The sequence below is a fragment of the Pelobates fuscus genome, chromosome 6, assembly GCF_036172605.1.
Source record: "Pelobates fuscus isolate aPelFus1 chromosome 6, aPelFus1.pri, whole genome shotgun sequence".
NCBI lineage: Eukaryota > Metazoa > Chordata > Amphibia > Anura > Pelobatidae > Pelobates > Pelobates fuscus.
The window spans coordinates 126588486-126660574 of NC_086322.1; the positions used below are offsets into that span (position 1 = coordinate 126588486).

Sequence of the window (72089 nt, forward strand, 5' to 3'; positions counted from 1 at the left end):
TCCATTTAAGTAACGTGTCTTTTATATCTTTGAGCAATGGGTAATAGTTTATTTTAATTATTTGATTCCAGTCAAAACTTATCTTAACTCCCAAATATTTTATACTCTCACTCGACCAGGTAAATGGAAATTTAGATTTTAACGTTAGACGTTGTTGTTCAGGTAAGTTGGTATATATTACCTGTGTTTTGTTTATATTAATTTTATAATTAGAAATAGATCTATAATTCTCAATTAATTACATAAATTTATATAGTGAGTCCTCACAATCAGTCAATGTTAAAATTATATCATCTGCATATAATAGAACCTTGACTTGTTTACCGGCCAGATGAATCCCTTGAATTTTTCGGTCTAGTCTAATGGCTGAGGCAAGTGGTTCTATAGTTAAGGCTTATAACAATGGGGCCAGGGGACAGCCCTGGCGTGTGCCATTATTTACATCAAACCAGTCAGATGCAATACCCCTGCCCATGACCCTAGCCGTAGGATTAGTATAGAGAGACCAGATTAAATCATATATAAAATCTTGAAACCCAAATGCTTTGAGGACCCTCGACAGGAACAACCAGTTTACCCTGTCGAAGGCCTTCTCTGCATCCACAGCCACAAACAGTGATGGAATCCTATTATCCTCTATTACTTGTATTAGATTCAAAAGCCTACGTACATTATGAGCTCCTTTTCTACCCATTATAAATCCGGCTTGATCTGGATGAAATAAAGTTGGGAGGATTTTTTTTATTCTATCAGCTAATATTCTTGAGGATCTTTATATCAATGTTTAACAACAAAATAGGTCTATAATTCGATACAAAATGTGAATCTTTCTCTGGTTTTAAAATAGGAATAATCATCGTTTGTAACATTTCCTTGGGGAACTTTTTCTGGTCTCTCACTTCATTATAGACTTTGAAAAGAAGAGAAGCGATAGGAGTAAGGAATATTTGATAGAAAGCATCTGTTAAACCATCTCGTCCAGGAACCTTCCCTTTACGGAGTGTTTTTATTGCGTGGGTAATCTCTGTCATGGATATAGGAGATTCTAAATCTTTAGTCTGTTGTACATTAATTTTTGGTAATTTACAGGTAGATAGAAAGGTATCTATCTCTTCAGTCGTTAAAGAGATCTTTGGGAGATTATATAATGACTTATAATATTGACCAAATACTTCCCCTATGTCAGTTGGTGATAAGTAATCTTTATTATTGTATTTGATCTTTATAATCCTTTGTTGTCTTTTTTTAAATTTTAATTTATCAGAAAATGTTTTACTCGTTCTATTTTCTCCATGATACCACAGTTGTTTTAACCTTATAATTGCATTATTCACTTTATTTGATTGATTGGTTTTAATTTGAGCTTGTATTTGTTTAATTTTGTTTAGTCTTAATATATTGAAGTCTTTTTTATTAGTATTTTCCAATATGGCTAATTCTATATAAAGATCCGTTAAATGTTTCTCCTGCTCTTTTTTCAGTTTAGCTCCAATTTTTTATAAAGTTTCCCCTCATAAAACATTTGTATGTACACCAAAGAGTGCTATTAGATACTTCCTTGTTATCATTGAATCTTAAATATTCTTCTGCTTGGTCTTTCAAATATTTTAGGCCAGATACTGAGTTTAAAATTTCATCATTCATCCTCCAAGGTGTAGTTACCTTGGTATCATTTTTTTATTTAATGTTAGTTATTATCGGTGCATGATCTGACCAGGATATGTTATCAATATTAGAATTCTGAAACCTCTGTAAACTATACGAATTTGTGAAAAAAAATATCTATTCTAGAATAGGTTTTATGTACATGAGAAAAATATGAATAGTCCCTGTTATTGGGGTGGTGAACCCTCCAGATATCATAAAGATCATGTTCTATCATAGTATTACTAAAAGATCTAGCATTGTTAATTATTTTTCTGGTATAATGGTTGTTCTTATTAGTTAGTGTTCTATCCATTTTTACATCTGGTGTAACATTCATATCTCCGGCTATTAATAGAGTTCCTTTTTTGATTTTCTCGATTTCATTAGAAAACGATTTAAAAAATTTACTGGAGTAGATATTTGTTGCGTATAAGTTTACTAATGTATATATTTCTTCATTTAATTTACAAATCAAGATCAAACTTCTACCTTGGTTATCTTTTTTTTCCATAATAAGTTCAAATTTAGTATATGCTGAAATTATTATTGCAACTCCTCTCTTCTTTTTATTATAATCTGATGTGACGATTACTGTGAATTTGGAGAATTTCCAGTACTTACTATTCTGTTTCTGCCAATGTGTCTCCTGGACGAAACATAGATCTATTTTATTTTTTCCAATTGTATCGTATAAATATCCTCTCTTTTGAGGGGTATTCAAACCTTGGGCATTAATAGATAAGACCCTAACCATATTCATGGATCTTTACTGGTCCTTTATGATCTATGCTAGTAGTTTTAAAAACCTCCCTCCAATTGCTTCTCCATATAACTCTGATGCACACATTCATACACATAAATGAACCTGTATCCCTAAAAGTAAAACAGGGTCGCCAATTTACAATAATCCCTGGATGATATTCCACTGGATTATACATTGTATAGCTACTCCAAAATTGAGTTACTAGCTAGAACACAGTTGCTGACGTGGTTGTGTGGAAGGGGAGAAAAAAAAAGGGGGGGGGAAGAGGAGAGAAAAATAATAAAAAAAAGGGAAAAGAGAAAGGGAAAAAAAATATATAGATAGATAGATAGATAAACCTATCACATCCGATTCCCCTTTGGTTTTTATAATTGTTTCCATATTAATTACTTATGCATTCACCTTCATTGTAATTTTAAAAGTATATCTCTAATTCCCACCATTCACCAGAGTCCATACCCTATTTTATGATCTTAGTAGTGTTAATTATCTATATTGTGTTTATATTTCTGTTACCATAACATATTTTATATGTAAACTCTAATTCATTATCTAAGTGAAAAAAAAATAATTAAAAAGTGGATTTAAATTATCTATTTTATCAAGTGTTATGTGTTTTAAGTCTAAATTCCATATATATTATAACTCCATTTCATTGGGATAAGGGTTTGTTTTAATCACTTTAATTTGTGATATTGTGATAAACACTGTTTTGCTATACTTGTATGACTCAGTGAATGCTTGGTTTGTTCTTGTGATTGATACAACACTAGCTAAGACATACAGGATCGAAAGGAGAAGGAACTCTACATAAGAGTTAAAAGTGCAATAGGTTGGGGAGGCACAGTCATGCTTATATATTCAGCTTGTCAGAAATACCATGTGCATTCACCTGTAGACATTATTTGTACAGACATTATATGATATATGTAAATAATTGTAGGTAAAAATGGTGTCAGGCTTCTGCTGTAACAGCATTCTTCGAACAGTGTTTCTAATTAACCTTTCCTGGCTAATCATGGCAGCACACTTATGGGTAGCTCCGCCCCAATCAGGAACAGCACAGGAAAAAAGGTTCAAGTAATCTGGACCAGACTGGGGTATAAAAGGTCCCTCCTCCTTCCATCCCACAGTCTTTTTTCCTGTCCTTTCAGGACAAACAGGATTTTTTTGGGGGGCCACCTTCCCATGTGTACCATGGGCTTCCAGATGAAGTTCAGCCTCTCTTCATCTGAAGAACTGAGTAAACAGCCTGCACAGACAGGACTAACTGAGTTTGGTACAGGTTAGCATCTGTACTGCTTCGTGGGAAATTAGCCTTTTCTATTAATCATGTGATGTGGGGTCGGCTGTTGCCTTAAAAATTCCCCTTGTTGTGGCATCAATAACCCCCCTGATCTGATGGCAGAGAATTTGGAGAAGCCAGGGTAAGTCGTGGGACTTATTGGTTTTCCTTTTATTATGTTATTCCTATATTCTTTGATTGTTGTTTGAACTAGTGCCTAATATTTTCATGGGGGAAGGTTGCCTGTTTAATAGATCCGTTTTGTATCCTACCTGTGCTGCTCTTCTCCTTCTTGTCTGCCTTATCGGGAAAAGTCTACAGGGGTTTCAACCGATGGCTGGGCTCTTCTGTGCTCGGATATCCTGAGCAAGCGCAGTAGCGGCGGCGTCCGGCGGGCAATCTGCGCATGTGCGGGTTCATTTCACGCTTAAAGGTATATCGCGCCAAAATTAAAAATTGAAAAATCAATCGGTTTTGCTGTTAGCAACTTACCTTATCCTGCCTGTTCATCGGTTATCAAGAAAATCTGCCTTTTTCATCCAGATTCTGTCTTGAAGGTAATTCTTTAAATATTTTTTTTATTATTTTATTATTCACATTAATTTTTCAGAGTTAAGTTTAGTATTTATTCTTTCCCAGATGGCTTCTCCCTCTGCCTCAAGATCTCACTCTAGAAGACATAGGTGAGCCTCCATTTTCTTGTTTTCTTTAATTATTATAAAGGGGGGGAAGAGTGCCATGATAGGCCTGTAATGTATTATATATTGGCCTCTGTTTCAGCCCAGAAAGATCTCAAGAGAACTCTACTAGAAAATATAGAGAAAAATCTAATAGATGTACAAATTGTAACCAAGTGGCTACTCCTGGGAAAAAAAATTGTGCAGAGCTTGCCTGGCAGAGGCAGCAGAAGAATGGGAAAAGAAAAGTTCCTCACAGTCTGATTTAAAAAAAAAAAATGGAGATCAGAAGCGATTGCAGAAGGCTTCAAATCCACATCAGATAGAATGACTACTTCTAAACGTTATAGAGTGGAAAGTTATGTAGAGTCTGACTTGATGGAGGAATTTTCAGATGTAGAAGATGATGATATTGCCTCAAAATCCCTGGATTCCAGGGCTGTGAATACATTGGTTTATCTTATCAGAGAAACCTTAAGAATCCCTGAAGAAAGTATGGAAAAAAGGAGTCTGACAGATATTTTGAGGATCTGAAGACTAACAGACTCGCCTTTCCGGTTCGCTCTGCTATTAAGGAGGTCATCCATGAAGAATGGAATAGACCAGAGAGGAAAGCTACTTTAAAGAATAGGACTCCCAGATTATATCCTTATGCGCATGAAGACTGCAAATCATGGATTTCTATTCCTAAGATTGACGCTGCAGTCATCCATATGGCAAAAAGAACTACTCTTCCCATAGACTCCATGGCATATTTGAGAGAGCCAATGGAAAAGCGATTGGACGCCAACCTTATTAAGGCATACCTGGCTCTGGGATCAGCATTACATCCGGCCATTGCCCTAACCACTTTATCCAGAGCTCTTAAAATCTGGATTGAAAATCTAGAAGAGGATATTACTAGAGGAGTGCATAGAGAACACCTCACGGAGGGCCTTAAAGATTTAAAGCTAGCCACATAATTCTGCTCTGAAGCTTCCCTGGATGTTACCAAGATGGTAGCAAAAAGTATGGCGCTGTCTGTAGCCTCTAGGAGAGCATTATGGCTTCACTCTTGGGGGGGCAGGTTACGCCTCTAAAGCTTCTCTATGTGCTCTCACATCTTAAGGTGATCTGCTTTTTGGTAAAATCCTAGAAGATGCGATTCATAAAGCAACCGATGGGAGAAAGGCCTTTCTTCCACAAGGGAAAAGATTTAGTGCATCTTACTGGAAGGATAAAGAATTCAGAGACCGATCCTTTTGAGATAGCAGAGCATATAGACCCGTGAGAGAATATTCCAGAAATTCTAACTGGAGAAGCTATCAGACAACTACATCAAAACCTGTTAGGGGAAGAGGATCTAGAATGGCCAGTAAACTTCTGAACGTTTGCCGGTCCAGCCAGATGTTATATGCTTCTTTTATCCGGTTTGGGCCCAAAGTATTCAAGATACTTGGTTTTTTTAATCCTTATGCAAGGATACAAGATAGAATTCAACTAATTCCTTTCTCAGGTCAAAATGTTTTACTCTCTACATGCGGATCATCGAGCAGCAGGACAGGATGCCCTGTCTCTTAAGTGGAAATTCGATCTGGGGTAAGCGTTCCCTCTCCTACCAATGATTTACAGACTGCTGAGAAAGATATGGAAAGAAGGTCTCAAGGTGATTGCCATCATTCCAATTTGACCTCGCAGGCCTTGGTTTCCTCTCCTCAACAAGATGAGCTTGGAGCCTCCTTGGCCTCTTCCTCACAGATCAGACCTATTGACTCAGGGACCGGCTGTTCATCCAAACCCCAGCCAGCTGAATTTGGGGTCATGGCTCTTGAAAAGGAGAGACTACTAGCTCAATGTATCTCAGAGTCTGTTGTTAATACTCTCCTTAAATCCAGAAAAGGCTAAACTTGAACTTGCTACCATAAGATATGGGAGGTTTTTCGTTCCTCGTCTCAAGATAATAATGTCGATTTTCTTCAGCCCTCTAACATCACCATTTTAAATTTTCTTCATGCAGGTCTGGAGAAAGGGCTGAGTCTAAGTACTCTGAGAGTCCAATCATCGGCTTTATCCGCCCTATGCAACAGGTCATGGACATCAGATCCTCTAATTGCCAGATGTTTTAAAGAAACCATTCGTAAAAGACCTCCGAACAGAAATTATTCTCCCCCTTGGAATTTGCCGATGGTACTGGAGGTTTTGTCAGAAAACCTCTTTGCTCCGTTAGATGAGCTGAGTATTGTCTTACTAACCTATAAGACCTTGTTTCTGGTGGCTATAACTACGGCAAAATGCATGTCAGAAATTCATGCATTCTCCTGTGATTAGAACCATTTTCATGGTTCCACAACAGGGTGGTCTTGAGACTTTCTGCCAAAAGTGGTCTTGAATTTCCACATCCTCCATGAAATTGTTATTCCATCTTTTTATCCGTCTCCTTCTTCTCCATCGGAAGTGAAACTTCATCAATTGGACATCAGACAGTGCCTACTCAAGTACATTGAAGTATCTCAACATTTCCAGAAGTCTCAACATCTGTTTGTTCTTCCAATAGGGCCCAGAAGAGGGGAAGCAGCCGTTCCTTCCCCTTTGAGGCGTTGGATTTCCAATACTGTAACCAAGGCTTATCGTTGAAAAACCTTACTCCTCCTAGTAAGATCAAGTCTCACTCTACAAGGGCTTTGGCAACATCATGGGCTAACTGGGCAGAGGTTCCATCTGACATCTGTAAGGCAGCTATGTGGTCTTCACCTCTCACTTTCATCAAGCACTACAAACTGGATTTGGCTTCATCCTCTACGTCCTTTGGTAGAGGTGTTCTATCCTCTATGGAGTCTAACTAAATTAAACTTAATTCAGCATCCTCTGGTGTAGAGTGTTTTGTTGCATTTTTTTTTCCTCCCTATGGTGAAGCTTGGGTATTACCCATAAGTGATGCTGCCATGATTAGCCAGGAATACAGAAAATTGTCTCATACTTACTGTAATTTTCTTTTCCTGGCTATTATTCTTTGCAGCATCAGCAACCCCCCCTTAAAATTGTTTTAAGCTTTGGAACTCGACTGTGGGATGGAAGGAGGAGGGACCTTTTATGCTCCAGTCTGGTCCAGATTAATTGAATCTTTTTTTCCTGTCCTGTTCCTGATTGGGGTGGCGCTACGCATAATTAATGCTGCCATGAATAATAGCCAGGAAAAGAAAATTACGGTAAGTATGATAACATTTTCTGTATTAACCCCTTATGACCGGAGGGCGTACTATTACGTCCTTTTAAAAGCGGCTCTAAACGCCGTAGGGCGTAATAGTACGCCCTCCGGCTTTTAGTAACTTACCCGGTCGCCGGCGGTCCCACGCCGGCGATCGCGGTTGGGGGGACTCCCAGGGAGCCCCCCCGCGGCACATCTTCCTCCTCCGGTCCCTCCCGGTCATGTGAGAGTGAGGTCCTTGCGAGGACCTCACAATCACATGGCCGGTATAGCTGGCTTCTGTATTGCCAGCAGGGGGACCAACTGTAATGACAGTTGGTCCCCCTGCTGGCTGGAAATAAAATTTAAATAAGTTAAACAAGTGTAAAAAAATATATATACTTAGATCATATATATATATATTATATATATATGATCTAAGTATATATATACACATATACATACACACACATACACCTAGACTGATACTGATTAAATATATATATAATTATTGTTATATATATTTATAAATAATATAAAAAAAAATGTAAATACGTAAAAAAATAAAATTAAAAATAATTAAAAATAAAATATTAAAAAATATATAGATGTGTTTTATTTCGTTCTAACTGATTGTGATATTAATATATATATATTTATATCAAAATACACGTAGAATGAAATAATATATATATATCTATATACATAAATATATACGTATATATCACTATATATTTACCTATATATAAATAAAAATATTTAAAAAAAATATATATATATATATATATGTATATATACACATATGTATATATATACATATATTAATTCTACACATATATTTATGTAATAATTTTACATAATTAGGTATCCTAATTAATTACAATTAGCGGGACCTGCCTGACCACCCATGCCGAAAGTATAGGGAATTTAATTTGCTAGCACTATATTTAACCCTATAACTTTCCAAGACACCATAAAACCTGTACATGGGGGGTACTGTTTTACACGTAAGACTTTGCTGAATACAAATATGTGTATTTTATTGCAGTAAAAGCAAACAGTATTATGACATTGACAGTTAAAATGTCATGTAGAACGAAAAAAATAAAAAAAATCTTATTTTCTCCCATTTTTTTCATATTAAATTATGTTTCATAGCTAAATATTTGATATTAAATGAAAGCCCTGTTTCCCCTGAATAAAATGATATATAATAAGGGGGGGTGCATTTAACCCCTTAACGCCGTTACGGCGTTCCATGCCGTCGCGCTTTAAATGGGCTTTAAAGCCGTTGCGGCGGCATGGAACACCGTAACGGTTTAAGCCCCCAGGAGCCAGCAACTACTCACCTCCGCCGCGATCCTCTTCTGGGGGGCTGCCTGAGAGCCCAGGCAGCCCCCCTCCGGCAAATGAGGCCCCCGGGGGCCATGTGATCGCTCTCAAAGAGCGATCACATGGCCCCCTATAGCTGGCTATGGATCTGCCAGCAGGGGGACTGTTTGAAATATCAGACAGTCCCCCTGCTGGTAGGAGGTGTAAAAAAAATAAAATAAACATGTTTAAAAATAAATTAAATATATTTTTATATATATATAATATGTATATATTATATATATAATATATATACATATTATATATATGTAACGTCATACAAAGTGTATTTTAATATTAATATAAGTATATAAATTAATATTAAAATACACTTAGAATGACGTTACATATATATAATATGTATATATATTATATATATAATAGATGTACATATATATATTATATATAAATACGTATAATTAAAATAATAAATAAATAAAATAATAAAATAAATAAATAAAATATTGAAACAAAATTTAATATAAATTATATAGGCATATGTAATTTCATTCTAACTGTATTTTGTTATTAATATATATATATATATCGGTAACAAAATACACTTAGAATGACATTCTATATATATCTATCTATGTATAAAATACAAATAACCGCAAATATATATATATATATAGATAAATACATATAATTACATAAAAGATTACATTAGTATACACGTAGAATTTAAATACCTATAAATGCATATATATTAAAATTCTACGTGTATATTTAAATAATCTTTTAACGTAATTATGTGATTTGATTAATTAAAATTTGATTGACATGCCTGACAACACAGGGAGAAAGTGCAGAGAATTTAATTCGCAAGCACTATATTTGACCCTGTAACTCTCCAATACACCATAAAACCTGTACATAGGGGGTACTGTTTTACTCGGGAGACTTCACTGAACTCAAATATTAGTGTTTCAAACTGGTAAATTGTATTACAACAATGATATTTTAAGTAAAAGTGACGTTTTTCGCATTTTTTACAAGCGAACGGCACTTTTATGGTCTATATTATTGTTGTAATATGTTTTACGGTTTTAAAACACTAATATTTGTGTTTAGTGAAGTCTCCCGAGAATAACAGTACCCCCCATGTACAGGTTTTATGGTGTTTTGGAAAGTTAGAGAGTCACATATAAGGCTTGCATTTCATTTTTTTCACATTGAAATTTGCCAGATTGGTTATGTTGCCTTTGAGAGCGTATGGTAGCCCAGGAATGAGAATTACCCCCATGATGGCATACCATTTGCAAAAGTAGACAACCCGAGGTATTGCAAGTGGGGTATGTCCAGTCTTTCTTAGTAGCCACTTAGTCACAAACACTGGCCAAATATTAGTTTTTTGCTTTTTTCACACAAAAACAAATATGAACGCTAATTTTGCCCAGTGTTTGTGACTAAGTGGCTACTAAAAAAGACTAAACATACCCCACTTTCAATACCTTGGCTTGTCTAATTTTTCAAATGGTATGCCATTATGGGGGTAATTCTCTTTCCTGGGCTACCACACCGTCTCAAAGGTAACATTACTAATCTGGAAAATTTCAATTTGAAAATGGAACGTTCTATATTTGACCCTGTAACTTTCCAAAACACCATAAAACCTGTTAATGGGGGGTACTGTTGTACTCGTGAGACATCGCTGATTACAAATATGTGCATTTTTTTGCAGTAAAACCTAACAGTATTATGACATTCACAGCTAAAATGGCAGACGGAAATACAAATTTAAAAAAAAATCTTATTTTCTCACCTTTTTTTTTATTTTATTCATAATAAATTATGTTCCATATATGAATAGTTAATGATAGATTAAAGCCCTGTTTCTCCTGAACAAAATGATATATAATAAGTGTGGGTGCATATAATTTGAAAGAGGGGAACTACGGTTGAACAGACATATAGCGCAAATTCCAGTTTTTGTTTACGTTTTGTTTTGATCAGAACGTGCACTATTGACTCCGTCCTGAAGGGGTTAATATGAAAGAGGTGAATTACGGTTGGACAGACATATAGCGCAAATGCCAGGTTTTGTTTACGTTTTGTTTCGTTCACAACTTGTACATTTGGCTGCGGTGTTAAGGGGTTAATTACCTTTCAATTCCTGAACTTTGTTTTTACATAGTTACATAGCTGAAAAGAGACTTGCGTCCATCAAGTTCAGCTTATCTATTTTTTTTATCTTTTGATGTTGTAACGATTGAAGAAAAACACATAATAAACATTATAGCCAATACACTTTGTGATAAAGCATAAATACTTAATCTGTAGATAATTATTAGTCATAAGAAATGAACATAAAACACTCCATTAATGTTGTTATCGCTGCATGTTAACCAAGAAATGTACACACAAAATGCCTATTACTCTGAAAGAAAATGCTATTTAAAATATTTTTTTCACATAGTTAGTATTGAGTGTTGCCCTATAAACATTACATTTTTAATAAGTATTACAATTGTATGTCTTGCTGAGAATGCCTAAAAGCACTTTAAAAGAACGTAAAGAGAATCTTCTGCATTCAATTATATTTTGCAAAGTGGCCTTATAATCAGGTAACACACTCTCAAATAAAGTCATCGCTGGAAGGATGGTTTTATACGTTTGGTTTGACTGACATAGTATTTCAACCCTTCCAAGATCTGGATTTGGCAAATACCTTGTCATTGTGACTCTGATGTCATTGTTCCTTTTATTGGAAATAAATGACTAATTTAGCCATTATAAGAGTTGGTTTATAGGACCAAGAACTTCAGTGCATTCCTCATGAACATTGCTCAAGACTCACTCAATCTCATCATATATAACAAATTGTGGAGTCATCTATTAAACTGGTTAACTATAGAACTAAAAAAAATATATAAAAAATATAAAAACCTTGATATTTAATCTGTTTAGTAGATAACTCCCCAATATACTTTTCCATGGGATTGACAGATTTACAGATTGCCAAATTAGGGACCTGTTCGGTAGTTTATGGATACCAAAAAGGAAGTTATCTACGAAACATCGTGATTATTTTTTTATCTGTAAATGTGCAAATCCTATAAAAGAATAGCAAATTATGTTTTGGTTTGCCCTATAAATTGTAGTCTAGAAATGCAATTAAATATATATAATTTCTTTAGAATGACGTGATAAGGTCACAAATTGTAAAGACCTTTCCAGATACAGAAGACTAGAATGTATTTCTTCTCGAACTGGAGGCCTGACATTTTACACATGCGGCTAAGGCTGCATTTGAGAAACCTTTTGTTGTAAAAAAATGATTGTCATTATTAAAAGGAATTAGAAAATTCTTCACTAATATGTTCCTAAGATTAGGAGCCCCTCTAAAAAAAATTTGGTCCGTCTATCGCTGCTTCCTAGTACTTGTGAGTACCATAATCACTGCACTGGAACACCATAACCACTGTAGACCCCACGAACCGCCGCACTTGGTTGGGGTCACGCTGTCCTCCACTCACCATGGACCCAAGACCAGGATCCAGCTTCCAGTGCGTAGACCTCTCCTAGCCAAGAGAGTGTAGCAGGAACAGGGGACAAACCGCAGCACTTCTGCCCACAGTCGCCGTAGCTTGACTGGGGCCCTGGAACTGCTCCTTCTTGGAGCTGAATGGGCAATTAACTCTAGTCCAGTGGCGTACGTACCGCGGTCGCAGGGGTTGCAGCTGCGACCGGGCCCCCCGCTCCAGGGGGCCCGGCCGCCCTGCGCCCCCCCCCGCGACCGGGTAGCAGCTGCCACGCTTTGCGGCCCCGGCCCGTGCGGCAAACCGCCGGGGCCGCATGTCAAGGGGTCCATCGGGTGGCCCATGCTGTCAGGGCCACCCGATGGACATGGATTTTAAGGGGGCCCGGTCTGCGCTGAGCGCTTTAAGTGCTCAACCGGGCCCCCTGTGATGAGATCATCACACGCTGGGAGGAAGTGTCCGCACGTCACTCCTCCCAGCATACTGAGAGCCCGCGCGGGAGGAAACAGAAAGGAGGAGGGAGTCAGAGTGGGAACTCTGACTCCCATCAGGCTGAGCCACCACTGGACCCACACATGGTAGGAAACATTTTGTTGATTTGTGTCTCTGTATGTATGTATGTATGTATGTATGTATGTATGTCTGTGTCTCTGTATGTGTGTATGTCTGTGTCTCTGTATGTGTGTATGTATGTCTGTGTCTCTGTATGTGTGTATGTATGTCTGTGTCTCTGTATGTGTGTATATATGTCTGTGTGTGTGTATTTCTGTGTATGTGTGTGTGTATCTGTATGTATGTCTGTGTCTCTGTGTGTGTGTGTGTGTGTGTGTGTGTGTATGTATGTTTGTGTCTGTGTCTCTGTATATGTGTATGATTGTGTGTCTGTGTCTCTGTATGTGTGTATCTGTATGTCTGTGTATGTATGTGTGTCTGTGTCTCTGTATGTGTGTGTCTGTGTCTCTGTATGTGTCTGCATGTGTGTCTCTGTATGTATGTGTCTGCGTGTGTCTCTGTATGTATGTGTGTATGTATGTCTGTCGGGGGTGTGTGTATGTGTTTGTGTCTGTATGTATGTGTCGGGGGGGGGGCACGGATCAGTTTCGCACCGGGGCCCCATTGAGTGTGTGTACGCCACTGCTCTAGTCCTTACAAGGACTTTCCCCCATTGAATCCCCTGCAACCTGGAACGGCAGAAACAGGAGTAAATTTTATTTCCCTCCAATAACAGGACGACACACAGTTTTGGAGTGTAAGCTGGAATAGATTTTAATGGAGGCACAGTTGCCTTTTTAGCAAGTTTCCCAACAAGGGTGACACCCAGGTAGACCTTGTTGGGCACAGGGACACAAAGTGAAGAAACCAATAAAAACAGAGTCATACGGTGAGACACTCCCATACACAAACAATATAATCTCTCCTATGTGCTTGGGAGATGACTTGTACAGGTTTCCCTGCAGGACCCATAGTCTGTGGGCAGGAGGCTGGCAAGCAGGCTCTTCCAGGAGCTTGTGGCAAACTCACTTGGAGAGAGGAGTTTGTCACAGTTGCTTTCATTTTACAGCTTGAAAAAGAAATAATTCAGGGTCTAATCATTTTAAACATGTTTAACCCCTTAAGGACACATGACATGTGTGACATGTCATGATTCCCTTTTATTCCAGAAGTTTGGTCCTTAAGGGGTTAAATTCATTTAAACTGTACATAAATATGTGATTTTAAACTCTGTAAATGACAAACATATATGGTTCAACACGTTTTGAAAATCCTGCATAACAGGGTTACATTTGAAAAGTGCAATATCACAAATATATATTGTAAAGATCTGCAAGGTAAGGATACAGCAATTGTTTTGGTTAGAAGGGACTACTGATGTACTGATGTACAATATGGTGATCAAGACTAGTGGAATAAATTGGGAGCATGAATGCAGAGATGAGTTTGGAATGAGCATTAAGAGGATATTGGTTCCAGAGGTATGAAGCGCTTGGGTAAAGTCTTTAGTGATTGAAAAAAGGATGTAATCATGGAGGTGGAAAGATCCAAAAATAATAGGAATGGAAATTCAATACTGTGAAGTATTTATTGAAAAGGCATAAATGTCAAAGGGAGCAGGGCTGCTGAGGGCGTTGTGTATATCAATCTACTGGAGTTTAAAAGCGTGTTGTGATTGAAAGCCAGCAGAAGTTATTATAACATGAACCAGCACAGATGAAGAGCGGCAAGGGGTGGGGGTGGAGTGCCTAAACAACATTTTGTAAATATTGGTGCACAAATAGGTTTATTAAACCGGCGATTAGAGGTTTATGACACCTGCCATTGATGTTCATTTGATAATTTGATGCAACAACATGATAAATGCTCAGAATTACTGTATTTGATAAACAATTAAGTACATGTTTTTTTCTTCTCTACTTAATATTTTGTACAGTTTTGTTTGAAATATTAACCATTTTATTTCTGCCAGTTGATATTCCTGACATACATGGCAAAAGGTAAATTATAGAAAACATTTTAGTACAAGATAAATATGATAAAGCATATTTAACAATGTATTCTTCATATCCATATAAAATAAAACATTCTAAAACATTTATTCCAGTCTGCTGCTGCTGGCTCTGCCCCTGAACTTCCTGCTTGACTGACATGATCAGAAGTGCTATTCAAAGCCAATCACATGCTTTCACATAGGAAAGCGATTGGCTGAGCTTGTCAAGGAGGCAGATCAGGGGCAGAGTCAGCGAAGTCAAACACAGCCCTGTCCAATCAGCAGCTCCTCATAGAGATGCATTGAATCAATGCATCTCTATGAGGAAAGCTCAGTTTCTGCATGCAGAGAGTGCAGTCACTGAATGTCAGTTCTGCACACCCCAGGAAGCACCTCTAGTAACCATTTGAGGAGTGGCCACTGGATGTATCCCTAGGATGTAATGTAAACACTGCATTTTCTCTGAAAAGACTGAAGGAAATGTTTATACTTAACAGAAAAATGCATTAAGCTGTGGTTATTCTGGTGAATATAGTGTCCCTTTAATCTTTACCCTGAAAATAGTAAATTGTACCCTGGCACAAATGTTTAAAATCAAAATGTCAAAATTACAACTAGATCCAGAATTAGTGATGTCACGAACGGTTCGCTGGCGAATAGTTCCTGGCGAACATAGCGTGTTCGCGTTCGCCACGGATGGAGAACATATGCGATGTTCGGTCCGCCCCCTATTTGTCATCATTGAGTAAACTTTGACCCTGTACCTCACAGTCAGCAGACACATTACAGCCAATCAGCAGCAGACCCTCCCTCCCAGGCCCTCCCACCTCCTAGACAGCTTACAATTTAGATTAATTCTGAAGCTGCATTCTTTTCTTTTTTTTTGTGTTTATTATACATTATCCCTCATAGCCAGTAACCTGTGTTTATTATACATTATCCCTCCTATAGCCAGTAACCTATGTTTATTATACATTATCCCCCATAGCCAATAACCTGTGTTTATTATACATTATCCTCCCAATAGCCAGTAACCTGTGTTTATTATACATTGTGACGAGAGCAATCTCGCCACATTGCATTGGAGAAGCCTGGTTGCCCGCGTGCTGCCTTTGAACTATGGACCAGACTTTAAAAGACTTTATTTTCCCTGCAGAAAGGCTTATTCGTGCCTTTCTGCCGGGGTGTACGGTAGATTTTATCTACCGAACAAACTGCCGAAGGAGCGACCACCTGGGAGCTGGAGTGTGCCGCCAATTTACCTCCCTGAAGCTGCGGTTAACCACAGCTTAATTGACGAATACAGGGTGGTCTTTGTTCGTTTACCGAACACGTGGCGGCGGCCATTTTAAAAGTCCTGTATGGCCAGCGATGTTTGGCACTTAAACTATGGAACTAAAAACAGACACTTAATTGCACGAACACCGCTGAGCCGTCCGCCGCCTGGTTCCTGTTCGTACAGTTTAACGAATACATGTCTATTCGGTATGTTATTTTATGTGAATGTATTAACCCAGATAGCTAAGCCATGGAGCCCATTTGTGTAGTTAAAGACTTTGGCTCCATGGCAATTGAACTGTGTGAATAGGATCTGAGCGCTATTCGGTAGTTTTGTGCGCTCAGATCCCAGCTATCTGGGGATATGGGAAATGTCTGTGTTTTATGTAGACAAGGTGACTTTATGTATTTTAAAGTGTTTTACTGTCTTTGTGTCCCCACGTGTATAATGGAGTCTTGCCTCTGTCCTGGGAGATAATTGAATTACTTCTCAATTATCTACAGGATAGAGGGAGAAAATTAGGATGCATTGTGGGGATGTTTTACTGATGTGTGTCTGTAATTGGTGTATGTCTGTCCCTTGTCACAGTCTTCCATCTGGTCCCCTAGGGGAGTGTCCACCTGGTGGGAGACTTGCATAAATACTGGGCGGGTAGCCCATAATAAACCAGACCACTGCTTGACCCTCAACACTGAGCTCTGTCTCATCTTTGGGGGGATTCACTGTATGCTGTTAGAGACTGATTGCCAGGAGTGTAAGCCGCTTGGGAGCTTTTCCTGTTCGTCTGCTAGCAGCTATTCGTGAGGTTCCGGTTCGGGAGTTTGGAGTGCTACCTTATTCCCTTGTATGCAGTTCGGGAGTTTGGTGCATTCACTTGTATTCAATTCGGGAGTTTGGTGTTCTACAGTAGCTGCCTTTATATCTGAAAGGGGAAGATCGCCTAAACGGATTTTAACCCCTTGTCTGCTGAAACGGTCCGTTATATACATTATCCCCCCATAGCCAGTAACCTGTGTTTATTATACATTATCCCTCCCATAGCCAGTAACCTGTGTTTATTATACATTATCCTCCCATAGCCAGTAATCTGTGCTTATTATACATTATCCCCCCATAGCCAGTAACCTGTGTTTATTATACATTATCCTCCCATAGCCAGTAACCTGTGTTTATTATACATTATCCCCCCATAGCCAGTAACCTGTGTTTAGTATACATTATCCTCCCCATAGCCAGTAACCTGTGTTTATTATACATTATCCCTCCCATAGTCAGTAACCTGTGTTTATTATACATTATCCTCCCATAGCCAGTAACCTGTGTTTATTATACATTATCCTCCCATAGCCAGTAACCTGTGTTTATTATACATTATCCTCCCCATAGCCAGTAACCTGTGTTTATTATACATTATCCCCCATAGTCATTTATCGTTGGACCTAGGCAGCATGATGTCTTAGGCCGGCCCAGAGAGTGAGTGAGTAATATAATATATATGTTCAGAAACATATTAGTAATATATGTAAATCGGGTTCATGCAAAGAGGGTGAAAAGGTATTAAAGAAAAACACACTTATTGCATCAAATTTACAAAGCCAAACTTTTAAAAGCTTTCCTCATTTCTTTCTCGGGATGAGGAATATATCGGTTGTAGACTGAGGATTTCCATCTGCCCAATCTTTTAATAATATGCACTGGAGTGTCAGTGTTGAAGGAGACCGAAGCTGCCCCTATTCTAAATGAAACACCCGAGACATGGATACAACCCAATCTTAGGAGTAGTGTTCTGATGTAGAAGATGAATTTAGTCGTAGTCAGAGGGATTCAGTAAGAGTAGTGGTGAAATGTGTGTGGCATGACTGAGTGTGGGTAAGTAAGAGTCAAGTATTTTAACTGGGCACTAGTTCTAGGTGGGATAAAGTGGTATAGCGGATGGGTGAGTAGTTTGGTTCGTTTTAGAGGTTTGTAGAGAAAGTATATAGTGATCATGATTTTTAGCGATATCCGATATTTTTAAGGTGGTCCCAGTGCCACCACACATATCTGGTGTCACAAAAGCTTGCATTTAAAAACAACCAAACTTTTTTGACTGCAATATAATAGCAGTCAGTTTCCTTCACATGTGTGCGTTTCAGGGCCTGCCAGGGCACAGTGTCACACCAGTGCAACTCATATATGGTGTAACAGTAGTGTACATTTAAAAAAAAAAATACAGGGGGCTTGTTGTCACCTTTCGGGGACCCTTGGTGTTGTACGTGGCTGGGTGGAGGAAGAGACCTTCAATGACATCAGTGAGGACAAGGAACGGGACATGGCTAGCTTGGTATCCAACCTTGTGCAAATGGGGAGTTTGCGGTTGTGCAAATGGACTGTTTGCGGTTGTTTGCGGTGCATCAAAAGGGAAGTTTGGTCTGTCACTGTGAAGCGGGCGTAACCCTTACACTACCTGATCGATACAACATCATACCTGATGTTTTAAAGCACGCTATTCCAAACAATTTAGGAATGTTAGGTGATTTATGCCCTTTATGTATTAAAACCAGACTCTGCATCAACTATGTAATTTTCCATGGGAGTTTTGCCATGGATCCCCCTCCGGCATGCCACAGTCCAGGTCTTAGTCCCCTTGAAACAACTTTTCCATCACTATTGTGTCCAGAAAGAGTCCCTGTGTTTTTTAAAATTCGCCTGCCTATTGAAGTCTATGGCGGTATGCTGGGTTCGCCCGTTCGCGAACATTTGCGGAAGTTCATGTTCGCCATACGCGAACGGAAAATTTCATGTTCGCGACATCACTATCCAGAATATTAGTAGTCTGCTCTGCTCCAAAAGAGCATGTAATTAACTAGGTCTGCTGAATTCTGAAATAGGTTGTTATAAGACTTATGGACTTCAACATTGACCATTGGATGATGAAACTAACTTCTTGCTGACAAAATCATTTCTTATGGGGTTTTTATTAGGTACTAGACAACTGTTTCCAGAAGACTTGGATGGGAGGTTTAAAATGGTCCAAATGGTGGAAGATCAGGTCTGAATTGCAGACTAGAATACCTTTTGGTCTACACAATAGATATAACACTCATTAGGCCACCACATCACAGCTATTAAATTCCCAGGCAGCCCTTCACGCTAAATTGGATGCTTCTGAGAATGCTAAATGATGCTACAACGTTCAAATATGCAAGATACGTATTTAATTATTTAATTTTATACTTTGCTTACCTGCTAGTGCTAAATCACAATTAACAATGTAATACTTAAATCTGAGATTCCAATGGAATACAGGAATGGTAGGTCATGGTGTGGAAATCTATTCACAAACCAGACATTACATAGGACACAAGGTCATGTGTTTAGACCGGAACTAAGAAGATTTAGTCTGCAAAGAAAGGTGCAGAGGAAATGAGACTAATGCTAGCAGGAACAGACTTAAACAAAAAGGATTAAATGGCAAAGGAAATAAATCAATTCATACACTGATTAAACAGGATATAGCTACAGGGAATGACCCGGCCCAACCGAAGACTTCCAGATGATATGTCAACAAAAGAGATACTCTTTCATCGAATTTCATTAATGATACAAACATGGGTGGGCAGAAGTACAGACCCCACCTGAAATGTTGAACTAGATTTAGCCTCCATTTATGTGACATGTTAATGCGCTGTAGAAGACCCTTCTTACTCTTTCCCCATGCCCCCTCAGCTATAGAATATTTGAACTTTATGACAGGTTCCAATTCTATTTTTCAAATCTTTAACCTAATGATGACTTGAGCAGATTGAGTTGTCTTGATACTCATGCCATTCGTTATATCTTCCTACATAAAAAATACATTTAAAGTAAACATAGATCTGTGTAAAGTTGCTGTTTTAAAGTATTTTTAGGCTTTTTCTGTAATGTCTACCTTGTCTGAACTACACAATAAATTATAAATTAATAATAATAAAAAAAAAAAACACCCGGACCCATAAAATGTTTGTCTTACCACTCATTGTTCTCTGTTTGTATACTATGTGGCTCTCTTGCTGGGTAAGGGAATGGTACAGTAGATGCTGTGAACATATTTAAAATATTAGAGAAGAGAATACTTCCTCTAAAGAAAAAAGGTTGGGTTCAATTCAATGACATGTCTTTCTGTTAATAACAATGTAGCAAATGTCCAATTAATATTGTTACCAGATGCAGTATAGGGAATTTCAGATGGCTGAAACTGGCACAATCACAATGACATGGGGCAGCACAGAGCTATTGCCAAAATAACTGGGAATGAACATACAATCTCCAACTCATTTATTTTATTATTATGATTTTTTCCAACTTGGCTATTTCTGTTTTGTGGAAGTTAAATGCAAAATAATTTATTAGTGAAAGACCAGATTTAATACAAATTCATATATAATTATAAATAACATGTTTTTCCTTGATGTGCATATTTTATACTGATGCACAGACATTAGCAACACAGATAGTTTAAGGTTGTCCCTTTTACTTTAAATAGAGACTACTCTGACAATACAGAGAAGGGGTAACATGGAAACCTCTATGCTAGTGAGGTGTCTACCTCAATAAACACATTAAAGGTGAGAGCAGCACCCATGTGGACACAATTTTGTACTGATGCCTTAATTTGATCTCAATCGTGCTGGCAATCATTTGACCCATCTGAAATGCCCACTAACTGTCGCTAAGAATATTTTTTTTAGTTTTATACCTCTAGAGTATTTTTTATTTTTGCAAAGAAAAATCTTTAGATGGTCTGTGATTAAGTACTTGAAAGGCTCAAATGAGTGAGACATATGTTACCTTGCAGCCCCCTTTCCTCCTGGAACGTGCCCTCCTTCTGGCTGTTATCTTTCATATGAATGAATAATAAAGATTCTGCTTTATATTAAAAAAAATCTGGTGTAATGATTACCAAGTAAGGCTTCAATTTAATAAGCTTCCCAAATGATTCAATACTGCTAGAAAATGTTTTTAACCCCTTAACCCCTTAAGGACACATGACATGTGTGACATGTCATGATTCCCTTTTATTCCAGAAGTTTGGTCCTTAGGGCTCTTGGGGGAGGAAGGGGTTAAACTTACCTCTTTCTCCAGCACCGGGCGGGGACCTCTCCTCATCCTCCTCGGCTGAATGCGCATGCGCGGCAAGAGCCGCGCGCGCATTCAGCCAATCTCATAGGAAAGCATTTACAATTCTTTCCTATGGACGCTGGCGTCTTCTCACTGTGATTTTTACAGTGAGAAGCACGCAAGCGCCTCTAGCGGCTGTCAATGAGACAGCCACTAGAGGCTGGATTAACCCTAATATAAACATAGCAGTTTCTCTGAAACTGCTATGTTTATAGAAAAAAACGGGTTAATCCTAGCTGGACCAGGCACCCAGACCACTTCATTAAGCTGAATTGGTCTGGGTGCCTATAGTGGTCCTTTAAGGCAGCTGTGTCGGGGTACTCCTAGATATTTCTGCAAATATTAAAATGATTTAGCTCCACTGTCCTAGAACAGCCCTTGCTGGCTCTCTTGCAGTTATGTGTGTAAATTTGGCACACAAATAAGCTCGGACTACACAACACCATTCAAGATGTTTGCATCACTGCCATGTCTACAAACCAGCCCGGTCCACACACTTACCAACTTCATAGCTCACAAAGGGGTTTCTGTAGCGAGACCAAATGACAAAACATTCAATATTTTCATTAGTGTTTTCTCTAACTGTAGCAGCACAGAATCGCTCTACTGATTTTTGAGACAGTTTAAAAAGGGACACTGTTGGCACTATAATCATTTCATCTCAATGGTTACAGTGCCTAGGAGTCTGCTGGCACTGACCTCAAATGGCCACTCACAGCTCGGCCTCCCCGAGGGAAGTATGGCTATGGCGAAGTTGCAACACACCTTCATACTAATTCATACCAGCAATGGGGACTGTGATAGGCTGTAAGTGGTCAGCTGACACTCTCGGCCAATCACAGACGGAATTGGCTGTTAGGGACACTCATTTATCATTAAACCATTAAAAACAGTTAATGGATGTAAGGCACCACAGGACACTATAACCACTTCAATGAGATCAAGCAGTTGCAGTGCCTAAAGTGTCCCTTTAAGACACATAACTTTCTAAACCTAAGAATGAAAAGGCAGAAACATTTTCCAATTATTTTACCATATAGGTAGATAATTTATGTATATTTAAAATTTTGTAAATAATTAGAAGTAGCACAGTTCATGATTGGTTGAATTATTACAATTACAGTCTGCTATGTTTAAACTTCCAAACATTTAACTTAGAACAATGTTTTCAGTTGTTTCGCCCTCTGTGTAAGTTTCAGAGAAAACAATTATAGTTTGTCATAACTTCTTCTGATAACGAAGATATAGTTTGAATGCTTGGTAAAAGTTCATGTTTGCAACCATAATGGAAATTCAAATGCAACACCTCCCTCTGCTGGACATAGTACAGAAATGTTCCTCATGTCTTTGAAAAAGCTGTCAGAAGAGATCCAGACAGAATAATGCAGAATGCAAATACCAGGAGCACGTAGTTCCTCAGTCCCTGTGTAAGAATAGAAAAACAAAAATCAGAAGCAGTTTCCATTTCTGTAAAATGTCAAACACAAACAACGGTTAAATTAATTTAAAGATATACTACAAAATAATGTTTAACATCTTAAAGGGAAACTATAGTGCCAGGAAACTCCCCTATCTACCTAAGTCTGCCTCCACTCCAATGGCAAAGGCTGCACGCAAATTCATACTGCCCCCCATAGGAAATCATTATACAATGCTTTCCTATGGGATTTCAGTGGATGCTGGATGTCCTCATATATACTGTGAGGACGTCCAGCGTCCGTTAGGCAACCGAAAGTCAACTAACGACCCAGAAGTCCCTCTAGTCATTGTCTGGTAGACATTTCCTAGAAATAGAGTTAACCCACAAAGGTAATTATTGCAGTTAATTTTAAAAAAAACTGCAATAATTAGCTTTGCAGGGTTAAGGGATCTGGGAATATGGGTGCCAATAGTGTCCCTTTAAGGATGGAGAAAATTGACAAAGACATAACCAAAACAAAACTTGGAATTTGACTATATGTCTGTGCAGTCATAATTCACATCTTTCATATTACATGCACCCACACTTATTATAGATCATTTTGTTGAGGAGAAACAAGGCTTTAATTTCACATCAAATATTTGTATATGGAAGACAATTTAATATGAATAAAATTAATAAAAAGTGTAAACTTTTCCAAGTTCTGCACGACATTTTAACTGTGAATGGAAAATATTATTAGCTTTTACTGTATTAAAACACACATATGTGTATGCTGTGATGTCCCACGGGTACAATAATGCCCCCCAAGTACAGTTTTTTTTTTGTGGTTTGGATAGTTACAAAATTAAATAAAAGGCATGCCCATTTCAGTTTTTCCACAATAATATTTGCCAGGTTGGTTTGCTAAGACTATATGGCTGCCTAGAATTGTAAATTACCCCATCATGGCATACCATTTGCAAAAGTAGACAACCCAGGATATACAAAATATGGTGTATCCAGTCTTTTTTTTAAGCAACAACTTAGTCACAAATCATGGGCAAAGTTATTTTTCATATTTGTTGTTGGTTTTTTTTTTTGCATCTTTCACAAAGAAACTGCACTTTTACGGAGGATATCAATGTCATTAGTGTTACTGATTTTAAACACTCATATTTGTGTTCAGTGAGATCTCATGAGTAAAACATTGCTTCCATGTACAGGTTTTACAGTGTTTTGCTAAATTACAGGGTCAAATAGAGGCCTCGCAAAGTAAATTCTCTGGACTTTTTGCCTGAGTTGTCAGTTAGGTCCCTCATATTATAATGAATTAAATTACAAAAAGGGACACTATAGTCACCAGAACAACTACAGCTTATTGAGTTTGTTCTGGTGAGTAGAATCATTCCCTTCAGGCTTTTTGCTGTAAACACGGTCTATTCAGGGTAAATGCAGTGTTTACATTACAGCCTAGTGATAACTTCACTGGTCACTCCTTAGATGGCTGCTAGAGATACTTCCTTGGGCAATGCTGCAGAGTAAGCAGCACTGCCATTCAGTGTCTTCACCCTCTGCATGCAGACACTGAACTTTCCTCATTGATTCATTTAATTTCTAAGGAGATGCTAATTGGCCAGGGCTGTGTTTGCCATGTGCTGGCTCTGCCTCTAATCTGCCTCCTTGACAGTATCAGCCAATCTTATGGGGAAGCATTGTGATTGGCTCAGACCACCACTTCTGATGATACCAGCAGACAGCAGGCAGAAAGGGACAGGTACAGTGATAGTAGCTGCAGACTTGAATACAAGAAAGATTTTACTATATTTAGGGAGGCAAGGGGGGATAAGGGGGCTAGATGGTTGTTTTAACACTATAGGGTCAGGAATGCATGTTTGTGTTCCTGACCCTATAGTGTTCCGTTAAGTACTTACCTGCTGTTTTTGATCTTCAGTCTCTATTGTTGCATTAAGGTGTTTAGCTTCTCTAGGCATCTTGGCACTGGGTGCATGTCAGTTTGTATTTTTAGACACTTTTTGTTCACACTTTTATAAAATGTAAGCCATTCTGTCATGAAAACTATTAAATGTCTACCAAGTTCTGATGACCCATACAGTAAGTTCTACTTTGCCTTAACATTGACCACGGCAGGGCTTGAGTTGCTATATATCCTTACTGAGGTATGCATTGTGTATAGTATTAAAGGAAGCAGAATATTTTGCATTGTGGAATAATAATTATACACAGAAGATCAAGGGTGCCCTTTGACACAATGACTATTATGGAAAACTCTCTTTAAATAACTTACCTTTATTTCTTTGAAAACCAAAACTCCCCACAATGCAGCAATTAAACCAGGTCCCTTAAATAGAAGAAAATAAATTGACATTTTCAGCAAATTCTACTAAATAGCTCAGCACATACACATTTCGCACAGCATTTAATTAAAATGTTATAGACTGATTTGTAATCATTTATTAAATGCATTCAGAGAATAAGTGGAATTGACTCACATCTACGTATTTGATTGCCTATTACATGTAATCATTTAATTCTGCATTTTATAAACATTTGTTTAACCAAATAACCAGTCTTTATTTTGACAGAGGTGATAAAATGCATCTGTTTAATGGAACTTTAAAATTATTATGAAGCACACTACCGACTGATACGTGGCAGATTAAATATGTTGCTTTGTTGAGAAGAACACAAAAAATTGCCTTTTTTGTGATGTTATTTTTCAAACGTCAACAGAATCATGTTAGGATGCTGACAGTAATCTTTACAGAAAAGGCTGTATCATGCTGAGTAATTCAATATTTGGCATTCAGGAGATACAGACGTTACTAGAAATGGTATAACAAGTACATCTGATAATATGAAGGGTACAAGGCTTCAAATTCAATTTAACTACTGACCGCAGTGATGATTGGAAAGCTGACCACAGCGCTGAGGTAGTTATTAGCCAGGAACCAGCAACAGGTGGCTATTGCCCAAAGAACGCCTGAAAAGAAACCTTAATAACGGCACAAAAATAAATAATTTAAAAAATTGTGTAGTATATAGAAAACATCTATAATAAATGGCTTGTTAAAAATGCATGGCATAGGAGGAAAAATATTTATTACTGATGATCCCAGAATGAATACTGGAAAATATATCAAATACAGATTTATCAAATATTTCCTTACTCAACACATATAAAAAATGTTTTTAGAAGCTCTGGGAATATTTAGAAAATAGAGCGCACAGCGCATTCAAAGAGGTTTGCTATTAAGATAAGCTTGGTTTGATCGTTAAAACTACTTTAACAAGCCCTTTCCAAACACTTAAGGTGCTACAATGGATCGGATGCTATATGGAAAAAAAAAAGAAAATACAAAAAACAAGAACACTTTTCTAATATTTAGCATCCTGTTGTTTCCCTCTGCCTGCATGTAGAAAAAAATACATATGTATATCTCCCAAACATTCTCAAGCCAGTTAATGATGCTGCCAGAAGCAGAAGTAGAGTTACATCCCAGTGGCAACACCATATAATGCTGCAGACTCCAAGCAGTGGTTAATATTGGCGAAAAATTTCAGTCTAGTTTTAGTCATAGTCTTTTGACTAAAAAAATTTTTAGTTTTAGTCATATTTTAGTCATCTGAATTGTTTTAGTTTTAGTCTAGTTTTAGTCAACTAAATCTCCAATAGATTTTTAGTCGACACAACTAAAATCTAATGGGTGTAGTTAAAGCCTTTGTCTATTTTGCCCCTTCCCCAGCCCCTCTGTGTATTTGTGTGTCCTCCAGCCCCTCTAGGTGCCTCTCTCACAAGCCCTGGTTTGGCCCTTTTTTCCCTTCCACAGCCCCTCTGTGCAGTGTTCATTTTGGCGGCAAATTTCAATTTAGTTTTAGTCATAATCTTTTAACTAATAAGCCATTTTATTTTTTGTCGTATTTTAGTTATCTGAATTGTTTTAGTTTTAGTCGACTAAATCTCAAAAATGTTAGTCGACAAAATTTACACTGACTCCACGCTTTATGACCACTTCAAATCACTGATGTGGCCATGATGCTCCGAGTAACCCTTTACAGAGTTATCAATTTACATCAAAATCCAGTTCAGACCCACAGGTACAAAGGGCAGAGCTTATAACAATGATTGGCAGTAGGCAAAGATGGAGGTGTCCAGTTGCAGGATAAAAGATTAATTACAACATTTTACTTTTCACACCTCACAAATACATATTTGGTAAAAACAGGGCAAAGGTAAACATAATCATAATATTAATAATCCTGGGAAATTAAAGTTGCCATTAATATTTTTGCTTGCTCACTGTAAACTTCTTTTCAAATGTGCTTTTGGATAAAGAATTATAGTACTACAAGTGTGTATGCCAATATCAAATATATTTACCCGGCAATATCGCCTGTGGATACACCTTTGGATGGTTTTTCATTAGTGCACAATAGATCAGGAAATACACTGTGCTGGTAAGGAAAATGCCACTGAAATGTGCAAATACATAATCTAAATCTGAAAGAGAGACATTTTGAACAAAGAGTTAACATTGCATGATAATATACACAGATCACACAGCAAAATATGCTACTATTGTACTTGTAGGCTGGGTTAGTTTTCATCTTTAGCTTTTACATAAAGAGACAACCCAGCCTCACACAATAGTTATGTATTTCATAGATTTTCTTCCCCAAATAATTACCTATGTTTTTACTCGCTCAATTTTGTATATTTTTTCCAGCATTCTACAATTTAGCCCTGCCTCCTCTGCCCCTCTCATCCCCTAAGATCTAAAATACTTTCTTCTTGCTTGTTACTGTATGCGTTACGTGATATCACAATTCCGTTTCTGTTCTTCTTAACCTGCAGAGTTTCTCCAATAAGGAGAAGCACATGCTTATGTGAGGTGCAGTTTAGTTAACAGCTTGTATTTATGAAAGCTGTTAGCCAAGCTTTAAGTACAGAAACTCTTGTTCTGCCATGAAGTTTGTTGTGCCATGGTATTTAGGACAAAGTTGGCATTTTGAAACGCCTCTTGGAATTGTATTAGGGCATCCTGACTGACCGATTTCTTTCTCAGTGGGCACTGCTAGCATATATTTAAGCAAAGTCTGGGAATATATTGCAGGTGGTTACTGATACAAACATGATTATCTGTTAGCAATTTGGACTGATTATTTTTTTATATATATTTGTAAATGTATTATCCATACCAGGGTTAAAAATGTACACTTGCCCTTGCCAAAATATTTACACTTGCCATTAGCAAGTAGAAAGTGTGCCCTGGACCCTCCGGGCTTACAGTGGTGAGAAACGTTCAGGCATGTGTAATAGTGTAGGACATATTTCAACATATTAAATCATTCAATACATTTTATTTAAGTTATTACTAATTTCATGAAGCCACCAGCAATCACATAAAGTGTAATGCAAAGTTTCAGTAAGGTGTTAATGTTGCTGTGGCTAAAGAGTAGTTAAAAGTAGAAATTGACAGAACCTCCCACTTCCACTTTACAAGAAATATTCTCATTTCTACTTTTTTTATACATTTGTTGAAATACAGTTTTTTTTTTAGCAAACTAGGTTTCCATCTGGTTTTAGGTTGTAATCAATTAAATCAAAACTGTTATTAGAACTTACCTTCTTTTTTACTTGCATTATTAAGAGTTTTATCATGGGGTGTTATCACATAAATTCTCACTTTTAAACCTCCTTTAAAATATCACTTGGTTGAAATAAACACAAATACATATAGTAATGCATGTTTTTTTATTATACATTTGATTTTTTAATAAAGTGAAGTATGAGTATGTTTAAATATAGAACATCATGATCTGCATCATATTGTCTCATATTTTTGTCTGTAGAGAGATACAGCATCAAGTGCTTTTTCTCTCAACACCTGATACCTGGGATCCCTTTGGAACGCATTTGTGTTCCATTCAGGGGTTCCGGGAGCAAGTGGGGAGGGAAGGGAATGCGGATGGGACATATATAAGAAACTACAGACACAGAGACATATCGACACACCAACTGAAGAAGTCTGGATCAGGCGAAAAGCATTTTGGTATATGTATCTATTTAAAAGGACTTATATTTCCTAATTCATTGTTTTATTCTTGCTTATTTGTTTTTATACATTGGAATAAATAAATATTTTCTACTTTGGTAACTTTAGTCGATTTATCCTACATCTTCACTATGAAGTGGGTATCTGGTACCAACATAAAAGAAGGGTGCAAATCTCCTTAAAGGATCCAGAGGCGCTTCAAACCAGAGCCAGGTATCATTATGGCTCTACCCTTGTAAGTGTACTGTACACACAATCTGTACATTTAATATTTTGTAAGATTTATCTGCACTATTTGTGTTCTCATTATTTTGCAGAACCATCAGAGAGAGGTATATATATATATATATATATATATATATATATATATATATATATATATATATATATATATATATATATATATATATATATGTTTGTAAAGCTCCACCTACTTTGTTTTGTGTATTGCTTATATAAGCATAGGTTATTTACTAGTACTAAATGTTACCACTTTTGATTTCACATTTAAAAATATTATGCATCTGATTTAAAGTGTTCTTTATATATATATATATATATATATATATATATATATATATATATATATTACATGGGATAAGAACGATTGTTGGTTATAAACAAAACGTTTGGATAATCTACAGGCAAAAACTTTATGTCCTACTATATTCTGACATTTAGATGCTACTTAGTGCCAACATGTTCAATACTTTCTTAAATGGCTTGTAGTTTGGAAATGAATTATTATATTATTAACATTTATTAATTCCATGATATGCATAAAGGAAACATATCAAGCAATCCCAAAACCAAAGTAGAGGGTGTGGGGAACGTCACAGTGCAGAAGGACACAGCCTATTCATTGGGGGCGAAGAATAAAACCTAGAAGCACACAAATTCAGAATGGAAATTAAAAATTCTACGCAAAGAAGAAAGTCTTTAGAAACTTAACTATGAAGTTTATATGGTATTTCAGAATGTTTGTAAACAATGGGCACCAAAATACTTCCGGGTGGCAGAACGCGAGCCCCTTCCACTGACCTGAAGAGAAAACTGTCCATGAAAGACAACTCACTTTACCATAAAGGAAACAAGGAAATTAACAAGACTCAGTTATAATGACAGCACTATGTGTGCCTGAGGACAATGCGTCATTAAGTGTGTCTTCACAATCCTGCGCACAGTGCTGGGGAGGAGGATGAGTACGACCCTGCTCAGCAGCTCCTGGATTACCTTTGCCACACTGTGTGTGTGTGATTTGAGCAGATTATCGGGGGCAAGTGCTCTTCAGGTATCTCTGTTTTCTGGGAAGACTCTGGCTCAGAAGCTCTGCGAGGCAGTGGATAATGAGGACCGCTCAGTAAGTTATCAGTATATTCGAAAGGATCAAGACAGGAAACTGTATGGGGAATTGCACTTTGTGCATTAATGTAGAGAGTGTATAGAATGCTTTTGCCACCAGAAGAACGTATATTATTATTGTGACATCATGGTGAATTGTCGTATATTATATATATATATATATATATATATATATATAAACAGAAAAGGTAAGAATTCAGCGCTAATTTACACACAATTAGTAGGGATAGGCAGTAACCCAAATGAAGGAGAACCCCTCAATTCCTTCAATAGATAGACAGAGATAGCAAAAAAGATAAGGTAGGGCTGCGCCAAATAAGGATAGATAGTCCAGTAAAATTTCTCTAGGATACTAGTGGATAATCAGGAATACTTGATAGGGTATGTTTTCTTGGTAGAGGTAGGTACGTCTGGTGTTGATCGCTCGGTATATGAAAACAGAAGAGAGGTAGAGGCAACCAATGGTGTGGTATGTCTAAAATTCAGGGTGCAGTAGATAATATAAGTAGTGAACTCACATTTGGGAGAGCTATGACCAGCTCTGGTGTGGATAGCGTACAGCGGTATAATCCCCACTTGTGGGATATGTAGGGGAGGGGTCTCCGTCAGCACCGTCTGGTAATCCAAAACTCGGAAAGAGAGTAGAAAGCAACAATAGTGCTCTCAATTGAGATGGAGTTAGTGTGCAATAGATAGAGAAAGGTAGGGCATAGCTCTCTCAAATGTGAGTTATCTACCTTTCTCTATCTATTGCACACTAACTCCATACCCCTCCCCTACATATCCCACAACCGGGGATTATACCGCTGTAGGCTATCCACACCAGAGCTGGTAATAGCTCTCCCAAATGTGAGTTCACTACCTATATTATCTACTGCACCCTGAATTTTAGACATACCACACCATTGGTTGCCTCTACCTCTCTTCTGTTTTCATATACCGAGCGATCAACACCAGACGTACCTACCTCTACCAAGAAAACATACCCTATCAAGTATTCCTGATTATCCACTAGTATCCTAGAGAAATTTTACTGGACTATTTATCCCTATTTGGCTCAGCCATACCTTATCTTTTTTGCTCTCTCTCTCTCTCGCTCTCTCTCTCTCTCAAATAAATAAGAATGCAATATAATAAGTGCACTGACATAAACAATATTGTTTTTTTAATTGGCTTCTACTAAATGTTCTTTGGTCCCCAATGGATAAGTGGATACATTTCTATAACATTAGTAATGTTCTTCAAAGACACAGTGAACTGGTTTAAGTATTCAAGCTACAGACATAAATGAGATATATAAGGGCAGGCTACTTTTAAAATCTGCCAGTAAACCTGCTCGTTTTGGAAGTGACGAGCGGATTCATTCCGCCGCGTCACTTCCGGCTTCCAACTCAGGGTGTTTACTCACAAGAAAAATGGCCGCGGTGAATACGGAAGTGACGCGGACTAGGAGACCGCGCCACTCCCGATCACCCTAATGGATTACAGGTGAGGTACTCCACCTCACTACACACAGCAATTTGATTGGACTATGAGAATGAAGGACCGCCTACTGGAAAAAAAGACCGGCAGATTTAAGCAGAAAGGCAATGGATACAGTAAACCCGATTGAAAAAGCCCACAGAACGTGGGTGAAACGCGTCTCGGAGCTGAAGCCATCAACTGGGACTTTACATTTATCTTTTATATTCACAATATTATTTTATTATCTTTTGATTTTAAACTTATAATAAATTTATTTTGTATTGCATCCCATTGGCTTTCTATCCTATCTTGCTGCTAAAGAAGGGTAGGTGCCCCCCTCCAGAGGCACCAAAGTCTACCATCTAGAGCCAGGTTCTCATTGGCTCAGAATAAGGTGAGCACTACCATAACTACTGTATATGCAATTGCAAGTTGAAACATAGTACACTAGGAGGTTTCTCCCTTTTTTTCTCTCATTCTCTCCCGGAGGAAATCCATTCCAGTTAAAGGGTGCAGTGTCTCCATACGACACTACTGTGGAAGTGATTTGAGCCTGTCCTTTCTGAGGCTCTAATCCATGTGAGTTTGATTATTGACAAATTATCACAATATCCTCGCTATCTACAGATTTACACTATATTGTGCTGTATTGTTTTTGTTTCACTTTCATGTATCAACATATACCTGAGATTAAACCCTAAGTCAGGGTAAGTGTGAATATATAGCGCTCCACTCACTTGACTAGTAAGGTCTGGATTCTTATCCAGTCCATACTAGACTCACTTTGGTTCATAAATGAGATATACACTTGTATGAAGAAAATATTTTTCAAATAAATATAGTAAAAGGATCAAAGTAACAATAGCATATTCAATTTCATGACTGACTGTATCGGCAGATATTGTATAGGATTAAACATAAAATATTTGAGATTTCCTCACCAAATTCACTCGATCCTGCATACATGCTCTCATTGTTTTTGCTGTGATCTTTGATATAGAGAACTGGAACAAAGCTGGAGCCATAAAGAATCCCAGCTACAACTGCCATCAATGAGCCGCTTTTATTCATATAGAAAATATAAAAAAAAAAAAAATTAAAAAAAGAGCTGTTTGTGTAGTTTTACAGAAAGGAATTTGTGAAATATAATGCAGAATGAAGCCATAATCTCACATCTGCAAGACATGCATAATTCCAATAAGCACTAATAAAAATTACACAATTGAAGTACAGGGTGGGTCAAAATCAGAGTTGGATTTGAGGAGTCAATAACATTTTATTAATTAACCAATTTCAATGATATTACATGCAATGAACGCTTAAAGGAACACTATAGGGTCAGGAACACAAGCCTGTTAAAAACACTATCTAGCAGTTACATACAGGAGCCTCTTGCAAGGTCTAGAAAGTTATTAACATATTTCATTAGATCTCACTTTACAGGAAGTATTTAGGAAGGCTGTGAACATTACATGCAGGACTGCATAAACAAAGTGATTTAACTCCTAAATGGCAGATAATTGAGCTGTGAGACTGCAGGGAAACGACCTATACATTAAAACTGCTTAATTAAAAGGACACTTTAAATCACCAGAACAACTACAGCTTCTGGTGAGTATAATCAGTTCCTGCAGGCATTTTGCAAGTTCCAGAGAAAAGGCAGTGTTTACATTACAGCCAGAGGTGGCTCTCTAATTAGGTGGTTTAGGCGACCGCCTAAGGCCTCACGCTGGCTGGGGCCTCGCGGCCGCCTAAACCGCCTGAGGGCACACTGTGTCGGGTCCTCTGTCAGTGACTGAGAACCTGACACCAGGAGGGGGCCCGGCAGCTTGCTCAAAATGCCGCCGGGTGCGAGGCCCCTCCTGTCTGCCCGGCCAGCCATTGCAGACACCGGTCTGCAGCTCCGCAGTGAGCAGAGCTGCAGACCATGTCTTTCGCGAGAACTGGCCAATCAAAGCGTTGCCGTGGATCTGACGGCGGAGCTGCAGACTGGTAGTAATGGCCACCGGACCACCAGGGAGCCCACTGGACCACCAGGGAATTTTAATAAATGTATGTAGTCTGCCCATCAACCCCCCTCCCTCACCATTAGCCCCCTCCCTCAACATCACCCCCCTACTCCCTCCCCCTCTCACCCCCCTCCTCTCACAAAGACATACATGCACACACAAGGATACTCTGTCAGACACACTCTCAGGTATATGTGACAGTGTGCATGTATTGCAACTCTATTTTTTTTCACTTTTTTGTTAGTGAGGCCTCATGTTTGAGTTTCACCTAAGGTCTCATAAAGTCTAGAGCCGCCTTTGATTACAGCCCAGGGACATCTCCAGCTGCCACTCCTCAGATGGCTACTAGAGGTGCTTACTGTGGCAGTGCTGCACATTCAGTGTCTTCATCAAATGCATGGAGACACTGAACTTTCCTCATAGAGATGAATTGATTCAATGGATCTCTATGAGGAGATGCTGATTGGCCAGGGTAGTGTTTGGCTCCGCCCACTGCCTCAACTCTTTGGGAATCTCAGCCAATCCAATGCTTTCCTATGGGAAATCATTGTGATTGGCTCAGATCATCACTTTTGATGATGTCAGACAAGGAGGCAGATCGGGGCATAGCCAGCACTAGCAGACTGAAATAAAGGTAAGATTGTACTATATTTAGGGTGGCAAGGAGGACTGGGGGGCTAGATAGTGTTTTTGAACACTATAGGGTCAGAAATACAAGTTTATGTTCCAGACCCTATAGTGTTCCTCTAAACATGTTATGGTGTCTATAGTGTCCCTTTAACAAATTAAACCACAAACAAATTATCACAAGTGTTTTTTTATTAAGTGAGACATGCAAGAATTAAAAATATTTCAAGAATGAACATTTACATATAGTCTGTTTTATTTGAAATAAACACTAACCGCTTACTTACGTTAGCCGTTTTTGTAAAGGAGAGAGTCTGTCTACCCACGACTCATCTGTTACAGGGTTTTCCTGGGAATTAATCTGTTAGAGGATACAGGACTGATAGCGTCAATTATTTAATGAGACATTGCTTCTAGAAAATCAAAGTAAGCTCTGGATCAAAAATCAAATTAAAGGCATAACATTTGTTATTAGTTAACTGAAGCAAAATGTATCGATACCTACACTTGTCGATAGAATCGGTTCTGTGTCTGAGTCTGATGATGAAGATTTATTTACGTCAGTTTTCACAAACAGAAAAATAATAGCACTAAGAATCAAATATAAAACTGTATATATTAGTACTTCTGCTCTGGTACAACAATTCTGTTCAGCAAATAGAATATCTATAATACTTTGCCTTTATACAAATGTACAAACTATTTAACTATTATGGAAAAAAAGTCTATGAATTAGCAAATGTCAAACTGTACAGCTTCAGTAGGCGGATTAGTCTATCATTGCCATCCAGCTTGGACTCAATCACACTTGACATAATGGAAATGAAGTTTCTGCAGGGAGGCTAAATGGTGCCGGAAAATACCCTTTTTTTTGTCACCTCCCCATTATTATTTTTTCCCCAAGAAACTGGAAATGACAGCCAAACAGCTACAGCACAATAGTTGACCACATCAAATTCTCAGCTTTAAATATAAAGTCATAATTCAAACAAGGAAGTGCGTTACTTATAATAAGATATACAAAATGTAAAAACATTTTTTAGTTCAAAACAGAGACTGTACCTAAGAGAATAAGAAAAAAGAAAAAAAAAAAAAAAAAGATACCTTAGGGCTGAGAGACCAGCTCCGGCATAGTTTAAATATGGCTTTGCCACGACTTCTGGGTTTATTCCAAACATACCAAACCTGAAATAGCATAAAAAGAACTGCAATCATTTACTTCCCCTTATTTCAGCAGCTAATGGCTATCAGTAGTTATAGCAAAGTACAAGAGAAGGGACAACCTTTATGCTTGACATTTTATATATTATGAACTTGTCAGAATTAAAATTGTTTACACTAATCAGAACAGCTTGGAAAGTTAACTTGTTTACTAGGCACGATGGACTGTCAATCAATCACTGCTAATCTGTCAGAATGCCAAGAAAGGCACAGGTGAGTGAAAGTGACTTATTTAAAAAAAAAACAATGTACAATGTATAGATGAAATTTGAAATGCTTTAATTTGATGCAAAGTTGATGCAAGTTTCCATTGAGTCTAATCACATGCAATGTGTGCCAGTTATTATTATTTTTTTTTTACACTTTATGTTACCTGGAACTTGCCCAGCCAGTTAACAGGTTGGTAGAAGCCCAAATTAGAAGCCCAAGCCCAAGACCAACTGTTTTGACAATTGGTACAACTGTTATATTGCCTGCAAATAAAAAATAATGTTATAAAAATATACCTAAAATTCTAAAGCATTCCTAATGCACACTATAAAATTTCAGTGGATTACCAAGGAAAACGTTATGAAACTGACAGATTTATGGTAAAGGCAAGACAACTGCATTTTCTATGTCACGGTCCACATATAGGTCATCTGTATATATTACAGCTGAACATAAAAATATCAGTTTTTCTTCACCTTAATAAAAGCCAAATAAAAGAAATCAGACTGTAGTTTATTCAGTAAATTCATTTATTCATTACAATAGATGTAATGTAATAATGTCTTAAAAGTACCAGTTATTAAATAAGCTAAATTTTACACTAATCCTTTCTGGAGTTTACATTAATTTTTTATGGAGTTCCTTAAATGGACACTTTAGTCACCAAAACAACTTTAGCTTAATGAACCACTTTTTGTGTATATATTTTGCCTCTGAAGTTCCACTGTTCAATTCACTACCATTTAGGAGTTAAATCCTTTATTTCTGTTAATGCAGCCCTAGCCACACCTCCCCTGGCTGTCACTGACATAACCTGCGCGAAAACAAAATGGTTTCATTTTCAATGAGATGTACCTTACTTTAACCAAGGACGTATCAGGAACGTTCTGTCAGGGTACCTGCGGTCTCTACCTCCGAAAGAGGTAGAGACTTAGCTGTTCCTCCATCCAGACGGCCTGATGGCTCCCTTTCCCACGGTCTATCCGGTCATGCAAGGCCGGCCGCGAGGGAGTGACTGCCTTTTACAGCATCTAGGCAGGAAGTTGTCATCAGGACACTCCTCCGGAACGACCTGTCACTCAATTGCTGCAGGACCAATCAGGACGCCTCGGAGGCGTGGTTACTGCTCTGAACAGGGTATTTAACAGAGCTTCTTTCATTAGCTCATTGCCCTGTCGTGGTTCTAGCTTGTTCTAGTCACTCAGTGCTTGTGTATTCTATTATCCCTTTTGGTTTTGACCCGGCTTGTTTACTTTACTCTGCTTATCTCTGTTACCCTTGATTCGGCTTGTCTCTCGCTTACCTGTCTTCTGTTACCCTCGACCTCGGCTTGTCTTTGACCATTCTATACTGTACTACTTACGTTAGTCCGGCCATTCTAAGGTCCAGTATACGTATCTGGCTACTGTTTGTACTCTGCGTGTTGGATCCCTGTCCCGATCCTGACATTCCGACAGGGCCAATGGATCCTGCGAGTACAAACAGTCAGCTTGCCTCTCCTGATCCTAGGTTTGAAGCCATGGATCACAGAATGGATCAGATGGCGCTTGCGGTACATGCTCTATTATCTCGTGCCAATAACCCACCAGAGGAGATACGTAATACCCCTGTTTCTCCTGTCGGTTCAGGTCTAGAGGTAGCCACAGTGGGTGCTTCTTCTCGCATTACCCCCCCAGTACGCTATGGTGGGGCTCCTGAGAAGTGTCGTGGTTTCTTAAACCAAATTAGTATCCATTTTGAATTGCAACCTCGCTCTTATCTTACAGATATGGCAAAGGTAGGATTTATTATCACCCTACTTATTGAGAAAGCTCTGAGATGGGTCAACCCATTATGGGAGAACGATAACCCATTAGTTTATAACTATAACGCCTTTGTAGCTGCTTTTAGAAGAACATTTGACCCTCCAGGTAGAAAGGTTAATGCAGCCAGATTACTGTTGCGTCTGAGACAGGAGAACCGAACACTGGTGGATTATGCACTAGAGTTCAGGTCTCTGGCGTCAGAGGTCAAGTGGAATGAGCAGGCGTATATGGATGTATTTTTGAATGGCTTATCTGAAGTAATCCTTGATGAGGTTGCTACCAGAGAACTCCCTGAGAATTTAGAGGATTTAATTTCGTTCATCTCTCGTATAGATGAACGTTTAAGAGAGAGACAGAACACTCGAGAGAGGAACCGGAGACCTTCTTTTAGGTTAGCCCCCGCTTTTCCAAGTCCTGACTCCACGGTATCTTTGCTTCCTAAACCTATGCAGATAGGGTATACCCGCCTCTCTGAGGAGGAAAGACAGTACAGGAGAAGAGAAGGTTTGTGTATGTATTGTGGAGCTAAGGGTCATTTACTCTCGAACTGTTCTAACCGCCCGGGAAACGCTCGCACCTAAGTCTCTCTAGAGGACAGGCCTTGGGTGTTTCTATTTTGTCCTCTACTCCTAATTATAAAGATCACAGGCTTATGCTACCAGTTTCCTTAACTTGCGGGAGGGAAGTAGTAAGGGCTATGGCTTTGATAGATTCCGGTGCTGCTGAGAATTTTATCGACCAAGCCTTTGCTAGTAAAAACAATTTCCCATCCCAGCTAAGGGAGACACCCATGGCCGTTGAGGCCATAGATGGTAGACCACTACTAGACCCTGTTATCTTTCGTGAGACCATACCCATTGAGTTAAATGTTGGTATCCTACACGTGGAGAATTTATCTCTTCTGCTCATTTCGTCTCCTTCCGTTCCCATAGTTCTGGGGTACCCATGGTTGAAAGAACATAACCCTATTATTGATTGGGAGTTAGGGGAGATACTCTCGTGGGGCCAGGGCTGCCAGGATCGGTGTTTGTGCAAGGTTTCTCCATTAGCTAATATTAACATACAGGAGAATCCTACTCAGTCCACAGAAAGACAAATACCAGACCTTTACCTAGACTTAAGGGCAGTGTTTGACAAGAAGAATGCCGATTCTTTGCCGCCACACAGGTCATTTGACTGTAAAATTAAGCTTCTACCCGGGACTATGCCTCCGAGGGGCCATGTATATCCTTTGTCTGTTCAGGAAAACTCGGTTCTAGAGGAGTATATTCAGGAGAATTTAGAAAAGGGATTCATCAGGAGGTCTTCTTCTCCGGCCGGGGCGGGGTTCTTTTTCATTAAGAAGAAGGATGGCATGCTGAGACCTTGTATCGATTACCGAGGCTTGAATAAAATAACTGTCAGAAATGCCTATCCTATCCCACTGATTACCGAGTTATTTGATCGTCTTAAGGGCTCCAAAATCTCCACCAAGTTAGATCTCAGAGGGGCTTACAATTTGGTGAGAATCCAGCAAGGTCACGAGTGGATGACGGCATTCAATACTCGGTATGGCCATTACGAATACACTGTTATGCCATTTGGACTATGCAATGCTCCTGCAGTATTTCAAGAGTTGATTAATGAGGTACTTAGGGAGTTTCAGCATGATTGTGTTATTGTTTACCTGGACAACATACTAATACACTCTAAGGAGATTGAGACTCACCATAGACAGGTCAGAAAGGTGTTACACAAACTTCTGCAACATGGTCTATACTGCAAATTGGAAAAGTGCAGTTTTGATCAGTCTCAGGTAGACTTTCTTGGGTACGTGATTTCTGGGGAAGGTTTTAAAATGGATCCTGGTAAACTCCAATCTATTTTAGACTGGCCTTTGCCTAAAGGACTCAAGGCTATCCAAAGGTTTATTGGTTTTTCCAACTACTATAGGCGCTTCATTAAGGGTTACTCCTCTATCATTGCGCCTATTACCAATATGACCAAACAAGGGGCTGATACTAAGTTCTGGTCTGAGGAAGCTCTTGGTGCTTTTAAGACTCTCAAGGAACTTTTTGCCTCAGCTCCCATTCTAGTTCATCCTGATACGACTCTGCCTTTCTTGCTCGAGGTCGATGCTTCTGAGACAGGAGTTGGGGCTGTTCTGTCTCAAAGGTTAGGGGTGGATAAACCGTTACACCCTTGTGGTTTCTTCTCTAAAAAAAATTCTGGGCCTGAGAGCAGATATGACATCGGGGAGAGGGAACTGTTAGCGGTCATTAAGGCTTTAAAGGAGTGGAGACATTTACTGGAAGGGACACTACACCCTGTTACTATCCTAACGGATCATAAGAACTTGTCTTATATTGGGGAGGCTAAGCGCTTGTCCGCCAGGCAGGCTCGCTGGGCTTTGTTCCTCACTCACTTTAATTATGTACTTACGTATAGACCTGGTTCTAAGAACTCTAAAGCCGATGCTTTGTCTCGTCAATATGAACCATCCACTATAACTGAACCACTTCTGTCCTCCATAGTTCCTAAGGGGAATATCATCGCGAACACGAATCTCAGGATTCACTCTCCATTGCTTTCTGAGATCATGAAGTTTCAGCATTTGGCACCCAAACAGACTCCTGGGGATCGACACTTCGTTCCTGCCACTCTCCAACTGGAGGTGCTACGCTGTCTCCATAACAGCAAGGTGGCTGGGCATCCTGGCATCCACAAGACTTATGCGCTGGTCTCTAAAGATTTTTGGTGGCCTGACTTACGCAAGGATATTAAAGAATTCATCGGGGCATGTGAAGTTTGTACCAAGACCAAGCTACCCCATTCGCTTCCATGCGGATTTCTGCACCCTTTAGAGGTTCCTGAAAAGCCTTGGTCCTGCCTGGCAATGGACTTCATTGTTGATTTGCCTATCTCTAAAAAGCAGACTGTCATCCTCACTGTGGTAGACAGATTTACTAAAATGGCTCACTTCATTCCCTTACCTAAACTCCCATCTTCGCCCGAATTAGCGGAGATATTCGCCAGGGAGATTTTCCGTTTGCATGGGACACCTTCCCAAATTGTCTCTGACAGAGGCTCCCAATTTGTTTCCCGTTTTTGGAGATCATTCTGCTCCCAACTAGGCATCAAATTGAATTTCTCCTCTGCCTATCATCCTCAGTCCAATGGAGCTGCTGAACGCACTAACCAAAAAGTTGAACAATATTTACGTTGTTTCGTTTCAGAACACCAGGACGATTGGGTCGGTTTGATTCCTTGGGCGGAGTTTGCACATAACAATCTCATTTGTGATTCTACGCATTCTAGCCCTTTTTTCTTGAATTATGGCTTTCATCCTTCCATCCTTCCTTCGGAGTCTTCTTCTCAAGGGATACCGTCGGTGGATGTTCATGTTGCCAATTTAAGAGAGTTGTGGGATCAAACTCGACAAATTCTTTTGCACAATTCTACGCTGGTTAAAAGACACGCTGACAAACGTAGAAGGGCAGCACCGGTGTTTGTTCCAGGCAATAGAGTATGGTTAAGTACTAGAAACATTCGGTTAAAAGTGCCGTCCATGAAGTTTGCTCCTCGATATATTGGACCTTACAGGGTACTGTCTCAAATTAACCCAGTTGCGTATCGTTTAGCGTTGCCTAATGCCTTACGCATTCCTAATTGATTTCATGTTTCCTTGCTAAAACCATTAATATGTAACAGGTTCTCCTCCACGATCGCCCCTCCCCGCTCAGTTCAGGTGGAGGGTCAGGAGGAGTATGAGGTCAATTCCATCGTTGATTCTCGAATCTCCCGGGGGAAACTGCAATATCTGGTCGATTGGAAGGGTTATGGTCCTGAGGAGAGAAGTTGGGTACCTCAGGAGGAGGTGCATGCTCCCCGTCTTCGCAGGGCGTTTCACTCTCGATTCCCTTCTCGCCCTGGTGTATTCCGCCCGGTGGGCGTATCTGAGAGGGGGGGTACTGTCAGGGTACCTGCGGTCTCTACCTCCGAAAGAGGTAGAGACTTAGCTGTTCCTCCATCCAGACGGCCTGATGGCTCCCTTTCCCACGGTCTATCCGGTCATGCAAGGCCGGCCGCGAGGGAGTGACTGCCTTTTACAGCATCTAGGCAGGAAGTTGTCATCAGGACACTCCTCCGGAACGACCTGTCACTCAATTGCTGCAGGACCAATCAGGACGCCTCGGAGGCGTGGTTACTGCTCTGAACAGGGTATTAAACAGAGCTTCTTTCATTAGCTCATTGCCCTGTCGTGGTTCTAGCTTGTTCTAGTCACTCAGTGCTTGTGTATTCTATTATCCCTTTTGGTTTTGACCCGGCTTGTTTACTTTACTCTGCTTATCTCTGTTACCCTTGATTCGGCTTGTCTCTCGCTTACCTGTCTTCTGTTACCCTCGACCTCGGCTTGTCTTTGACCATTCTATACTGTACTACTTACGTTAGTCCGGCCATTCTAAGGTCCGGTATACGTATCTGGCTACTGTTTGTACTCTGCGTGTTGGATCCCTGTCCCGATCCTGACACGTTCGACAAAAAACGGTCCTTAAGGACCTGATACGTCCGCGGGGAATTAGAGCACTGGAAGCTATAATGTTCACTTCCAGCAGCTCTAATGGTATTGCAGCGATGCCTCGATGTCGAGGCATCGCTGCAATGCCCCCCTCACTTCTGATGCTCTGCCTGTACTGAGTGGCTCCAGGGGTCGAGGCACTCAGTAAATATAAAAAATAAAAATACAAAAATAACTCCTATCCTCCCTCCCTCTCCCTCCCCATGTACTTACCGATCACCGCTGTTCAATTTAGGACACCCAAGGGCCATGTGACCACTCCGAAAGAGCGATCACATGGCCGCAATAGGTGTCCACAGTGCTGCCAGCAAGGGGACTGCCTGAACTGACAGGCAGTCCCCTTGCTGGTGAAAAAAGTAAAAAATAAATAAAAAAATGTAATACATTTACAAAAAAAAAATGTAAATATGATATATATATATATATATATATATACACATATACATAACACGTCATACTAAGTGTATTTTTTTATTAATATATACATATATCAACAGAAAAATACACTTAGGGTAAAATAACACACACATACACATATATATATATATATATATATATATATATATAATAAATAAGAAACTGTAGTCCCCCAGGCTGCTAAATAGTAAAAATATAAATATATATATATAGTAGGGCTCTATTTAGCCTTGACTTGCAGAGAGTCCCAGGAAGGATGTATTTCCCAAGTAAGTGGATTAATCTCATAAGAGCAAGCATTAGGCTGCTAGGATAGGACCTGCCAACAATGGGGTACATTGAAGGTGTGGCAGGCTTATGCAATATATGATCATATAATGTAACTAAACCCTCATTATTTTTTGCCTAGGTGAGGTGTTTTTAAATAAAACTACTACAATCGCTAAGATTTGAAATCATTGTTTAGTGAATAAGCGAGTGCGCTGGATTCTGTATTTTGTGTATATATATATTATACAATAATTAAAGCATTTTATAATATATTATATGATGTAGAATTATTAAAAAAAAAAATCTTATTGTATTTACATTGAATTGCTGCTCTAACTCTGTATTAACCTGATACTGTGACAAATCCTCCATTTTGTCCTCATAACCTGACTTCTTCATATGAAAACTACATTACATGACAGTATTTCTCAGCACATCTAATACAATAGACAAGGACAGTATTCTCCATAAGGATATGACTAACCCAGGAACTGTTGAATTTCCCCTAACTCGCAACAAAGTATAATTTAAAGGCCACGAGAACACAGTAGTAATGAAATGTTCTATTCATAAGAGACCTTGCACCTAACCACGAGATTTGACATCACCGACCGAGTAAAATGACGCTCAGGACCCCTTGTCCCCCACCCGTGTCCGAAAAAGTACCACCTCTTGGTGGGTGGACACGGAACTAACCACTTAGCTTTTGATCCAATTAATTATATTGATAGGTGGACACTAACCCAGACACTTAACAATTAATCCAATTAATGATGTTTATTCACTGATATCTTGATAATCAATGATGACGAAAATGTCTCTTAAAAGGGCCTGCGCGCCCTCTGATTCTGCACTTGCCAATAAATTTCCTCGAAGTTATTTTAACCTGAACTCCGTGTGTCAGACTGAATTACTTCAGCGTATATACGCAATTCAATTCTCTTTAATTTGGACAGGAACAGATAGACACTTAAACATTTTGGTTTACTGAAAAAGTACCATAACAACTTTGGCGCCCGAACAGGGACTCCGGGCTATGTCTGGCCGGTGAGCCGTCCTAAGGAAGACAAGGGTGGACGGAGGAATCCAGGGGGAAGGAAAGGGAGACTGATCACCTCCAGTTACACGGTAGAGACTTCTGCAGAGCCACCGGTACGTTCCGGCCCCTTTGATTGACCCGTCCACGTGTCTGTGACTGCTTCCCGGGAGGACATCAAAGACAGGTAATATCTTGCCCGGAGTCTTATTACCCATTTGTTACCTGCATTTAGTCTATCTGTTGCCTGGGTGTGTCTAGTTTGGTTGCCCGGGCTGAATGTTTATTTGTTTCCCCTTTTTGGGATAAAGGGGGGGGTGGACCAGTGGTAGTTTGCTTGAGGGTCCTGTGTTTGTCTGTTTTCCCCTTTTTGGGATAAAGGGGGGGGTGGACCCGAGGGGTTTGCCTGGAGTCCTGTTGCCTGTTTTACTCCTTTTAGGAGCCACGTGTTTGTGGCTGTAGGGAAAAAGGGGGGTTGACCTGTGGATGTGTTCCTGGGGGTCTTCTTTGCCTGTTTACTTCTTTTAGGAGCCTCGTGGCTGTGGCTGTAAGGAAAAAGAAGTTTGTGGAATTGTGGGATCTGTGTAGAATCATAGTTTCCTGTGATCCAATTTTGTGTCACTTTGATAGCCTAGCTAGCTTCACTGTGCGCTTTCGGACCATCCAGCTCTAGTTGAGTTGGGGACGTCCTGACCCGGACCATCCAGCTCTAGTTGAGTTGGGGACGTCCTGACCCGGACCCTTCGGCTCTAGTTGAGTTGAAGGTCCACTGATTATTTTAACTGTGATAGGAGACTTAGCCTTGTGGCAGGGGACTCAGTTTCCTGGGGGGATTCAGGCAGGCATTGCTTGTTTTCCGCATCACGTGGTAGTGAGACTTATAGAGTGGGTTTTATAAGGGCACTACGGGAGTGAGGGTGGCGTGGCCACTTTAAGTGGACTGCTGTAACGAGGGAGGCTAGAAAGGATTTCGGACCGGTGTTAGCTGTTATCCTTGGCCGCTGGTAGTGAGACTTGAGGAAGTCATTCTCCGAGCGGGGACACTACGAGGTTGAGAAAGGTGACTTTGGAGTAAGCACATGTAGAAGGAAAGGGATTACTGTTGATTTCATTTGAACTGTGATGCATGCACTGTATTTCAACTGTACTGTTGTCTTGTTTGTTTAATGTGGAGTCATTTAAACTCCTGTATCTGTCTCTAAGGATTTTTCTTCCCTTACTCTTTACCTTTTCTACACTTCCTGTACTATTGTACTATCCACTCCCATTCCTCTTAATAGAGAAGTGATTGGTCACACACTTCTCACCTCGCTCCAATCCGTGTCTACCACCCCGGGTAGGCGGATTCAGTGACTAGTCTACGTTTTGGGAAGACGCACTTGAGAAAGACCCACGATTCTCAGGTGGCAGTCGAGCATTGTAGACGTTCCGGTTCAATTTTCCTTATCTTTCCCTATATCTGGGACGCTGGTGTAGGGGAGAAGGGATCATGGGGCAGGATTTAGGTAAGCCCAGTAAGGGCTGGTTAGCATGTGATTTAGTTGATGACAGAGAGGGTGAGGAGATGGTTAAAGGTGTTGAAAAGATTGCAAAAGTTTGTAAAATAGCTGTGCCGACATGTGGTAGATTACAACCAGAAAGTTGGCGTAGATTGTTGATGGAAAAGAAAGGCAAGCTTGCAAATTATGATTTATTAAAAACAGCTGAAGCATGGTACAGAGTAGCAAAGGCTATTCAGCAAGAAGGTTGGGTTGAAGAAGAAATAATTCACAAGGGTGTGAAATTGTTTGTGTACCATAATAATTGTGTTGCTGGGGCTCTTCCTCAGCCAGCGCCCCAAAATGGCGCCCGGGGGATGTCTATCCCAAAGGTCCAGTCAGCAATGGGAGATTGCCAGCTGACTACGTATCCCACTCCCAATCCTCCCAATCCCCATCCCGTCACCTCTCCCGTTTGCCCGGTCCTAAATTCTGATGGATCCTACTTTTCCCCTTCTCCCTCCCTAGCATTCCCATCATCCTCATCCATCCCCAAGCCACCTTCTGTGTCTAATGCTAACATCTCATCTGCCATTCCTTCCTCACACTTTGTCTCCGTAGATAATCCTACCCTCCCATCTGCATCTGCCCAGTTCACTAACCCCTCCTCTCCTGCCACTGTCAATCTTGCTGATCCCACTCCGGCTCCTCCTCCTTCAGGCACCTTTACTGACTCTGCCCCACCCTCTCCCTCGCCCGCCCCGACCACAGCCCAGTTTCCCACCCCCTCTGCTAATCCCTCCCCAACCTCACTGCCCACTCCAGGTTCCGCCCCAACTCCCACCCAAATGGCCTGGCCATACCCCTTCCCATACCCCTATCCTCACTGGCCATACCCCTTTCCCCAAGCCACTCCCCAGGTTCCGGTCATGCCCAGTCCGGTTCAGTCTGCCCCGGATGTGCCCACATCCAACATGGCCGCCACATCTTCCCTTAACCCCAATGCAACTTCCTTCCCCGCCTCCAATATGGCGGCCCCCAGCCATTCAGCACCCCTGATGCCGGTGCTTCCCGGTGATTACCGGTCCCAAGATTATGACCCAATGGCAACTCCCGCCTCCGGAGCTCCCTCCTATCCCCCGGCCCTGTCTCCTCAGGTGATCCCCTCACGCAGAAGGTCCCAGATAATAGAGCTAGATGAGGGAGAGGATGACAGGCTGTCCCAGGTTTCAATGGAGGCTGCGAGAGCCCACCGTTCTATTGAAGATCCCTTCGGCCATCAGGGTCGGGGAGAACAGGCCCCTCCTAAATATGTCGCTTTTAACCCCACACAAGCTAGTGCTTTAATGAAATCTCTCCCTGACCCAGAGAAACAGCCTATGCCTTTTTACCGAGGGATAGTTCAGATACAAAAGACTTATTCCGCCGCCTGGCGTGACCTACTGAGCATTTGTGCTATTAAAGCAGGGGATGCATATTGGCCCAGCATGGCCCGCCACCTCAGTACAGATCTACTTACAAGTGATGTTGATTATCCCTCCGGAGTAACCTTTTGCAATCAATTGAGAGATTGGGCTAAGGATAAACTTGCAGATCAAGCTGCTGGCCTTACTGATGTTGTGCAAGACAAAGGAGAATCAGTGGAAAGGTTTCATGCAAGATTATATCAAATGTTCACAGATTTGGGATTTGATCTCACTGACAAAATTCATTCACAAATGCTATCAGGTGCGTTTGTCCAAGGTGTTAAAGATTCCATACGCAAGGGAATCATTGCTGCACGCCCTGAATACAAGGTTGTTCCCCTAGATACGTTACTCCTAGTTGCTAGAGGTTTGGAATCTGCCCAAACCCCCAGAAGACCCAATTCAGCTCCTCTCATGGTGGCCCGTGCCACCCCCATCACCCCTGGCACCAAGGGTGTCAAGTTAGAGGACGTATCATGTTTTAATTGTGGGGCTAAGGGACACTACAGAAGTGACTGTCCAGAACCCAAAAGGGAACCGGGGGAGCCCAAAAAGTTTCCTACAGGGGAGCCCAAAAAGTTTCCCAAGCCTGCCCCGGCCCCTAAGACCATGAAAACGGTTCCAATTGTTGAGGAACCAGATGATGATTAGGAAATTGGCAAACCTGTGTCATTAACCCCTGTCATGGCAGTGTTTACAGGGGATAAGGGGGGGGGGGCACTTGCCACAGTAACTTTACCCATTGAGGGCCAACCTACCACATTTCTTATTGACACAGGCGCAGCCCGAAGTGTTCTCAGAGAACAAGACCTGCCAGACCCATCTTTCTTGTCAAGTATTGATGTCTCCTGTGTTGGAGTGGATGGCCAACCGAGACACAGTCCTCTAACAACCCCTCTGCGGGTTGGCACAAGCTTACTTGCTCGTTTTGTAGTTTCCTCCACATGCCCAATTAACCTGTTAGGCGCTGATGTCCTTTCACGCCTGCAGGCGTCTATAACCTTCACTCCAGATGGACAGGTAGAAATGTCTACACCTCTATCTGTTTCTGACACTTCAGCCCTGTGCTCCATACCTTTGATGCTGCAATTAGATATATCCAATGAGCAAGCAGCAGAACCTAGGTCCAATTTCCCAGATGAGTTAAAAACTCAGGTACCTGCTAAGTTATGGTCCTCAGGCCCAGAGGATATAGGTCATCTAAATGTCCCACCTGTGGTGGTTAAGCTTATCCCAGGAGCTAAGTTACCAAGGAAACCACAATATCCTCTAAAACCAGCACAGGCTGCAGCCATTTCTATTCACATCAAAGCGCTCCTGGAAAAGGGTGCTTTAGTGGAGTGTAAATCAGAATGTAATACTCCATTATTTCCTGTGAAGAAAAAGACTCTAAAAGGTGAGCCAGTAAAGTACAGGATGGTTCAGGATCTCCGTGCAGTCAATGAAGCCACTGTCCTGGACACCCCTCTTGTACCAAACCCCCACACTCTGCTCTCTGGCGTCCCACCTTCTGCAAAGTATTTTACAGTCATTGACCTAGCTAATGCTTTCTTCAGTGTTCCACTGGATCCATCCTGTCAATACCTGTTTGCTTTCACCCATGAAATGCAACAGTATACATGGACTGTCATGCCCCAAGGGGCTCAAAATTCTCCAAGTCAATTTGCCAAAGCCATGTGTACTATTCTTGACCCATGGCAAGCTGAACACCCAGAAGTTGTTTTACTCCAGTATGTGGATGATTTGTTGCTCTGTGGAGATGATATACCCACTACTGAAGAATGTTCAATTAGTCTGCTTTGCTATTTGGCAGAACAAGGATGTAAAGCTTCGCTTCTCAAGCTGCAATTCTGTCAACCTTCTGTGATTTTCCTTGGACATTGCCTATCTCAAGGTACCAGACATCTCACTCGGGACCGAGTCAGAACAATTCTGGACATTCAACCCCCAAGGACTTCAAAATCTCTTCATGCCTTCTTAGGCCTCATTTCCTACTGCAGAGCATGGATCCCAGAGGCCTCTCTGCTTATGCAACCTCTCTACGATGCACTCAAGTCAGATCCATTCGGCCTGACCAACGAAGCTCTGGACAATTTCAAATCTCTTAAGCGTGCCATTGCTTCTGCTCCTGCCTTGGGCCTACCTGATTACTCCAAACCTTTCAAATTATTTGTCTCTGAAAGACAAGGCCACGCAACAGGAGTTCTCACCCAAACTAATGACTTAAGAGGCCGCCAGAGGCCTATTGGATATTTCTCATGTCAACTGGACATTGTGGCCAGAGGGACCCCTTCCTGTCTCAGGGCTGTTTTTGCTGCAAGAGAGCTCATAGAAAGAACCTCAGACCTGGTCCTTGGCCACCCCCTGGTTGTTTTGGCCCCTCATGACATTTCTGCCATCATCAACCAAGTCCAGCTCAAGCACGTGTCTCCAGCCAGACACCTACGCCTCCAGTGCCATCTTCTTCTGCCAGACAACATTTCCATCCAAAGATGTCAAGTTCTTAACCCATCCACTCTTCTTCCACTCCCTGAGGGGGGTATCTATTATGGATTTATCACAGATGAAACCTACATTTACCTGCTTTGTGGATGTATCAAGAAAGTCATGCATCCACATTTGACATTTTATGAAGATGAAAAGCCTCTCTGTGAAGGCCCAGATTACGCCTTCTGTACCATGTGGTACAAACCAGACATTACTCCCGAGCCTTGCTATGAAGATGAGCTCTACCATTGGACTGATGTTAAGCTCACTGCTCAAGATTTCTATTGTGACTCTGAAGGCAATAGCATGGTCTTGGTCCAACTACCTCAACAACTTAATTACCTATACCGCCATTGGGATACTGCTATCCCACATATTCCTGTTACCAAATTGAAGACAAAGTCATGGAATGATCTTGGGCCCATGGCAAAGTTATGGGCCACCATGGATGAAGAACAGCTACAGGAAAATGGTATTGTCAAATACCCAACAACTGACCTTCTGGAAGCATGGCCACGCCACTTCCTAGAAAAAGAATTTAAAGACCTAGTTATAACAAATGACTATGACCCAGAAACTCCTCATGACTGTTTCGAACAGATGAAAATGGAAACAGTACACTTACCAACTGTGCATGAGAATCCATTACCGGATCCGGATTTTACTCTGTTTGTGGACGGTTCAAGGTATGCTGATGAAGAAGGAAAATACCATACAGGATATGCCGTAACCACAACAGGGGAAGTTCTCAAGTCATCACCTTTACCGCCAGCAATGTCTGCGCAAGAAGCTGAATTGCAAGCCCTGACTTCAGCATGCAAGATTTCCAAGGGAAAGCGTGCCAACATCTATACAGATTCAAGATATGCCCTGGGTGTGGCACATGACTTCGGCCTCATTTGGAAGACAAGAGGATTTCTTACCACTGCCGGTACACCAGTCAAACACAGCTCTGCAATCAAGGAACTAATGGATGCCCTCCTACTCCCTGAAGAAGTGGCCGTTTTGAAAGTAAAGGCACATGGGAAATTGGATTCAGATGAAGCAAAGGGCAACCATTTGGCTGATCAGGCTGCTAAGCAAGCAGCCAGAGATTTGCAGGAAGTGGATGAAGAAGTGTCCGGTCAAGAAGAAGAAGTTCCTATCTTTACCTTACAAACTCTTCCTACTGACCTGAGAATTCTACGAGAACAACAAGCTAAAATTACCCCTGAAGAAATCCAGAAATGGAAGAAGAAAGGAGCTGTCCTAAAGGACGGAATTTACTACAACAATTCTAAATTTTGCCTTCCAAGAAGCTTATACCCAGCAGTTGTCCAATGGGCCCATGGGCCTGCACATCTGTCAAAAGACCTAATGGCCGCCCTCATTCAAAAATATTATGAAGCACCTGGAATCACAACCCTGATCAACAGCTTCTGCAGGGCCTGTGTCATTTGTGCAAAATGTAATCCAGGAAGACCAATCAAGGTGCCTGCAAAACACCTGGCAAAGCCCATGTACCCCTTCCAGCGAATCCAAATTGACCACATCCAAATGCCCAAGAGTGGGCCCCATGAATATGCACTAGTCATAGTGGACATGTTCTCAGGCTGGCCAGAAGCCTACCCTGTAGCCAATATCACTGCAAAAACAACCGCAAGACGCCTACTTACAGACATTGTATGTAGATTTGGACTTCCAGAAGTCATTGAAAGTGATCAAGGCCCAGCCTTTACAGCAACAGTGACTAAAGAAATTTGGACTGCTCTGGGAGTGACCCTAGCCTTCCACACCCCTTACCACCCACAAAGTAGTGGTAAAGTAGAGCGCATGAATGGCACTCTAAAAGCCAGAATGTTAAAAATGTCACAAGAAACAAAAATGCCCTGGCCAGAAAGTCTGTCAATAGCTTTGTTCAGCGTTAGGCACACACCTAGAGGGAAATACTCGTTATCCCCATATGAAATTCTATTTGGGACAGCACCCAGGCTAGGTTGTTATTATCCACAGCAGTTACAGCTTCAATCAGATGTTTTAGTAGACTATGTAACTGAACTTGCAAGTGCCTTGAACAAAATACATGCCCAAGTTTTCTCTTCAATTCCAGATCCTGATCTGAACACAGGTACCCATAACCTGCTTCCCGGAGATTGGGTTCTGGTTAAGAAGTTCGTGCGGAAAAGCTCCCTGGAACCAAGATTTGACGGGCCATTCCAAGTTCTCCTGATCACCGCAACTTCCGTCAAATTGGCCGGCAGGCCACATTGGATCCACGCTTCCCACTGCAAGAAGTCTCCTGCCCCAGAGGAAGCAGATACCGCACAACCATGTACCTCTGGTACATTGTCTCCTTAATTAGTTTAATTAAGGCCCAGCAAGTAGCCATCACTAAAGATGCTAGTGGGTACACCTTCTGGTATAATTCATCATGTACCCGTGTGGCTACCTATACCTTTGATTATTGTGACATCGTAGAATGCCCATTCACTACAACACAAATCCAGAATATCTATAGAGATATCCCTCATGTAAAAGACCCATATGTTTGTGTAGTTGACAAACAATGGGGGCATGATTGTGGCCATTGGGGGGCGGCGGGATGGAATGCCGGGCCTTCCTGGGGCTACAAGCCAAAAAGTGCCTTATCTAAAGTAGATGATCATGGTAGGTCCCTCCTTCAAAGAATGACTCTGAGAAAGCCTGGAGGAGGCACACCAATGAAATTAATTCTTAATGTTGAGCATCCAAGCCCAACAGATGCAGACCAATATGTATTGGGAATGTACTGGAAAAAGGGTTCCTATACTAAACTAGGGCATTTCTACCTTAAAGATATGTGTAATTCCCCAGAGTGGCGAGGAGCTACTCATATGGTCACAAACCCATTAAAACCACACATCCAGTCCTTTAAGGACATGATGGCCATTGCTAACCCCACCTTTGAAGATACTATGGCCGCTGAAACAGGTTTTAATGATGTTAACCTATGGTTAGAATGGATGAAATATAATGCCAACAAACATAACCGAACCGCATGCTATGTGTGTGGTGGTGCCCGGCCTCATCTGGGCACTGTACCTTTAACTCTGCCAGTAAATGAAGAAAATTGCATTTTAAGTCTTTTTGCCTACCAATATAATTTCAACAGGTCTCAATGTCAAGCATGGACAGCGGAGTATCCTCTTATAGCCAAAAATGTAAGACCTCCTCATGGTGTTACCGTATATAAAGGTAATTACACTTGCTATGTCAAACATGATGGGATTGGTAAATTTGTGGGTAACTTTCCCGCAGGTTATTGTACTACGTATAGAACTGTTCCTGTACGTTTGCTGCAGCAGCACACTAGGTCACTAGGAGATATTTACTGGTTGTGTGGGGATTTACAGTTAAGATCCAGAATGGACACAGAGTGGTGGGGGGAGTGTACATTGGCCAAGGCCATTATGCCTATACACATTATTTCTGACACACACACACCAACACCCATGAGTCCAGCCACACTAAGGCCAAGCGTGAAGCCCCAGTAAAAGGAAGTTTTGACCCTCACATTTACATTGATGCCATTGGGGTGCCTAGGGGGGTACCCAATGAATTTAAAGCAAGAGATGAAGTTGCTGCAGGATTTGAATCAATTTTTACCATAGTTACTGCAAACAAGAACTTAAATTGGATAAACTACATTTATTACAATCAACAGCGTTTTGTTAATTACACCAGAGATGCCCTCCAGGGATTAGCCGAACAGTTGCAGGCAACATCCCAAATGGCCTTCCAAAATAGAATAGCCCTGGATATGATCCTAGCCGAAAAAGGAGGGGTATGTAAAATTTTGCCCGACACCATGACATGTTGTACCTACATCCCAGAAAACACAGGTCCTAATGGTAAAGTTACATTAGCCATAGCAAAATTAAATGACCTCTCAGAAGAATTAAAAAGGAATTCTGGGATAAAAGATCCCTGGGACAGATGGTTTGGTTGGATGACGGGTTGGAAAAAGGCTTTAATGCATATTGGTATGGCAATACTAATTTCTCTTTTTATCTTTGCTCTTCTCTTTTGTTGTGTCTTCCCCTGCCTAAGGAAAGCTCTCACGAAGACTATTGACCAAGCGGCACCCACTTTCACACTACTTGATGTTGATGACCAAGATTTCCAGGATCTCAACTCACCCTGTTTGCCGCTGCAATCCATCCCTTTTGATGATAAAGTGCGAGAGTTCTAGGAAGGGACTAGATTAGGGACAGCATCTGTCGGTGAATGGTAAAGGCCCCATGTGGAGAAGTGGTGGGTTAGCTGCCATGGGATACCCTTGGGTGTGAAGTGTTCGAGAGCCATACTGACAGATGAGCTAGCCTAGTAGGGTCAGAAAATAGGGACAGACTTGCACTTTGCATTAACACCTAGCTAGCGGCCACGGGGTTTCTGTGCCTTTGGGCTAACACGTCTTCTGGTATTAACAAATAAAGTTTTTATCTCTTAGAATCTAACATTTCATAGGGGGGACTGATGTAGAATTATTAAAAAAAAAAATCTTATTGTATTTACATTGAATTGCTGCTCTAACTCTGTATTAACCTGATACTGTGACAAATCCTCCATTTTGTCCTCATAACCTGACTTCTTCATATGAAAACTACATTACATGACAGTATTTCTCAGCACATCTAATACAATAGACAAGGACAGTATTCTCCATAAGGATATGACTAACCCAGGAACTGTTGAATTTCCCCTAACTCGCAACAAAGTATAATTTAAAGGCCACGAGAACACAGTAGTAATGAAATGTTCTATTCATAAGAGACCTTGCACCTAACCACGAGATTTGACATCACCGACCGAGTAAAATGACGCTCAGGACCCCTTGTCCCCCACCCGTGTCCGAAAAAGTACCACCTCTTGGTGGGTGGACACGGAACTAACCACTTAGCTTTTGATCCAATTAATTATATTGATAGGTGGACACTAACCCAGACACTTAACAATTAATCCAATTAATGATGTTTATTCACTGATATCTTGATAATCAATGATGACGAAAATGTCTCTTAAAAGGGCCTGCGCGCCCTCTGATTCTGCACTTGCCAATAAATTTCCTCGAAGTTATTTTAACCTGAACTCCGTGTGTCAGACTGAATTACTTCAGCGTATATACGCAATTCAATTCTCTTTAATTTGGACAGGAACAGATAGACACTTAAACATTTTGGTTTACTGAAAAAGTACCATAACAACTTTTGAAATCATTGTTTAGTGAATAAGCGAGTGCGCTGGATTCTGTATTTTGTGTATATATATATTATACAATAATTAAAGCATTTTATAATATATTATACATATATAATACACATATCTCAAAATACACTTATAATGAAATCATATGCATTATATATGTATAATGTATTATAAAATGCTTTAATTGTAATATATTATACATATATAGGAAATAAAAGTGTGTGTGTGTGTGTGTGTGTGTGATATATATATATATTCCCATCAGTTGTGCCGCCCCTCACTTGCCTGATGCCCTGAGGCTGTGGCCTCAGTGGCCTAATGTCAAATCTGGCACAGTACAAAGACCACCAGTAAAATGTTAATGCATTTTGTTTTGACCTTATTAATAGTTTGTATTTTTTTGCATGCTCAGATCTTCATAGGTTTTGAACAAATTTTATTTTTGCAGAATCTTCCACCATAAGCCTGTCTCATTAATAACGCCCCCTGAAGCTATATTGACTTCTTTATCAGTGTGTGCATACAGCTCAGCCACTAACAGCACTGAGTGAGCTGGCTGTTTTTAACAGAAACTGCAAACAGGTAGTGATATCTTTACTATAGGACTCCTGGGTGTATTTTCCTTCTAATGCTTTGTAGTTCAGATTATACCGTGCTGTCAGTGGCTGAGCTGTGTGCAGACTTTTTATATAAATGTATTTTTCTATAGTGAGGGGATGTAGCTAAGGAGCCAGGATTTTGATGCAGAATTCTGCAAAATATTTTTTTTGTGCACAAACAATAATGATTTGGAATGAAAAAATACAGCATATTCCTAAGGCCAAAATCTATCAAATGCATTGCAGTTTTATTTTCCCATAGTATCCCTTTTATTACTGAAGGAAGTAACCCTGAGAATACCCAAATGTTTTCCATACCTGTGGCCCATACGCAACCTCCTACCATTGCGAGTGGCCAAAATTTCGGGCTATTAAGAATGATGTTGACCACTAAAGATACAATCCATATAGAAGCACAGAGAATCCACTGGAAGAACATGCCTGAAATATAGATAAACACAGCATCGGAACAAAGGTTGTTGAGAAATGTAGCGCAGAATATACAGTTTATAAAGATGACCATTAAAGAGACATTGATATTTTTCAATATTAAGACATTTCTTAAATAAGGAAAACGTAAATTTAAAAAAAATAAAAAAATATATATATATTTTCTTTTGTGGGATTGCCTAAACTTCCTACAGAAAGGCAGATTGTTTACAAATAACGTATCAGGGAATATTTAAAGAGTACATTTTGAATAGAACGTGTTTTAATTTCCACAGAAAACAAATTGTCTACAATGTAGTTGTAAAAATGATGGTAAACATGCTATATATCAAATATGTTGATTATGATATTATGGTTACACATTGAAATAGCCTCATAAGTGGTTAATTAACCATAGTACCTTGCACAAGTAAACTTAGTACCGTGCATTAGTACCAGTAACACATAAAAAAACATAGGGATCAGATCTTTTGCGACTAAATTTATAAAATGCATAAATATTAATGGATATAACTTTGCCTCATAATAAGGCTTCCTATTTTTTACACATTTAACACAGCAGATTATGCAACCACTTTTGCAGCAGTGAAGCTGGAGAAGAAGAGGTGGGAAACAGCACCCAGCAGAGCCCATGTATGAAGTCAAACCATAGTAAAAATGCTTTGACTACTTACAATCAGGGGTGCCAGTGCACTCCTGGGACCTGAACTACTACAGTACACTGCAGTGAATATGGTGGTCCTTTAAGCCACTGCCCTTGTTTCATCATCTAGTACATAGGCTTACTTTGATGGTCACTAGCAAAACATTAAGTGGCAAACTTTGATGAGCTTCTCTGTTCATTGGATACTCAGAAGAAGAGTCATTATCTGTTTAAAGGAACATTAAAACATTTGGAATACAATCCTGTATTTTAAAGTTTTTGTGTACCTGTCCCTATTTAAAAACAGATGTCCCCACCTTTGCAATATAAAAATAATAATCTGGGTGACTTTAAACCTGCAATGGTCATTAACATGCAATATTGCTCTATAGCAGGGGTTCCAAATTATTTTTTCCTGTGGAACCCTTTGGCATAGTGTATCAACGGCATGGAATCCCCCCTCCCCCTCATGAAAATAAAATAAAAATTGCACTGTTTTTTGTATGTCAAGGTGTGCATATCTGTGCTTGTATGTGCCAGTGTGTGTGTGTGTGTGTGTGTGTGTGTGTGTGTGTGTGTGTATGTGTATATCTGACACACAGATACACACACACGCACATAGATACATACACCATGACACACAGTGTGTATGTATGTATCTATCTGTGTGTCAAAGGGTGTGTATCTGTGTTGGTATGTGTCTGTGTATCAAGGTGTGTGTATCTGTGTTGGCATGTGCCAGTGTGTATGCATCTGACACACATACTGGCAGATAGTGGTACACAGATACACACACCTTGACACACAGTGTGTATCTATGTGTGTGTGTGTACGTATCTGTTTGTCAAGGTGTGTGTATTTATGTTTCAAAGTGTGCATCTGTGTTTGTATGTGCCGTTGTGTGTCAATGTGTGTATATCTGTGTATCTCTGTGTCAGTGTGTGTGTGTATATATATATATATATATGTATCTGACACACAGATATACACACACACACTGACACACACACTCAGATACACATATCTTGACTCACAGATATACACACACACACACACACACACACACTTGCACCCACAGATCCACACTGGCACACTCAGATAAACACACACTGCAATACACACACACACACAAACACACTGATTCTCACTGGCACATATACACACACACAGGCACATACAAACACACTGATACTCACTGGCACATATACACACACACACACACACACACACACTTAGATACCCACAGTGACACATACACAATCATTGACACACTCAGACACACATATACTCTCACTGACAAGAACACACATTCTCACTGACAAGCACACATTCACTCTCATTGACAAACACACAGACACATACAAACTCCCTAACACATACAAGTTTATTTTTTATTTTTACATTTTTCATCCACCCAGCCCCCTACCTAAAGGAGTGCTGACATGGAGTCCCTGGGGTCCAGTGTGGATGCTGAGTGGCTGGCATGCGGGCGGCGGGGGAGCAGTGATCTCCCTGCTCAGATCCCTCATGCGCCTCTTAGTGATGCCAGAGTGACATCATATTCCGGCTCCAGCATCACTAAGAGGTGCGCGAGGTTGCTGAGCAGGGAGATCACTGCTCCCTCACTTCCTCGCCGCCCACGGCCATTTTATTTTGTAAACTTTTGGCGAAACCCCAATTGTGTTCTCGCAGAACCCTAGGGTTCCGTGGAAAACCAATTGGGAAATGCTGCTCTAAAGTATGCAAGCACACAAGAGGAGTCTCTTTCTGCAAGAAACAGCTTTTCATAACACTGATCTTGCAAACAGTAAAATTATACAAAGGTGAATTTAATAAAACAAACATTAATTAAACATATGTTATGTTATCTACTTTTTTACATCTCCTCCATCCCAATAGAGACAACGTTTATTGATTTAACAACACATCTTATAAAATTAACTAATAATAAATAAGAAAAAAAAAAAAAGAACATTGTGCATACCATCTCCGGTGTCAAACTTCTTTACTGGTACAAAATTGGACCCAAATAAAACTACCGATACAAAAGAAGACGTAAAGCCAGCGACCAGATGGGAATTATTACTGACAGAACTATTGCTAGTGTCACTTAACCAACTTTCCATGTTCAGTTTTCTTTCCTTAGATTATGTATAAAGTGATCAATAAAAATCACCGTCTGCAATGGAAAACAAACATTAAAGCACAATTTTAGAGAAAAAAGTTATTAAACACATTACACGAGCTTTAAATAAATGCTAGGAAAACATATTTATTACATTTTGATATCGAGGGTAAGTCAAGAAATTAAAATCAGAGTAAACTCAAATTGTAATCTTGTTTTATTAAGCTTGGAGGAATGCATTTTAGAAAAAAAACTCTCAGATACACTGACATACAGACACACACGGATGTATTTACCACAAGGCAAACAAGGCATTTGCCTAGGGCGGTAATTTCAGGGGGAAGGGGGGGTGCCAAAAAAATGCCACCCCAAGCTCAAAGACAAATGTTTTGTTTGCCTCGTGTTCTGGGGCTGTCCACCTTACTGAGTGATTGAGTGTAGATGTCAGTGTGTGTCTGTGAGTGAGTGAAAATGTGTGTCTTTCAGTGAGAATGGGTGAGCCTGTGAGTGTGTGTCAGTGTGTGTCTGTGAGTGAGGAGTGAAAGTGTGTGTGTCTTTCAGTGAGAATGGGTGTGTCAGTGTGTGTGTGCCAATGACTGTATCTGTCAGTGAGTGTATATCAGGGCATGTATCAATGAGGGCATGTGTCTGTCAGTCAAAAAAGTGGCCTTGACATGAATTGGGGGCGGGGGCAAATTTAGATTTTGGGGGTGCCCGAATTTAGTCGTGCCTAGGGCAGCACAAATCCAAAATACACCACTGCACACACACACTGATTTGACACAATCTGACAGACACACCCAATCACTGACATACACGCACACACCAGGGCCAGACTGGGGATACAAAGCAGCCCTGGAAAAAAAATCTATGGACATAAGTTTTAGCACCATGTCACATGTAATATGTAAGGTTATGTCTTGCCAGCCCAGATGATTAAGTAATATATATATATATATATATATATATATATATATATATACACACACACACACACACACACACACACACACATTATATATAATATATATTTATTTTTCTAATATAAAAATATTAGTCCTTTTAGAGTAAAACATTTAATTATACAGTAAGCATACTCAAATGCAGACACAGGCAATCTCACTGACACACACAAGCTCAGTGATACACAGCCTCATAAACAAACAAACAAAACCAAACAATCTCACTGATATACATAAGCTTATTTACATAAAAACACAAGCTCACAGATGTACACACATAGACTCACTGACAGACAATCTCACTGACACACATAGACAAGCTTTTGATATACACAGAAACGTAGTACAGACAAAGTGACACGCACAAGCTTACTACAGACAAGCTCACTGATACACGCATGCTTCCTACAGACAAAATCACTGACACACACAAGCTCACTACAGAAAAACGTGTTGACACACGCATGCTACCTACAAAAAAGCTCACTGACACAATGATGTTTACTAAAGAAAAGATGATTGACAGGGGTTGCTCAGGGGTTAATTTTTTTTAGTTAGTTACTTAAATACTTGTAAAATATGTATTTATTTATTTAGCTAGGGTGGGTGGAAGTTAGTAGGGAAATTGGGGGATTTACTGTCAGGCTAGTTAGGGGTTAACAGTAAAAAAAAAAAAAAAACTTTTGAAAAGTTTAAACAAAGTTTTAAAATAGTAAAAAAAAGTTGTTAAAAGCTAAAAAAAAAACTCTTTAAAAGTAAAAAAAATATATATATGTTTAAAAAAAGGAAAAAAAGATTATTACCACTACAGTTGGTACAGGCTAGTGAAAAAATTATACCGTGCTAAGGTTTAAAATATGCCTTTTGAAACACCCTGGGGTGTCTTCTTTAGGAAATTGTATGCCTTTGAGAAGTAATTGGAAAACACAACCTATTAAAAAAAGAATTCAAAGTGGGACATGGACCCAGTGTAAAATTTTAAACTTAAATGGCTGTGTCTCAAATGTGCCCCTTCAACTTTGTCATGTACCTAGTAAAGGCACATACAGGGGTATTGCTGTACTCAGATGACATAGCTAAGCAACATATGATGTAATGTACTGCTGTAGCACACATAAGGTTTGCAAAATATATATTACAAAGTCATTGTCAAAAAGGCATAAAAAATTCTTATTACCACTACTCTTGGTACAATCTAGCGGAAAAATAATTTCACGCTAAGGTTCAAAATATGCCTTTTGAAATACCTTCGAGTTTCTTCTTTAAAAAATGATATGCTTTTGTAGGGTAGTTGGACTAATCAACCTGCTAAAAAAAAACTCCTAAATGGGGTATGGACACAACGTAAAAATGTTAAATTAGAAAAAAACGTAAATGGCTGTGTCTCAAATGTGCGCCTTTAATGTCCACAAATACCTGGCAAAGGTACATATGGGGGTATTGCTGTGCTCAGACGACATAGCTGAGCAAGATAGGAAGTATTATATAACACATAAGGTTTGCAAAATATACAGTACAAATTCTCTGTGTGTGTCAAATAGGCAGAAAAACATGCTTATTACCACTACACTTGATACAAGTTAGCCGAAAAATGATCCCATGCTAAGGTTCAAAATTTGCCTTTTGAAATACCCTCGGGTGTCTTCATTAAGAAATAGTATGCCTTTTTGGAGGAGTTGGAAAAAGCAGCCTGCGTACATATTTCAAAATAGAATACGGACCCATTAAAACCCTGCATCTAAATTCACACTTAAAAAGCTGAACTTGTCATGTCTCTTTTACAGCAATGTAACTTCACGAAATAGTGTCTAGGTCATACATTGGGCTTATTGTTTTACTCAGAAGAGATAACTGAGCCTACTTAGGGGGAATTTATGACAGTGGCACTTATCAAATGTACAAAATACCCAGCAAAAATATATTTTTAAAAATTCTAATAAATTGGTGAACAAATGGTGGCAAGTCAAGGTATAATATATGCCTAATAAGATACATTGGAGTGTCTGCTTTCTCAAATGGAAGGCATTTGTGAGGTTATTTGAACAGTCAAATAGCTATAATGCCACAAAATCTGACATATGACCATCTATGAAAATTCCAACTATATAAACTGAAATAGCATGGTCTCCTATATGGCATTGTAGCTTCACAGAATAGTGGCAAAGGTATACAATGGGGGTATCGCTGTACTCAGCAGATGTAGCTGAACACAATATGGGGTCCTGTACAGGAATAGCACACACCAGCTTTACAAAATACACATTACAAAAACCTTGTTAAATGTGTATATGCCAAAATATAGAAAAAACACAAGTTTACTCCAATATTTAGCAGAGATTGGCGGTGAAATGGCTTTGTAAAAAGTGTCAAAATAACCGTAGGTAAATAGCCAGTGATGTCTACTTTATATAAATATATACTTTTGTGTGGCAATTTTGGGTTTTTTGATGGGTATTAAACTTCTATGACAAACATACCAACTTCTAAAATTGTTGCAAATTGAAATTTTATTTTAGACCTAGTAGTTTGTTACCTGTAACTTTCAAAATAAACTGAAATCCTACACATATTATGTACTTTGTAAATCAAGACACATGAATGAATTGATTTTGAATTACTTTTCCTAAGCTGGACATATTATGCACACAGCATTATTACCAAAACTTGGAGAGAAAAAAAAATATGTTATGCCCCCCCCCCCCCCCCCCCCATTATTTTGCATTTGTTTTGTAATACATGAGAATTTATATAGGTATAAGACACATCAAATTAAAGCCCTTTTTGTCGTCTAAAAAACAGTATATGTGTTGGTACAATAAATGAGAAAGATGCAAATTGCAGCTGAACACAAACAGCAAAAAATGTTTCTGAAGCTGTGTCCTTAAGGGGTTAAACTCACACAATATTAACCAAAACTAAAAATGTCTAAGCTGAGCCAGTAAACATTGTACAATAACATATACATTGTATCGAATAGCTTTGTTTTGATAGTGTTATATGAGAAAGGAATACAACTAATTTAAAAGTGTTTACACATTTTAGTTTACATCTGTTCTTAGTTAACAAGCAATTAATATCATTTTCTGAACTTTTTTATACTAAAACCTTCTGAAACACCATTCTCCATATTATCTCTTTAATAAATTGCTCACCCCTATCAGCACTTGCCTTGCAATGTCTTATTTAGCTTCGCCGGTGCTCTTGTGTAAAAATAACATTGAATGGAGGATGTAATACTTCCTGGTCATGTGATGGAGAATTACATTGTCTGCTCTCACCTCCCTTCCCCTCCCAGCCAGTGAGCTCAGCAGTCAGGCGTGTCAGCAGAATGCAGGGGCAAGCACTGAACTACTTGTTTGGCTTCTTTCTTAAGGAAGTGAATGTGGGTTCTTGATTCTTTCTGTCAAGAGAAAACCAAAATAAGACACATAACATGCAGGTAAAAAAAAATAAAAAATAGTAAAACAAGTGATATATGTGCGAAATGCAACTGGAAAGTTATCTTAACCCTTTAAGGACTCAGCCAAATGTACACTTTGTGAACAAAACAAAATGTAAATAAAACCTGGCATTTGCGCTATATGTCTGTCCAACCATAATTCACCTCTTTCATATTAAATGCACCCCCCCCCCCTTATTATATATAATTTTATTCAGTGGAAACAGGGCTTTCATTTAATATTGAATATTTAGCTATGATACATCCCCATTATACAGGACACACATTCCCTGAGTTTCTGGATGTACCCCTGGTTGTACCCCTAAACATAGGGGTACCCCTTTAAATGTTACATCCCCTGGTAGCCCTGATCTTGGTGAGACACATTTCCAAAAATCACCCAGATCGGACCAGGGGTTCGTGAAATTTATGGAAGTACTAAAATGACCGACCGCGCTAGTCTTAACAGCCGAAAAGGGTTCCATGTGATTTGGCCCTGCGGTCGGTCACAGAAAAGGGAATATAACACACAAATGGCTTATGTTAGGAGAGCTGGGAAGGTTTCGGGTAATTTCCCTTGTTCGTGGGTTTCAAACTACCGAACGGGAAGTCGTTCGGTAGTTTGTATACAAATTGGTGGCAGTATGGAGGTCTCAGCGGTGTTTGCCTAATCGAGTGTCCGATTTGGGTTCCAGACACTCGACGGCAAAACACAGCTGTTCGGGAGTTTAAAATGGCCGTCGCCACGTGTTCGTCTCCCGAATGGCGACCACCCAGAGAACAAAGAACCCACTACACGAACCGTCAATTAACCGCTTGCAACATTGTTGTGAACAGTAATTGGAGGCACACTTTCTCCTGGGGTGGTCTGATTGTTCTGTAGTTTCACTCGCATAGTAACTGGAGTGATTTTACCGAACAATCAGGCGAATGCTACATACACTTCACATATACATGTTACAGTTCAACCGAACACATAGACATAAATGCAATTTTTAGGACAGTCCAATGCCATCCGCTACATATATCTATATATGATCTAAGTATATTATTTTTTTTTTTTACACTTATTAACTTTTATTTTACTATATTTCCAGCCAGCAGGGGGACTGCCTGTCATTACAGGCAGTACCCCTGCTGGCAATGCAGCAGCCAGCTAACCCGGCCATGTGATTGTGAGGTCCTCGCAAGGACCTCACTCTCACATGGCCGGGGGGAGCTGCAGGAGGACGGATGTGCCGCGGGGGGCTCCCTGGGAGTGCCCCCAACCGCGATCGCCGATGTGGGATCGCCGGCGACCGGGTAAGTAAAAAAAAAAATGGAGGGCGTACTATTACGCCCTGCGGCATTTAGAGCCGCTTAGAATAGGGCGTAATAGTACGCCCTCCGGTTTTAAGAGGTTAAACACACAGCCTGTTTATAATATGGCTTAGAATTCTTTAAAGGGACATTCCAGGCACCAGAACACCTTCATCTACATGTAATTGTTATGGTGCCAGGAGGCCCCTGGTGGCACTCTTACCTTAAGGGGTTTTTATTAGTGACATTGCAGAAGGTCTTGATGGCAAGGCAGGGCCGGATTAAGAGCTCACTGGGCCTGGTGCTGACAATTATAAAGGGCCTAATTACGGAATCTTATCGAACAAAAACACTAAAACAGTCATACCTCCCAAGCGTCATGTATCTGATGGAGATGGTGCTGGAGGGAAACTCATAGGATGCAGGTATAAGAAAACATACTCTATGCTAATCTCTCTAATTTATGCTTTCATCTTTCAAGTAAATCCATAACCCCTAACAGCAGTGCCCAGTGAAGCAGGAAGTCAATGGGCAGGGTAAAAGGGTGTGCCACTGGCGCGATTCATGTGACCAGACCTGCCAAAAGGGGTGAACATGCCCAAAAAGGGGGCATGTCTGTCCAAAGAATTTGAAGGACAGCCTGGCATGAATGCATGTCAGGCTGCCCACCAATCCTGCAGGCTGTCCAATTAAGGGCATATTATGCAGGCAGCACCCTGAGCTTGACATAAATGCGTCTAATGATGCGCTCACTCCATGCTTTCTAAGGACTGTCCCCTAGCACTCGCTGGTCCACTTGTCTCCATACCTTCTTCCTAGCAGGCAGAAGTTCCTGGTATATAGTCTGAGACAGAGCAAAGGTGTATGTAGTGAGTGTAGAAGAAAGGGGACATGCCACAGTGTTAGAGAGACCAACGTCTGCATTACCTAAACTCATTTTATTATCAGCCAGTCCACACAAGTTTTGTTCACATACATCCCTCTTAAGCTTTCAAACTTAAAGGGACAATATAGTCACCAGAACAACTACAGCTTATTGTATTTGTTCTGGTAAGTAGAATCATTCCATTCAGGCCTTTTGCAGTAAACATTGTCTTTTCAGAGAAAATAACTCAACTGACCACTCCTTAGATGGCTGCTAGAGGTGCTTCCTGGGGCAGTACTGCCTAGTGTGCAGCACTGCCATTCAGTGTCTCCACCCTCTGCATGCAGACACTGAACTTTCCTCATAGAGATGCATTGATTCAATTTATCTTTATGAGGAGATGCTGATTGGCCAGGGCTATGTTGGACTTGTGCTGGCTCTGCCCCTGATCTGCCTAGTTGACAGTCTCAGCCAATCCTATGGGGAAGTATTGTAATTTGCTAAGACCACCACTTCTGATGATGTCAGCAGACAGTCAGTTCAGAGGCAGAGCCAGCAGCTGCAGACTTGAATACTAGTTATATTTTACTATACTTAGGGAGGCATGAAGGGGCCAGGTGGTTTTAACATAATCGGGTCAGAAATACATGATTGTGTTCCTGACCCTAAAGTGCTCCTTTAAGCAAGAGTATGTGAAGAGTAGTTAGGGGTGCCACCTTTCTTGGAAGAAAAATACCAGCCTTAATAATTTGTATATTCACAAGGAGTGACATCAGAGAAAATTCTGTAAAATCACCAACTACTCAGTTTGATTCTGCTGTATAGATGGATTGCTCCCAGTGTCTCAGTCTCGCAAGTCACCCAGTGTCTCAGTGTCCCTATGCATTACAGTGTCAGTGTCCCCATGTCGCCCAGTCCCCTAGTCTCTCAGTGTCCCCATGTGTCCCAATGTCTCAGTGTGTCCCCATGTCACTAGGATACTGGGGACACAGTGAGACATGGGGACACTGAGAGACCCGGGGGCACTGAGAGACATGGGGACACTGAGAGACCCGGGGACACAGAGACATGGGGACACTGAGACATTAGGGACACAGACACTGGGAGACATGAGGACACTGAAACATTTGGGGACACTAAGACACTAGGGACACAGAGACATGGGAACACAGACACGGGGAGACTAGGGGACACTGGTAGACTAGGGGACACTGAGGACACTGGCTGGAAAACAGACACATGGGGACACTGTGACATATAGGGACACTGGGAGACATGGTGACACTAGGCACACTGAGACACTAGGAACACAGACACTGGGAGACTTGGGGATACAGACACTAGCGACACTGGATGTGGGACACTGGGAGAAATGGGGACATAGTGTCTCCGTGTCCCAATGTCTATGTGTCTCCCAATGTCCCTATGTCTCACAGCGTCCCCATGTGTCCCAGTGTCCCCTAGTGTCTCAGTGTCCCCATGTGTCCCTGCTGCCTTTCCCCCTATCCCTCACTTACCTGAGCTGTAGAGCTGCTGTCTGGACTCTGTGCTGTGTTGCTGCTCCCCCACAGATCAGTAAGTAGTAGAGAGAGGCAGGGATATGCTGTAACTTCCTATCCCTGCCTCTCTCCACACACAGTGACCCCTACTGGCCGGTGCAGGTATTGCAGAGTAATCTCCATTTATTCGGAGAAAAATACCTGCATTTGTATTGCCGGTATTACTGAAATACCGGCACAGCCCGGCAGCCTCAAATATTGGCTGTGCCAGTAAAATACCAGTCAGGTGGCAAACCTAAGAGTAGTGTGTAAAAAAAAAAAAAAAAAAATTTTTTTTTTTTTTTTTAAATGGGCCTATTCCATGGGCCTGGGCCTGGAGCTGCAGCTCCATCAGCCCCTATGTTAATCCGGCCCTGTGGCAAGGTATGTCTTTTTGCTGATGATACCAAGATATGTAACAGGGATGATGTTCCAGCAGGGATAAGTCAAATGGCAAATGATTTAGGTAAATTAGAAAAATGGTCAGAGTTGTGGCAACTGACATTTAATGTGGATAAATGCAAGATAATGCATCTTGGACGTAAAAACGCAAGGCAGAGTACAGAATATTTGATAGAGTCCTAACCTCAACATCTGAGGAAAGTGATTTAGGGGTGATTATTTCTGATGACTTAAAGGTAGGAAGACAATGTTATAGAGCAGCAGGAAATGCTAGCAGAATGCTTGGTTGTATAGGGAGAGGTATTAACAGTTGAAAAGGAAGCAGAGCCGGCGCTTCCATTAGGCAAGACATGCACTTGCCTAGGGCACCAGCCTCTGGGGGGTGCCATTTAAGGCTGTGTGTAGGAAGAGACGATCTATCTCACCAAAGTCTGCTGTCAGTGAAGATCCAGTGCCCTGTTTCAGCCACAGGGGAAGAAATTGAGACGCAAGCACTGCAGGGGCCTCACTGCTGCTTCCTGAAATCAGCAGGAAATAGAATGAAGGGTGTAGCAAACTCACCCCTTTAACAGAGTTTGCCATGAGCTTTTGGAGGGGGCTGCTTGCCCGCCTCCTGCCCTGTGATTATGGTCCCTGGGAGATTTGGCCCTTCAAGTGCAACATTTGGGCATACTGTATTTTATTATACTGCCACTGGCCCTTTAAGCAGCATATGGAATTCTATTGGACTGTGTATGTCCCTTTCAGACTATGGCCCTCTCATCAGCCCATGCTAAACTTAAACTCCATGGCGATTTGACTGTGTTTGTGGCATCTGAGCGCTGTTCGGATATATTGAGCGCTCAGATCCAAGCCATCTGGGGATGGGTTGAATGTCGGGGTTCTGTTCAGTATGATAGGAATTATGTATTTTTGTGTCTTTTTGTGTCTTTTGTTAACATGTGCTCAATGGAGTCTGCCTTTATCCCTGGATATAATTGGATTACCTCTCCATTGTCTCCAGGATAGAGGACTCTTGTGAAACTGGTTTGGGACGGAAAGCCATGCTGGCAGTGGGTTTTATTAATACTTTTGCTAACTTTTGAACCCCTGGTCTGATTCGTGCCATTTTTTAATATGTTCCCCTGAATGGATTGATTGTGAATATGCAATTTCTATGTGAATGTGATGTATAGTTTTAAAGTTATAGTATATTTGTAAAAACTGTATTTCTCTGCCTGTGATTATTAAATTTCCCATTGTGTAAGATAATTGTATCACAGGCAGAGGGAAGGACTTTACTGTGGGTTGTAACTGTTATTTTATTTGTTATTTTATACCTCCCTGTGGGCGGTCCTGTATGTGCAAGACCATAATAAAAACCAGGCTGGTCAGTTCTTCTTCACCCTCAATTTGAAGTGTTGTCTCTTATTGGGGGAATCTGCTACAAGGGATTGCTATGCTCTGCATATTCCTTTGCTGTAATCACTACTAAGCTCTTGTAAGAGCTTGTTCCTGCTTCACTATCTTGGAGGAGAGGTTTACCCCCTGGAGCCTTGTCGTTGGTCCAGGGTGGGCAGGAGATGGCAAGACCCCAACCAAGCTGCAGTGGTTCCTGGGGTCTGCGGTGCTTATGGTGTCTGGTGGAGTGCTTGTAGCCCTCGGGAAGCACTAGGAGCATCCATCAACGGAGGTACTCAGTCGGGGTGCCCGTCGATCCGTTACAAAGGGGTTAGTATAGGATCCAGAATGGCAGCCAGGCAGAGCTGGGTAGTGTGGTATGTGAAATGTTTGTACACACTGATTAGCTGCCTCCCTGACAGCGTTACAGACAGTGTGCAGGAGGAGGCTGGAGGTTATCAGGCTGCAGACAGCAGGTTCAGAAGGTTTTCACCCTCTCCCTGTGTGCACATAACTGTAAGTGCTCAGCTCTGGCACTAAGAGAGGGACCCCAGTCAGCACTACTTCATATCTACAATATGTTAACCATTTACCTGCTGTATGCATGTGTTCAGTAGCGTACATACCGCGGTCGCAGGGGTGGCGGCTGTGACCGGGCCCAGCCCACCAGGGGGTCTGGCCGCCCTGCGACCCAGTATTTATGCCAGTTTGGCCAGCCTCTTCTCCTGGGGGGCTCAGGAGCTGGCCACCTCAGGGCCCCCCGAGGCTGGCCCTGGTGTCACTGGCCGGTCCTGCGGGCGCGCGAGGGAGCACTCTCCCCTGAGCGCTCTCTGCCCAGCTCCCTCTCGCACCGCAGTGATTCCGGAGCCGGAATATGATGTCATATTCTGGCTCCGGCATCAGTTAGTGGCGCGCGCAAGGGAGCTGGGCAGAGAGTGCTCAGGGGAGAGTGCTTTTTGTATGTGTGTGTGTATGTGTGTTAGTATTAGAGTGTGTGTTAGTGTTAGTTTTTGTATCAGTGTGTGTGTCAGTGAGTGTGTTACTGTGTGTGTCTGTTAGTGAGTCTGTTTGATGTCTGTTAGTGAGTGTATGTTTGTCAGTGAGAGTTTGTTTTGTAAGTGAGTGTGTATGTGTGTCTGTCTGTCAGTGAGTGTGTATGTATGTCTGTCTGTTACTTTACTCTGTCAGTAAATATGTGTGTCTGTTAGCTAGTGTGTATGTGTCTGTTCATGAGAGTGTGTGTGTGTGTTTAAAACACCTTCAGCACTTACCTTTCTCCAGCGCCGGGCTCCCTTGTCACTGGGGATCCCTCCGCCCTGATCCGCCTCTCAGCTCCGAATGCGCATGCGTGGCAAGAGCCGCACGTACATTCAAACCACTTATAGGAAAGCATTACTCAATGCTTTCCTATGGACGTCCAGCATCTTCTCACTGTGATTTTCACAGTGAGAATCGCGGAAGCACCTCTAGCGGCTGTCAGTGAGACAGCCACCAGAGACTGGATTAACCCTCAGTGTAACATAGCAGTTTCTCTGAAACTGCTATGTTTTCAGCTGCAGGGTTAAAACTAGAGGGACCTGGCACCCAGACCACTTCATTGAGATGATGTTATCTGGGTGTCTGTAGTGGTCCTTTAAGTGTATGTGTATCTGCATGCACTGGCGTACATACCGCGGTCGCAGGGGTCGCAGCCCTGCGTCCAGGCGCCCACCGCTATGTGTTGCGGCCCCAGCCCGCCGCAGAGTAAGCACGGGAAGGGAGGGGGGGCATTAATCAATTTTCGCACCAGGGCCCCATGGGTCGTGTATACGCCACTGCATGTGTTTGATGTGCATATTTATAGGTGTATTACCTATTCGTTATTATCCGTTAGCTATACCCTGCAGTGTATGTGTCTAAATCACTTGCCTGTGGGGTTTATGATTATTTTGACTAGTTACCTGTTCTGTGTTTGTTAACCCCTTGTCTGCCTTGTATAGATTTGTCTGTTGCCACTTTCCTACTGTGTGGAAGTGTGTCTTTGATGTCTTCACTTACTGTGTGAATGTTTGTTGAATTCTTTATTTGCACTGTGCATATATGTGCTGTGCTTATTATGTATTTTCTATGAACTCTCTACTTGCACTGTGTATTTATGTGTATAATAAAAATATTAGAGACACTCCACTGCCCATCAGAAAAATAAATAAAACAAAAAACACTGTTTAGTAGATATAACTTCAATGAAAAGGTCTCTATTTAATTATGCATTGTTTCATTGTTTCAAACCCTCTGTTTCTTTGCGTCAAACTATGTCTGATTACAATTACATGTTTGTTAGTCCACTCATTGTAAAGTGCTCCGGAATTTGTTGACGCTATATAAACATAATAATAATAATTAGAAGAATAAGAAGAAGTCTTTACAAAACAGGTGCATATATGTTAATCCCTTTTCCTGTAAAATGTGTTTTGAAATGCTATGCATTTTCCATATCCATGGAGATTCTGGGTTTGTAGGATATGTGGCGAAGTATTCTCTAGTAGTGCAATATCTATTACTTTATATACTCAATAGCCCCGTTTAAGTTTTTTTTGTTAATTATTTTTTGGTAATTACCGTATATACTCTAATTTTACCCCAAAAAACTGGGAAAACTTATTGACTCGAGTATAAGACTAGGGTGGGAAATGCAGCAGCTACTGGTAAATATCTAAATAAAATTAGATCCTAAAAAAAATATATTAATTGAATATTTATTTTACAGTGTGTGTATGAATGCAGTGTGTGTGTATGAATGCAGTGTGTGTGTATGAGTGCAGTGTGTGTGTATGAGTGCAGTGTGTGTGTATGAGTGCAGCGTGTGTGTATGAATGCAGTGTGTGTATGAGTGCAGTGTGTGTATGAGTGCAGTGTGTGTGTGTATGAATGCAGTGTGTATATGAGTGCAGTGTGTGTGTGTGTGTTGCAGAGCCGTGGAGGATGGGCAATTTTATTTTTATTTTTAATGTATTTTTTTTATTATTATTTATTATTGTGTGTGTATGAATGCAGTGTGTGTGTATGAGTGCAGTGTGTGTATGAGTGCAGTGTGTGTATGAGTGCAGCGTGTGTGTATGAGTGCAGCGTGTGTGTATGAGTGCAGCGTGTGTGTATGAGTGCAGCGTGTGTGTATGAGTGCAGCGTCTGTATGAATGCAGTGTGTGTGTGTATGAATGCAGTGTGTATATGAGTGCAGTGTGTGTGTGTGTGTGTGTGTGTGTGTGTTGCAGAGCCGTGGGGGATGGGCAATTTTATTTTTATTTTTAATATATTTTTTTTATTATTATTTATTATTATTAAATTGAATTATTTTTTTTTATTATTATATTATTTTTTTTCGTCCCCCCTCCCTGCTTGATACATGGCAGGGAGGGGTGCTCTCCTTCCCTGGTGGTCCAGTGGCATTGGCAGTTCAGTGGGGGGGAGAGGGGGCTGGCAGAGCTGTAACTTACCTTTCCTGCAGCTCCTGTCGGCTCTCTCCTCCTCCGCGCTGATACCGGAGAAACTGACGGAAGCAAAGCACAGAGAGATGGACACAGGTTTCTTCAGGAAGGAAGAGATTCTTTATTGGATCACCGATCGGGACTCAGAGGGACTAATGTCACCAAAATACAGCAAGATCTGAGCCCCGGACAATAGTGCAGGCTCCTTATATAGGCACATAACTCCTCCCATATTAAGCTCCACCCGCACATTCTCTTGACCAATCAATACAAATAAGAATTAACTTCCTGCTTGACCGCATGGCCTGTCCAGCACAATGGAGGAGGGGAATACTATATCCTGTATTCTTGCACATGCTCCGTACACTACTGATCGTATCTTGCCTCGTGCAACCAACTGATCGATACGTCAGCATATGCACGTACACATGCCACGTGGTAATCTCGGCCTACTAAATTTATTTTTACCGAGATTCCACCACATTCCCCCCTTTGATGCCTCTTGATATTTCACAATTACTTG

The 72089-nt window shown here is 40.5% G+C and overlaps 1 protein-coding gene across 1 annotated transcript; it reads right to left on the bottom strand.

The window, feature by feature from the left end:
* Positions 1 to 22307: 22307 nt before the first annotated feature.
* Positions 22308 to 58266, bottom strand: TMEM144 (transmembrane protein 144). Its single transcript, XM_063458233.1, has 11 exons — positions 58077 to 58266; positions 55318 to 55440; positions 35824 to 35923; positions 35334 to 35414; positions 34735 to 34819; positions 34517 to 34590; positions 32535 to 32653; positions 27093 to 27212; positions 25609 to 25706; positions 24999 to 25052; positions 22308 to 22714 (listed from the first exon to the last, which is right to left on the bottom strand). Exons 1-11 carry the CDS (start codon positions 58216 to 58218, stop codon positions 22631 to 22633), a joined length of 1080 nt encoding a protein of 359 aa, XP_063314303.1. The 5' UTR covers positions 58219 to 58266; the 3' UTR covers positions 22308 to 22630.
* Positions 58267 to 72089: the final 13823 nt, after the last annotated feature.

Coding starts and splice junctions, on each gene's coding strand:
- TMEM144 (XM_063458233.1), bottom strand. CDS start 58,218: ATGGAAAGTTGGTTAAGTGACACTAGCAATAGTTCTGTCAGTAATAAT. Junction 25,053..25,608: donor GCTTTCCAATCATCACTGCG/GTCAGTAGTTAA, acceptor CTTCTATTTAAG/GGACCTGGTTTAATTGCTGC. Junction 22,715..24,998: donor TGGTTTTCAAAGAAATAAAG/GTAAGTTATTTA, acceptor ATTCTTACACAG/GGACTGAGGAACTACGTGCT.